At 34.7% G+C, this 70,844-nt stretch overlaps 1 protein-coding gene across 1 annotated transcript; it reads right to left on the minus strand.

Moving 5' to 3' along the window:
* Window positions 1-3,708: 3,708 nt before the first annotated feature.
* LOC123566693 (adenylate cyclase, aggregation specific-like) lies at window positions 3,709-40,830 on the minus strand. Its single transcript, XM_045361006.2, has 11 exons — window positions 40,642-40,830; window positions 35,777-36,257; window positions 34,996-35,282; window positions 33,060-33,409; window positions 32,661-32,761; window positions 28,349-28,504; window positions 17,759-17,857; window positions 16,495-16,586; window positions 16,201-16,246; window positions 4,773-4,872; window positions 3,709-4,192 (listed from the first exon to the last, which is right to left on the minus strand). Exons 1-11 carry the CDS (start codon window positions 40,828-40,830, stop codon window positions 3,709-3,711), a joined length of 2,385 nt encoding a protein of 794 aa, XP_045216941.2.
* Between the last annotated feature and the right edge of the window lie 30,014 nt (window positions 40,831-70,844).

Consider the following 70,844-nt stretch of genomic DNA (forward strand, 5'->3'; position numbering starts at 1 on the left):
ATACAATTTGCATAAATAAAACGCATAAGAGGACAATCTAAAGTTAGACAGTATGGTTTAATAACATAAAATATACAAAAAAAAAAAAGAAACAAGAAAAAAAGCACTGTAAAAGCAACTTTTTCGGAAATTCGTTACGGAACATATAACAATTAACATTTTTACAGCCATACAACAAATGTCAAAAAAACAACTTATTTTAGATAAAACAGCAATTTGATATAACATTTTGAATCAAACAATATTTTAATATATAACATTTCGCCTTACCACGGCTTTTTTAGGTCGTTACTGAACGTACACATCGCAGTGAAAACATCAAGTTGATTGCAACTAGTCTAAATCAAACATTTCCTACGCTATTTGACACAGTGTTTTCTTATTCAAAATGTTTACAGTTCAATTGAGAAACTTCTCTTCCCAGTGTATTCAACATACGTTTGATTAACCATTTGCTCCTCTTTATCTGAAAGCTTATAACACCTTTTACCCTTTCCAACACCTTGCATTTCTCTTAAAACTAGAAGAATCTTCCCGTTGAACCCAGATTTCGTCTTTTGTCATGGGAAACCTAAATGCTTTACCATACTTCCCTGAGTGTGTGTGTTCGGGTTTAATGTCTTTTTTAACAATTTTTCAGTCATATAAAACGACGGTGTCTACTTGTAGCAGTTAGCACAATGCCCAACTTTATAGTGCTGCCTCACTGGAATATCACGCCGTAGACAGGTGGCAAGATACCCCACCCAGTCACATTAAACTGACACCGGACTGACCAGTCCTAGCACTATCTTCTTAATGCTGAGCGCCAATCGAGGAAGACTAGTACCATATTTTACGTCTTTGGTATGACGCGACCGGGGATCGAACCCACGACCTCCCGCACTCGAAGCGGATGCTCTACCACTAGGCTACCGAATCCACCAGGAAATTGATTCAACATCTGTTACTTGTCCTATATACCATCTTTCTAATATACAGCAGCCACCCAATCGTTTACATTAACTTGACCCCATCTTTGTTAATTTTACCATCAATGACCTCTGGTTCATGTGGGGAAGTTGGCAGTTACTTGCGGAGAACAGGTTTGTACTGGTACAGAATCCAGGAACACTGGTGGTTAACTGCCCGCCGTTACAAGTGAAGTGATTTTTCACTACACAGGAGCCGAGATGTATGAAATTATAAGATACCTGGCTGTACAGCTTAGCAGGCAACAAGATACGCAATAAAACCATCACTTACCTCCGATTAGATGTACGTCTATACAAGATGGCTGGTCGGACTAGAATGAATTCTGATTGGCCGCCTCCTCTCGTGACCTCTGATGACCTCACAAATGCCGGTTGGCGACCCCTTCTCAGCACTGGTCTCAGGCCACTATTCACTTCACTCCTCCTTTTCTTATAAACCGGGTCCCCGGGGTAGAATTATTGGGTCTCCCAAGGGGTAAAGCCGACAGAGGGATCTAAACCTGGCCTATATGTATGGCCCAGTGGAATACTTAGACCTGTTAACCTAGGGGAAGGCAGAGCTGTCAATAACTCTAATTTAACCAAGTTTGGTCGCTATTCCGGAGTGAATGGGTTGATGACCTTTAGGGAAAGGGTGAAACCACATAGGCTACTCACCATCCAAGGGAAGATATGGGTGAAAACCCATAGGGGAAAAGAACAAGTAGAATTGCTAGAAATCAACATCCATGTGGAACATAATCATTTTTCCCAGGCCGTCCTATGGGTGAAAATTCATACACAAAGGACAGTCCTTAGCAAAATCCGTGTGGGACATATGTTTCTTTCTAACCGCCCCATGGGTAGGGTCCCATAAAACGGAGAACAAAGCATAACAGTAGGTTTAGCGAAATCCAGGTGGGGCATATACATTTCTCCCCGGCCGTCCCATGGGTAAAAGCCCATAAAACGGAAAATAACGTGTAACAGGGACTTTGACGGTTTAACCATTGTGTGACTCAGGAGTACATTCCTGCCCACTTAAAAGTTGACCTAGACACTAAACGGGCAGGGGTCTCACCACCAAGTTAAGAGGAAAAGGGACCAAATTCAATAGGAACAGAGAGACCACAGAAAGAAGGGCTGGTTAACATTCATGGATCTGGGGACATGAGAGCCCGGGGGAAAACCCCCGGACATGGGCCACTTACACGCACTTAGTCGTGAAAGAACAGCTTTGTACTGGTACAGAATCTAGGAACACTGGTGGTTAACTGCCCGCCGTTACATGTGCATTTCTTTTCTTTTAAAGAACCGTTTCCAAAATTAACCGATCGGAGGGGATGCTCTTCAGACCAGCCAAGTGGTCTGTGTCATAGCTCCCCACCCTGTTGTTTACGCTAAAGAAAGTGTTAGGGAAAGCTTCCCTCCACCGGTGGACCCCTGGAAGCAATGCAGTTGGATGTACTGCGTGTTAGGGATCCCGGCCGCCTGACACAATGTCAGGAGCCTCAATGTCGGCTCCATATCTAGCCTATCCCGGGGGACGCCCCGGGCATGGAGGACTAGAACCCCCTCAGGAGGTACCCATCGCAGTAACTCATGAAGGAACTCCTCCTGAGCCACCCACTCATAAGGGTGGGTGGTCCTATCTAGGCCCAATTCCCTATAACCCACCAGGGACGGGAGTCCCAGAGCTGAAACAGAGGTTCCGCTCATGCCTGGTCAGCGAGGGCACTGACGATGGATGTACCCCCACTGTTGTGTACACCTCCCTGGTTATCAGCTCTTCCACCCCCATTAACGAGGGGAAGAACTGGGGGTCGCAAAAGGAAGTGACCACACCCTTAATCCCAACCAGTTGACCTGCGGGCGCCTGTCCCACGCCCCTAATAATATCCCCAAATGAGGCGGTGATATATAGCCCCAATTCCCTGGTCAGGCGATAAAGATGAAAATGGGTATCTACCACCCACGCTCCTTCCTCGGTTACCCTCTCGGGCAAGTTTGCCCCTTCCGGCTCTACTTCTGGGTCTTTGGCCTTCACCTCCGGGGATATGGGTACGTTTACCCCCCCCCCCCTCTCCCGGAAGCTTCCCCCCTAGGAGGCAAACTGTCAGACGCAGCTTCCCCCGAACAAAGGACAGCTGGTCAGCGGCGGATAGCAAATTAACCGCCACTGCCAGACACCTCCAATCCCCTAGGACCATAGGAGACTGGATGGGTCTGAGGCTGGGCACCAGTTCAGCCCTCCACCCGTTAACCCATGCGAACAACGCCATATTGGCGATCTGGTCGGTTTGAAATCCCTGCTCCAGGCTAGGGACTCCCTCCTGATTGATCACCCTCCCCCCTCTCCCGACTGGCCAGCCACCGGACTTGATGTCCCCGTTCCCTGAGGGTGGTGGGGTTCCGAGCCCCCGAATGGAAAGGCTCTGGCAAATGTGACCTTCGGACATGGGTTTTCATTCCGCAGCCCGAGCCCCACAACTGCGGACTGGGCACAACTTTTTCCGGACGCTCCCCTGGGTTTTAGGACGGGCTCCTCCCCAAGGAGCTCCTTGAGAAGGGTTGTTGGCTGGGTTAGGCTAAGAGCCTGCCGTGGGGCGTACAGCCTTAGTTGAGCCTATGGATTGAGCCTGAGCCCCGTCCCTCAACTCACTCGCATCCCCCTAAACTTGGCTCTCTTGAGGGGGGACAAAAAGAAGTTAAAGAAAACGTTGCCTCTTCGGCACCCGTTTGATACTGCCAGAAGCTACTTCCGTCCCGGACCTCCCCCTAACTGGAAACCCTCTTGGGTCAAGGTTAACCTTGGCTTCTCAAGGGAGTTGAGTGACGTTTCACTCTCCCCCGAGTCGCTCAATGCTGGTAGGATGGAAGGGGGAATACTAGTCTCAGAGTCCACTGGACGGGTGGACTGCGCACCTTCCAGCAGGGCCGTATACTCCCCTACCATCGGCGAGGCCAAGGGACTTTCAGGCTTAGATGAGGATAGGGACATATCCGCCCCTGGTTCCTCAAGGGGAATTGTAACCTCCAGCCTATTGAGAGCTGGAGGCTCAAGAGGTTTGGGGGCCTCAAGTGGAGCCCAACTAGGATGTACAATTTGCCGCTCGGAGGTATCCTCCTCGGCCGCCCAATTGACCAGTATCCCCTCCCAGACTACTCGAATATTCTCCTCGCAGTCCTCATGATGCCCGGGAGAATCAGTCCCACTCACTCCGGAGCCCTGAGGGGAACTATGGGCCAACGGATTCAGCACTCGGCCCAAAGGGGAACTGATGCCAAGGCGGGCGCCGTCCGCCGCCTAGGTCCACTCCGATCAGGGGATAGACTTACCCCTGCCATACATCTACAGGGGCTTTCGGTAGGGTAAGGGGACCTGGACCCCTCACTAAGTGTCCCGGGGGTCTCCTCTCCGGGATCCACCAGCTCTATGTCTGGGTCACTCATAAACGTGAACTCGTCCACCACGTACCCGGTGCAAGCTATGCCAAATCTCCCACGTTGGTGCCTTCTCATGGTGGTCTGAAACAAGGTAAAAGGGTGTCATTTTACCTTCCTTAACACGGCTTAACAGGGGAGTATTTTACCCCGCAACCAGAATGGTCTATTCATTCCGGTTACTGCTGTAGGGCACCCTCCCCGAGTCCCTCCTGACAAAGAGTTAGCATTTTATCTTTAAACTTTGGGGAAAAAATGAAATGCTCAGAATGGCCCTTTATACAATTACAGTGATCACTTAATAAATATTATTCAGAGTTACTCTTAATTTCCCATTTAAACTTTTTGCGCTTACACAACTTGCAATTTATGCACCTGTCAAACTCTGTGTCAGATACTGATGCTGTAGGATCTTGAGTCACTTTGGATTGTTCCGCCTGAGTCTCCTGCCCAGATTCTATAGTCACGACATCATCTGTAAAAGTTTCATAAAACATTGACCTATCAAATTGGCCGCTTACACACCAGCAAAGTCTAAGAAATAAATATGGCACAAAGTCGAAGAAATAAATATGGCCCCTACACACAATCAGTGTCTTACAAATAATCATGGCACCTTAAAACAAGAGAGTTAGCCTTTTATCTGTAAACTTTGACAAAAACAATAAAATGCTCAGAATGGCCCTTTATACAATTACATAGACTTACACAGTCTGTTGAGATTAAACATTTCCCATTTAATTCTTTTTTTTTAAAAAATATATATCAAATTTTCTGTAGCTCCCTTTTACTGTGGCTTATCTCAACAGACTTATAAAATGCGATTTCGGCTTACATAACCTCGTTGAGGATTCATCAGTGTCCTAACTGTACAAAGATTTATTGCCCAATGAACAAGTCAGTGTTATGCCATTACCACTGACCACAAGGTAATAAATGAGGCTTAAAACTCCAGCCAGATGTTGAGCTGAGAGAAAATAAACCCTGCTGCTCCATAAACAAGATACAAGTTTTATGTATTAAACTAGATTGTGTTTCCTTAAGAAATGTGCAAAAATGGAGAATAAAATGTGTAGGTAATTCATATATAAGTTTGCAATTTTATTAACAAGATCAACATGAAAGTGTATTTACATAATTCCTATCATTGTTTCTGAAACATTTATTTTGGAATTTGACTGCCTAAGATAGTAAGGTAACTAAAATGGAATTTAAAACACCGACCAAACAGGTATCAAGAATCCAGTTGACACCTACAAATATTTGTTGCAACATATTAAAAACATACCTACAGATCGTTCAACAAAATTTTTTTTTTAGATATCTTGAAATAAAAGCTAAATTTCTTAAGAAGGCTTTAAAACTTAATTACTGACAAACTTTATGTTACGGAAACGCATGAAAATTTGCTGCTTTTACTACTTTTTGCGATGAAAATCGAAAAGCGTTTGTCACGCTTTTACTCCAGGTAAACTGTCTCCATTATAAATATCTATATTTTGAAGTCATTATTCACTACTTCAGGTATAGCGACGTTGGTTACGTTGACATGAAAATTTATTTATTGCCGCGGCGTTCCGGGGTTCGATTCCCAACGCGGTCATCTTTTATTTTTTCTTGATTTGGAACTTTTAAAATATTTTAGAAACAAAAATTCATATTCTAGTATTCATAATATGACCAAGCTTCAGTTTGAAAGAAAGATTATTTTTTAGCCAAATCTGGGGCATGCTGCTTTAATGTTTGAAAGTAACATAGATCTAACTGTATGAAAACTTATGAAAATTTAAATGAAGACATGAATCATTGTGTATACAGTTTTATTTTAACAAGAGCTACAAGTCAGTCTATTTTTAGAAAGTTATGTTTACTGCGAAAAACCCACTAGCCATTAAACATAAAATATGTTTTGAAAGATGATGAACGATTTCCGTCAAAGAAATTTGGATATAATATAATAAAATATTTGAAAATATTTATATATAATTGAGCCGTGCCATAGGAAAACCAACATAGTTGGTTTGCGGGCAGCATGGATCCAGATCTAGACCAGCCTGCGCATCCGCACAGTCTGGTCAGGATCCATGCTGTTCGCTAACAATTTCTTCAATTCCATTAGGCTTTAAAAGCGAACAGCATGGATCCTGACCAGACTGCGCGGATGCTGGTGGTAAACCCACTATGTTGGTTTTCTCATGGTACGGCTCAATTATATGATTAATAAAATGTTTGCAGTCGGGGGGGGGGGGGGGGGGATAATGGAATGAACATTAATAATTGACATGGTGCCTATTTTTAACAGACAATTAATAATCATAACAAGTAGCCTACTTCTTAAAATATTTCATCTGCATCCTATATTTTTTACTGTGAGGCAATAGATTCACAGTAGGTTTTGTGTTAACTTAACCGCTGAATGTTGCGAAAATGTTCTTTGTACAAATATTTCTACATTGAAAAATTTACTAATTATACATTATATTAATTCAGTTACATTGTTCTCTTAAAACATCTAGATTTACATCAGGAAAAATAAGCATTATACAAATTTTTATGCTTTGTGTATTTTTAACACTTAAGCATGTTAACCAGACCGGAAGTACCATTTTCATCATTATTTAAAAACCGACACCACGAATACTTTGAGCGTTTGGAAAAATAGACAGTATAACCATACTAACTTGAAAAATGTAGCTTATTACAGTTTTTAATCAGTGCAAGAAAAATGAAACTAAGAATATATATTTACGGTTTTCACATTTTTATCTCGTCTTGTAAAGATTGAAAAAAAGTTTTTTGAATATTAAAGGTGAGGTAAGTGTATACATTCTGTGGATATTTGCATTTTTCGTACATTTTTGTATAAAATGGTAGGGGTATGCTACTTCCATACTTGATATTTGTTTTACATTACATCAGTTGAATAATTATTGTACAAATGGTTATAAAATGTAAGAAGAAATGTTTAGTTTCTTTCAAAATCTGAAAATTAGAGAACTTGTAGTGTATTGACTTGTGTTTTTGTTTTCAATTCGAAAAAGAATTAACCAATTATGTAGCAGTATTATGTCAGTATATCAGCATGTAATATGACATACTTTTCATCTTTACTTTTCTGGTTGGAAACACGCCCTTTATAATATCATTGTTTTACTTCTAAATATATATTCAATGATATGAGTTATAATTATATACTTCGATTTCTTGATGCAATGAGCTTCATCAATAAAAAGTGAACCAAGTAGATTCTTCTTTGTAAGTTCAGATACAATATTTCTATAATGTCCCAATATGCTCTCAGGACTGCTATTGCTTCTTCCATATTACATACAAAATCTTCATGAAAAAGTTAAAATCACATCCCTTAAACCACCTTATCATTAAATAGGCTTAATTTATCTATGATCGAAAAACAGTTCTGCACATATGACATATAAACTTTCAGATTAATATGATTTTCTGAAGTTGCCAACTACATGTACATGTCTATATATATTAGAATTATTGTTGGTCAGTTTTCAAGCCATATGTTACATTTTGTTACTTAGCACCCTGGTGCACAGCATGTCTTCATTTTGTATCTAAACAGAATCATAATTGATGTAATACATTGCACCATGCCGTTGACAGAGACCACTAAAGTCTAATTAACAACAATCTGCAATCAGATATGAAATTACAGGAACTATAGATAAGAAAATAATTTTTGTGATTTATAGCAGATATTAATCTACCTCTAATATAAATTAATAAAAAGTCTTAGAAGGTATATTGAATAAATTGTTTTTATTCATTCACAAAATGATTTGAAGGTATCTTGAAAAAATATTTCAAATGTTTTTTTCTTTCAATTTCAAATCTCTTCCCTCATTTTTTTTCTTATCAAGGATTCAAACAACTCATAAACAGAGTTAAATTGATACTATTTTGATAAATACATTTTCTATATATTTCAAATTTAAATTGTATTTTATATTTCACTTACTGGGATCTTTTACAATTAGTGAAAATTGATCCCTCTCTGGCTTATTCACCAAGTCATAAAAGCAAAGCACCTGTTTATTGAACCCTTGGGGCAGTCGGCCAAAGGTTACATTACATCATGAACATGTCTGCAATGATTTCTAATGAGATAGTGATTATCAGCGGGTATGAAATTTGTCCGGCTCAGGATCGCATTTGTCCAGTCGTTAGAGACAGAGGCTAGAGATATTGTAAATTTTATGAGAAAGTGGTATCAGAGAGGATTTTATGGCCAAGTGCTTTACAGGTAATGACTCTAACGACTGATGCCAGTCTAACAATTACAGTGATCTCTTAATAAATATTATTCAGAGTTACTCTTAATTTCCCATTTAAACTTTTTGCGCTTACACAACTTGCAATTTATGGACCACCTACCAAACTCTGTGTTAGATTCTGATGCTGTGGATCTTCAGTCACTTTGGATTGTTCCGACTGAGTCTCCTGCCCAGATTCTATAGTCACGACATGATAACCTTGATCAAATCTAGGCCGAGTTATGGGTCATCTGGGGTCAAAAACTAGGTCACTAGGTCCAATTAAAGAAAAACCTTGTGTATGCAATAGAGGCTGTATTTTTCAATTGATCTTTATGAAATTTGGTCAGAATTATTGCCTTGATAAAATCTAGGTCAACTTCGAATGTGGGTCATCTGGGGTCAAAAAGTAGGTCATTAGGTCAAATCAAAGAAAAACCTTGTGTATGCGATAGAGGCTGTATTTTTCAATTGATCTTTATGAAATTTGGTCAGAATTATTGCCTTGATAAAATCTAGGTAGAGTTTGGTTATTGGTCATCTGTGGTCAAAAACTAGGTCACAAGGTCAAATCAAAGAAAAACCTTTTTCAATTGATCTTCATGAAATTCAGTCAGAATGATTGCCTTGATAAAATCTTGGTCAAGTTTGAATATAGGTCATCTTGGGTCAAAATTAGGTCACTAGGTCAAATCAAAGAAAAACCTTGTGTATGCAATGGAGGCTGTATTTTTCAATTAATCTTCATTAATTTTGGTCAGAATGATAACCCTGATGAAATCTAGGCAGAGTTTGAAAATGGGTCATCTTGGGTCAAAAACTAGGTCACTAGGTCAAATCAAAGAAAAACTTTGTGTATGTGATAGATGCTGTATTTTTCAAGTAATCTTCATGAATTTTGGTCAGAATGATAACCTTGATGAAATCTAGGCCGAGTTCGAAAATGGGTCATCCGGGGTCAAAAACTAGGTCACTAGGTCAAATCAAAGAAAAACCTTGTGTATGCAATAGAGGCTGTATTTTTCAATTGATCTTTATGAAATTTGGTCAGAATTATTGCCTTGATAAAATCTAGGTAGAGTTTGGTTATTGGTCATCTGTGGTCAAAAACTAGGTCACAAGGTCAAATCAAAGAAAAACCTTGTGTATGCAATAGAGACTGTATTTTTCAATTGATCTTTATGAAATTTGGTCAGAATGATTTCCTTGATGAAATCTAGGTCAAGTTTGAATATGGGTCATCTGGGGTCAAAAACTAGGTCACTAGGTCAAATAAAAGAAATAATTGTGTTTGCTCCAATTTTAATGATACTTGTTCAGAATATTTTTTTCCATGCAATCACTAGGTCTATGTTTACACTGTTATGGTGTATTATGGTGTGTTTCTCAGGTGAGCGACCTAGGGCCATCTTGGCCCTCTTGTTTACTTTATATTTCACACAGAGGATTGAGAAGTGATAAAGTTTGACTTAGTGTACAATCTACGACAGATGAAGTTGGTGGCTAGCTCCGATCCTGCAAGTACCGAGAAATTGTCTAGCACTGGTGACATTGAAGGATTGTCAAAGCTTAAACCAGGATTACTAAGGGAAAACATACCTCTGCTTATTACATAAACATCATACGATACATAGTCTTGTACTGGCCCATTTAAGGCCGAATAGAGCTTCCTGCACACAAAAAAAACCCATTCCCATGAAACTCTTGGTGGATCTTCACCAAACTTTGTAGTATGATTATGATTTTAGGTATACTGAGGGACAGATTTACGGACTTTGGCGTAACTTTGCTTGAAGTACTTTAATAATGTCAAATTCCCAACAAGTCAGAAAAAGGGCTCTTGGCCCTTTCTTGCAGCGGCTTGGGCGAAAGACAGAAATACACTTAAAGACTTTTCTACGGGATATGCTAGATAGATATTTATCAACTTTGATATGTATCATGTTAAAAAGGTTCACTCTTCTCTTTGATGAAATGTGGTGAAACTTTGATGGATAGACAGTGTTATACTAGAGCAAGCATGATCATGAAACTTTTGATGGATAGGCAGGGTAATACTAGAGCAAACAATAGAATAATTCTGAAAAACGGCTTTGCAAGACTTCAATAAGCTGAAAATATGTGTTACGGCAAACTTTGTAATAGGTTTCTTATAGTGAAAACATATCTATAAATTAGTAATATTTAAAAAGAAATTTCTTCGCATAACATGTGGCTACTTTTGTGAACTACAGGCGATCATTGGTCACCAGAAAAGGAGGACTTCGACCAGTACATCCAGGGACAGCGAATCAAGGGAAGTCGTTAGTCCAGGTCACCTTGTCCTTTGTAACTACAGTTCACCTTGGCCTTTGTAAGTACAAAAAGTATCCAGATTAGTTTTGCCAACTTGCAAAAGTTGGGTCAGTTGGAAATACTCACCTGTGACTGTTGTGGTTCAAGTGGGCAAAGACTAGTGCCTGAAACGGCCGGTGAAGGGTCAGCTTGGTCAACGTGAACCGTGGACGGAATTTGTGCCCTCAGCTGAGTGAGTGCAGGGATTTAAGCTAACTCCGCTGGGAAAACTTCCAAAGCATGTTAGAAAGCAAATAGACAATTATCTCCAATCTGATTCATAACGTAGCTGGTTGGAAAAAACTTTTCCTTGGTTTATATTGTCACCTTATGGTATAAAAAGCATGTTATACACTCTTAGATTTGCTTGGCTACGACTTAAATTATTATTTTCTTCATACCATGGCATGAAAATAAAAACTGTGTTCATGACATTTCTTGGTAGAGTATTTCTAGTGAATTTATATGTCGATACAAATGCACCCACTTAGCTCTTCAAAGCTATTCGTTTGGGTTAAAATGTTCAACATGTTCATTCCCACAAACGTTTGGCTTGGAATTTGTGTATTACACAATGACTGAAAATTGCTTTTTTTTGATGTGGGTGAAAAGACATCGGTAAGAGAAGAATGGGACATTGGTAGAAGAGAATAATGGGACATTGGTAAAAGAGAATAATGGGACATTGGTAAAAGAGAAGAATGAAAATTGTCAGCTATATTCTGCAATATTTACAAAGAATTGCAAAGGTTTGCTACCTTTTGCCGAATATTTTTTGTTGTTTATAAAATTATCTTGCAAAAATCTTGCAGAGTACTCCCTATGACTTTTTGAGAGAAATTATTTTTCAGATAAAATTTGTCGGTTAGTCCCTTTAACAAAGTTGGTAATGGTAAACCTTAAGCTAATAATCTAAGTATTCTTAATCGAAATTACTTTGCCGCTAGTTATTGTGTCTTTGATATTATGCTGTTTGTTTGCATGCTAGACACCTACCCAGACTTGAATTACACAACATTTCACAAACAGATTATTAGCAGACATAGTTGTGCATACCAATGTCATGTACCGGTTCAAGGAGTTTCCATGGATTTATGAACCTTGTCTTGTCAAACTTTAGTATGCTTTGGCCATATCTGTAACATTATTGTCAATTTTGTAGATTTCCACAAAACTTTGCAGCAGTGCATGTGAAGCATACCATGCCTGATAGTGCATATTGTCGTGATGTCAAGTTTAAACGTTTCAAATGGGAGTTGAGACCCTTCAATTGTCAAACGTTACTATGTCCAATGAACTGCTGTCGTATCACCAGTAGAATTACGACAAATTTTGCAGATGTGATCCTTGCCAAACCTAATTTTGGACATGGTAGGCATGTACCAGTTCAATGATTTTCAGCGTTAAGGCCCTTGATTCATCAAATTTTAAGTCTGATTCAGTCAAATTCCGTTATTAGGCATGTTTTACATCATTGATCTTCGGTAGATTTATGGCCCTGAACGTATGCTATTGGACTGAAGTTCAGAACAGTGAGGGTGAACACTGTGTAGCATTCTTTGTTTTGATGTATATATGCACATGCAAACTCGCAAGTGTCATGATCAGTACAATATTGGACACAAAAACTACACGAAGCCAATGTGAATTAATCAAGGTCTAAATAAATACTAGTATGTCAGGGTCAATTTGAGAAAACGTGGCCAGTTCCAGATTAGAGCATTTTGTCTCGTTAACTTGAGGGGTCCGATACAAAATTGAACAATATAATTATCCTGAACCATAATATTTCATACTGACTTTATTATCCCCCGCCGATGAAATCGGGAGGGGGGTATTGAAATGGCGTTGTCCGTCCGTCAGTCCGTCCGTCCGTCCGTCCGCAGCCATTTCTCAGTAACTACTTGGTAGAATTTCATGAAACTTGAAATAAACATGAACCAACATACTGCGATGATGCCCGTCAAGTTTTTTTTTTGATTGGTCAATTTCCCTCAGAGTTATTGCCCTTGATTTAATAAAAAATGTCCGTTTGCAGCCATTTCTCAGTAACTAACAGGTAGAATTTCATCAAATTTGAAATAGACATGAACCAAGATACTGTGCTGATGCCCGTCAATTTTTTTTTTTGATAGGTCAATTTCCGTCAGAGTTATTGCCCTTGATGTAATGAAAAATGTCCGTCTGCAGCCATTTCTCAGTAACTAGCAGGTAGAATTTCATCAAACTTGAAACAGACATGAACCAAGATACTGCGACGATGCCCTTCAAGTTTTTTATCGATTGGTCAATTTTCCATATAGTTGTTGCCCTTTAATTGTTTAAAAATCCACAGATCTGTACATAACAAACCAACCAATTGGAAGAATTTCATTAACTCTTCTTCATTCTTTTCCATGAACATTTATTATAAACATGTGATGTTGTTGTACCTACACCTGGTCACCACCTTACCTTGGTCCCCCCCCCCACCATTTTTAGCTCACCTGTCACAAAGTGACAAGGTGAGCTTTTGTGATTGCGCGGTGTCCGTCGTCCGTCCGTCCGTGCGTCCGTGCGTGCGTCCGTAAACTTTTGCTTGTGACCACTCTAGAGGTCAAATTTTTCATGGGATCTTTATGAAAGTTGGTCAGAATGTTCATCTTGATGATATCTAGGTCAAGTTCGAAACTGGGTCGAGTGCCTTCAAAAACTAGGTCAGTAGGTCTAAAAATAGAAAAACCTTGTGACCTCTCTAGAGGCCATATATTTCACAAGATCTTCATGAAAATTGGTCAGAATGTTCACTTTGATGATATCTAGGTCAAGTTCGAAACTGGGTCACGTGCCATCAAAAACTAGGTCAGTAGGTCTAAAAATAGAAAAACCTTGTGACCTCTCTAGAGGCCATATATTTCAAAAGATCTTCATGAAAATTGGTCAGAACGTTCATCTTGATGATATCTAGGTCAAGTTCGAAACTGGGTCACGTGCTTTCAAAAACTAGGTCAGTAGGTCAAATAATAGAAAAACCTTGTGACCTCTCTAGAGGCCATATATTTAACAAGATCTTCATGAAAATTAGTCAGAACGATCATCTTGATGATATCTAGGTCAAGTTCGAAACTGGGTCACGTGCTGTCAAAAACTAGGTCAGTAGGTCAAATAATAGAAAAACCTTTTGACCTCTCTAAAGGCCACATTTTTCATGGGATCTGTATGAAAGTTGGTCTGAATGTTCATCTTGATAATATCTAGGTCAAGTTCGAAACTGGGTCACGTGCGGTCAAAAACTAGGTCAGTAGGTTTAAAAATAGAAAAACCTTGTGACCTCTCTAGAGGCCATATATTTCATGAGATCTTCATGAAAGTTGGTCAGAATGTTCATCTTGATGATATCTAGGTCAAGTTCGAAACTGGGTCACGTGCCTTCAAAAACTAGGTCAGTAGGTCAAATAATAGAAAAACCTTGTGACCTCTCTAGAGGCCATATTTTTCATGGGATCTGTATGAAAGTTGGTCTGAATGTTCATCTTGATGCTATCTAGGTCAATTTAGAAAGTGGGTCATGTGCCTTCAAAAACTAGGTCAGTAGGTCAAATAATAGAAAAACCTTGTGACCTCTCTAAAGGCCATATTTTTCATGGGATCTGTATGAAAGTTGGTCTGAATGTTCATCTTGATAATATATCTAGGTCAAGTTCGAAACAGGGTCATGTGCGGTCAAAAACTAGGTCAGTAGGTCTAAAAATAGAAAAACCTTGTGACCTCTCTAGAGGCAATAATTATGAATGGATCTCCATAAAAATTGGTCAGAATGTTCATCTTGATGATATCTAGGTCAAATTTGAAACTGGGTCACGTGCCTTAAAAAACTAGGTCAGTAGGTCAAATAATAAAAAAACCTTGTGACCTCTCTAGAGGCCATACTTTTCATGGGATCTGTATGAGAGTTGGTCTGAATGTTCATCTTGATGATATCTAGGTCAAGTTTGAAACTGGGTCAGCTGCGGTCAAAATCTAGGTCAGTAGGTTTAAAATTATTAAAATCTTTTGACCTCTCTAGAGGCCATATTTTTCAATGGATCTTCATGAAAATTGATCTGAATGTTCACCTTGATGATATCTAGGTCAGTTTTGAAACTGGGTCACGTGCGGTCAAAAACTAGGCCAGTAGGTATTCAAATAGAAAAACCTTGTGACCTCTCTAGAGGCCATATTTTTCATGAGATCTTCATGAAAATTAGTGAGAATGTTCACCTTGATGATATCTAGGTAAAATTCAAAACAGGGTCATGTACCTTCGAAAACTAGGTCAATAGGTCAAATAATAGAAAAACCTTGTGACCTTTCTAGAGACCATATTTTTCAATGGATCTTCTTGAAAGTTGGTCAGAATTTTTATCTTGATAATATCTAGGTCAAGTTCAAAATTGGGTCACATGAGCTCAAAAACTAGGTCACTATGTCAAATAATAGAAAAAACGACGTCATACTCAAAACTGGGTCATGTGGGAAGAGGTGAGCGATTCAGGACCATCATGGTCCTCTTGTTATTTTATTTTTTTTTCATTTTTCATTTTCTATCAATATTTATAATCAACATGTAAACTGTTGTATCCTCACCCCCCCCCCCCCCCCCCCCCCCCCCCAGCCCCACCCGAACAAACCATTCATTTTCTTTTAATTTGATTTTGACTAATGAAATTATTTGCTTCTTGGTAACATTCTTAACTTTTTGCTGGATATATTTTTTTGCCGTTCCTCAACTCTGACCCTTTCGGCGGGGGATTCCAATTCTTCGAATTTGCTTGTTGTTTGTTCTCTGGTGCTCATTTTGGCTCTTCGCTATCGGTTTTGTTCCAATACGACCACCCTCGGACAAACAGAAAAAAAAACGATAGAACAAAGCATCATTATAATTTTAAAAAATATTACAACCAAGCTACAAAATTATGTGGTGCTGTTATTAAAGACAACCTTTATATACGTCAATATAGTTCTGGCAGCCACCTTTTGCCACAGAAATACTAGATAATGTTTCATGTAGAATCAATCTAAAGTTCAGGGACACAAACGATCAAGCAAGCCGTTTTTATTTACAACTTTACAAGCAATTCATGCATAAGTGAAAACTGTAACCCCTTTTCTTCTTGTCTGGATAATAATTGTCATTTCCTAGCAACATGCAATGTTAATCGGTTGTTCACAGGACTGCATTCCTTCCAGCCAGTAAGTAAGCATAACGCCTTTACCCTAAAATTTAAAACATTAACTTAAATGAGCATCAGAACAAAATGAAAACACCAGCAAAAATCATACGCATTATTTCAGTACTTGCAACAAGAGGACTGATCTACTTATGAGGACAGTTTATTATTATTGACAACCAATAACATATAATCTTGAAAAGCTTCCTTAACAGTATCGGGATTACTTATTTAATGCATAATTGTTTGTTTGTTTAATTATCAGTCGCATATAAACCGAAAAGTCGATGTTACCTTTATATCAACTTCACCACGTTCAGAAATCTCAAAACGACCCGTCTGTTGTAATTTAAACGCACTTGATTGTGTCATTTGTATTCGGAGTGCTGAAAATCAATTATGTATTATCACAAATATATGCTAGAAAAACCGTTGTTCGACTTTTTATACATACAAGTAAAGTCAAAATAAGACAAATAAGATTATTAATTTCGAAGAACGAATGCAAATTTGAAGAAACATAAAGTTAAATTGTCAGCACAGGATCTAGATGACATAAGTTACAATACCCTGATATCCAACCCAACCCCGAGAAAAATAAAGAACAAACATATGATGATGCCAAAATATCATTGGTATTCATCCTCTTTAGCAAATACTTTAACTCTGCTGTCAATCATTTATCACATCTGACCTTGTAAAATTATGACCTGAAAATACGCTTTTCTTGAACTTATATATATGTAAAATAACTTACAGGAACAAATATTACAAGAAATGTGACAATAAATTACCTTGCATTTGATATTTATGTTAGATGTTATGTTTAGATGTTGCTTTTAAACCAAAATGAACAGATAGTTAATATGAAAGGATCTAGTGAGAGCTTAATCATTTATTACTAGGAAATTACAAATAACCTTTAATACAGACACTAAGTTTCACAATGATTTTCACTGATTATTTCACAGGCACAGAACTTCACTAGAATCCTGAAAATTTGTTTGTTTGTTTTGCGGTTAACGCCGTTTTTCACAGTATTTCAGTCATGTAACGGCGGGCAGTTAACCTAACCAGTGTTCCTGGATTCTGTACCTGGTCCAGTACAACCCTGTTCTCCGCAAGTAACTGCCAACTTCCCCACATGAATTATCAGAGGTGGAGAACGACTGAATTCAGACACAGTCTTTTATCAAATTGTCACGGATAACATACGCCCCGCCCGGGGATCGAACTCACGGCCCCGCGATCTGTAGACGAACGCTCTCCCTACTGAGCTAAGTGGGCGGGCAAATATAATAAACGGAAATGCATTGCAAATTATACTTCGTTACAGAGAAAAGGCATACATAACGTCTTACAACACCATCATTGAACTAAAATGTAACTGAAATATAAAGTTTGCTAGGTAGATCTACTATTAAACATTTTTACCATAGATATTTTGTTGGCATGGTCGTGTGCGATTGAAATGGCTTAAATATAATATATATATAATCATATTACCGAAGAACTAACTTCAGACTAAAATATTAATCAAGGAGAAAGACATATTTACGTAAACCACTTGATTCCATTCTCGACGCCGTGTTGACTGTGTCACCAAATATACAATACCTTGGCATTCTTATGCCTACTACAGCAGCAACACATGGACCTAGAACAAACCATTGTTATCTAATTATGTATCCGTAAGTCCCAATCAATGAGCAATTATATATATTATATAATGTTAGTAAGGTTGAGCTATAAGCCGTTTCCTTGTCTACAATGCTTTATACAGGCTAAACTGAAATATGCATTTGATACTGTGGGGCTCAGCATTAAGAGGATAGTGCTAGGACTGGTCAGCCCGGTGTCAGTATAATGTGACTGGGTGGGGTATCATGCCACGTGTCTACGGCGTGATATTCCAGTGAGGCAGCACTATAAAGTTGGGCATTGTGCTCACTGCTACAAGTAGACACCGTCGTTTATATGACTGAAAAATTGTTGAGAAAGACGTTAAACCCGAACACACACGCATACACACACACGCGCATACATGTAAACGCAACCAATCGGGGATGTAAGCTATAAACCTACCAACTGGGAACTTCTTTATTAATCCCCCGCCGTGGCGGAGGGATTATAGGAATGGTCTGCGTCCGTCCTTCCGTCCGTCCGTCCTTCCGTCCGTCCTTCCGTACTTCCGTCCTTCCGTCCGTAACAAATTCGTGTCCGGTCCATATCTCCTAAACCCCTTGAAGGATTTTCATGAAACTTGGGTCAAATGATCACCTCATCAAGACGATGTGCAGAACCCATGAGTCAGCCTTGTCGGTTCAAGGTCAAGGTCACAACTCAAGGTCAAAGGTTTGAGCCTGCCATTTTGTGTCCGCTCTATATCTCCTAAACCCCTTGAAGGAATTTCGTGAAACTTGGGTCAAATGATCACCTCATCAAGACGATGTGCAGAACCCATGAGTCAGCCATGCCGGCTCAAGGTCAAGGTCACAACTCAAGGTCAAAGGTTTGAGCCTTCCATTTTGTGTCCGCTCTATATCTCTTAAACCCCTTGAAGGAATTTTATAAAACTTGGGTCAAATGATCACCTCATCAAGACGATGTGCAGAACACATGAGTCAGTCATGCCGGCTCAAGGTCAAGGTCACAACTTAGGGTCAAAGGTTTGAACCTTCCATTTTGTGTCTGCTCTATATCTCCTAAACCCCTTGAAGGATTTTCATCAAACTTGGGTCAAACGATCACCTCATCAAGGCGATATGCAGAACTTATGAGTCAGCCATGTCAGCTCAAGGTCAAGGTCACAACTGAAGGTCAAAGGTTTTAGCCTTCCATTTCGTGTCCACTCTATATCTCCTAAACCCCTTGAAGGAATTTTATAAAACCTTGGTCAAATGATTACCTCATCAAGACGATGAGTCAACCATGCCAGCTCAAGGTCAAGGTCACAACTATGGGTCGAAGGTTTGAGCCTTCCATTTGGTGTCCACTCTGTATCTCCTTAACCCCTTGAAGGATTTTCATCAAACTTTGGTCAAATGATCACCTCATCAAGAACTCATGAGACAGCCATGTCAACTCAAAGTCAAGGTCACAACTGAAGGTCAAAGGTTTCAGCTCTGTATCTCCTAAACCCCTTGAAGGATTTTCATGAAACTTTGGTCAAATGATCACCTCATCAAGACGTTGTGCAGAATTCATGAGTCAGCCGTGTCAGTTCAAGGTCAAGGTCACAGCTAAAATCAAAGGTTTTACCCTTTCACTATCCATAGCAGTGGCGGGGGATTTAGCTGTCTTTCAGACTGCCTTGTTACTGTAGCTACAGTTATCATATTTCTATCAACTCTTATTCTTATGAACTTAAAATTATCTGAGGCTTTAGATTAAAGCTATCTTCAATTGTTAAGCAATGAGATTTTTCACATTCAGAGCGGGGAATTTTGTGTTTAAACCAACTGAGGTGAATGTGTAACAAACCGGGTGTTTGTGTATAGACGAAATGTGGAATTGTGTGTTTCAACAAAACGGGGAGTTAGTGTAAAGACTAAATAAGGTACAAGTGTATAACTAACCGGGTACGTGTGTAAAGTTGAAACGAGGAACTAGCTATTAAAATGGTGAATGCGGAAGCTCCTGTTATATATCATATATATGAGAAAAGACAACCGAGGGACTTAATTTGATTTGTTTGGTTTTACGCCATTTTAAACACTATTTCAGCTATGTCAGGTGGGCAGTTTACCCAACAATCGTTCCTGGAAAGATCAAGTACTAGTACTCGAGCTGCAATCTTTCTTACATAAAGAGACCTGGTCGGTAGCAAGGATTGAACCCATGCCCTTAATCAGTGAGTACTTACGATTGATTTTAAGTCAGCGATTCTAACCACTCAAAAACAGAGGCGGTCAGACAATAGAGAAGTTCTATATTCTGTATGTAGGTACATGTAGCACGTCAATCATTCGACATTCAGTCAAAAATTGTCTATGTCAAATGTTAATAACGATATTATAAGATTCTTTCACTGGTTGTAGGTGCAGATAGGAATATCCGGCCTCGAGGGTTACTGTTTAGGCGGTAACGAGGCTCTCTGCCGAGTTACCGCCTAAACAGTTACCCGAGAGCCGGATATTTCCATCTGCACCTATAACCAGTGGTAGAATCTTTTTCTTGCATACCGGTTTCAAGAAATAATAATAAAAATAAAATCAACTGAACAGCTTTCTTTTTCAGAACTATTTCTTATGGCAGTACATTTAAACAAAGCGCGGGAAACCAACGTCTGTAAACAGGAAAGACGTCATGACGTTTCAAAACAAACAACAATGTTTAGTTCCGGTTTTGTTTTACCAGTTGCAGCGTAACGTTATACATTTTTGATAAAATAACGTGATTTGAATCGAGAAATATACTATCAGAAACCAATAGGAACTGTCAAGGTGTTGAATTTTTATTCCGTTTTTTAAATAGAATATAAATTACTACACAAATCTTTTACATATATGTAGTTCTTATACGTCATTTACAGCACGAGAGTCATCTTACACCACCCCGGGGTGTAAGATGGACTTTTCCAGCTCCGGTAAAGATACCGGAAATCCCCGTCTGGTTTGCAAGAATAAGTAATATTGTATGTTTTAGTTCCTTCTTTATGTTTTAACTAAAAAAATTAGTTAGGCATTCACAAATCTCAGGGCGGATACAGGATTTGGTGTAAGGGGTGCAAAATATTTGTAGTAGAACAACTAGGAGGGTCCGTGGGCATGTGCCCATCTCCCCCTCACTTAATGACTCGTCAGACTTATTCTTGCTTAAGTATCTCGGAATGGAATTTCTAAGCCCGATTTCTGAGGATTTTTATGGGGAGGGGTTACTAAAGTTTATTAACGTAAAATAAAAAGCTTTATAGGAGCTCATGTAAACTTGTCGGACTTTTATTGTGCGAGCTTAGCGAGCAAGAAAAAAATGCATTGTTTTACCAAAACAAAAGACAAAGTGCCTATGCGAGCATAGCGAGCGAGAAAAAATGCATATTTATATTTTTACCCAGAACAAATGATGAATTACCTATGCAAGCGTAGCGGGCGAGAAAAAATTCCTCAATCCCTGGATCTACCCTTGAATCTGTGCTAAGCAGACAGTTTATTTTTCTTTCAATTCTACTCGTTCAAAAGACAGAATTAACAGTCAAACATATAAGTGTGGTTCCTTTAAAAACCATTCGGATTAACGAAATCATGCATACAACAAAAACACAGACAACTTATTTGGATAATCTCCCAATCGGCGTTATATTCAGTATTTTTTTCAGTTGTTGTGTTCCTGCATTTAAACTGTGTATTATTATTATATATACATTGTATACATTATCATGATTTAAACTCTAGTACCGTTTGCTATTTAATAATGATAAGTTTCAAAAAGATAAGTCATTACAAAAATGACGTTCCCAGAGTAGGATATCAACTCATGACTCAGGCTTGAGACGAAAACAATAGTAGTAGGTAATTAATTTGAATAAGATAGAACTGAAGCAAACATGACTCTAAATCAGGAAGAATGACAGAAACAAAGCATTTATTTTTATTTGCGCTTTTCTTTCCGATAACAGGTTAACAAAAACTTGATTTTCTTAGAAAAAACGAATTTTGCGCTTATTTAAATGCATTTAGTAAAATTTCAGGTTCGATATGCGGAAACAGGAAATAAAAATCGGGGAATCTTAATTCAAACTCCGCAATGAATCGCAGTCCCAGACTTTTGCATGAAAATCGTTATTTCTTGCCCGGGAAAATAGCAATCAATATTAAAAAAAGACAAACAATCCAGTCATAGTTATTTTGTTTCCAAACTATTTTATTCCCATATAAAGGTTTTGTTTTTATCTTTTTTTTTAGAAACCAGGCTTCAGTAAAACGTTGACTTTAATAGTTAATTTTTCAAAATTTGTGAAGGTCGTGTGTTCGAATCCCACACTCGGAAAGTCTTTTTCCCAATTTTGTGACGATTTTTCCTTTAGAAACTGAACATGATTTAATTGCAAACAAAACTATCTGGAGTTTCGGTCACGAAAATGTTATATAAGTAAAACATTACAAGGTAGGAGAATGAAAACTGAAGCAACAGCTGAATTTACCGCAAAGTTTATCAGTACTCTTTCAAAACAAAGTATATGCAGAAACGGAATGCTCGGGGTAAACTCGTTTGATCGAGGAAGATTAAAATGAAATCAGTCATAGGTATTTTAAATTCATGATATTGTTGTTTTAATCAAACATTTATATCGTAAGTATCTTTATGATTATTATATATTTGTGTTTCCCTCAATGCTATTAATAGCAGTAAATCTAGTATGCCACGTCAAAACTAAGATAAATATTGCACCCATAATAAATACTGCGTTTAATGTGCCACCGAAGGGAAATGTCTTATTTTGAGTGAAGTATGAAAAACCATATATGTAACAACGAATAATATCGTTATGTATTTAAAAGCTTTATATTCAATAAAATCCTTCTCAATCGCAATAAAAAAATTCTCTGTTTTCAAGTTTCAATCAAACGATTGTACATGTATAATAAGTTGTGAATTCATACGATGCGTTACATATTGTATTTTCTAATACCTCGGGAACTCATCTGTAGATACTGTGATTGCTTCTATTTCATCAGCGCTGTCAGTTCAGCCATCAATAATTTTCGTTCTTTATTTCCCCAAAATACCACATAAAATGCTATCGCAATAAACGCACGGTGTGATATATCGCTGAATGAACAAAACTGATAAGCAGGTGAGTGGGGTCGTTCCCACCCCGTCCAACAAACAAAATTTCTTAAAACGTTGTTTTGATCAAATTGAACTTCTACGGACCTGAAGTTGAAGAAAATATCATGCGCAGATATAATTGTATGTCATACTCATACTTATTGTAGAATGATGGGAAATGTCAGTGACAGAAAAAACTCCTTTTGGTTAATGAGCATATGCATTGTAAAAAATTACCCTTGGTATGTCAGTAACGCACTGAGACTTTGAGCTTTCAAACTTTACACGTCAATGTTTTTGTGTAACAACTTAATAACTTTTATAATGCTAAAAGCGACAGTTTATAAAGATAAGACGCTTACTAAAATATAGCAAATTCATGATATAAGTTTTAAAATAGTGTGCTTCAGGTTGCAGAATCTGAGGACAATTTTTCTGTAGGATATATCTGTTCGTTATGTGAACATCAAATTTTATTTTATTTATTTATTTATTTGGCATGAGAATTGTTTTGCTGTGATTCCCATGTGTTCAATTGATGTCTCACGGTTTCTATATTTTTTGCCAAATGATCCTTAACCCGTGCAGCTGCAGCATTATCATTTTATTTAAACCGTCGTAAACTACAATTATTTCGGACATGTACAACACACTTTATAGCCTATGCTTTGTTGAAACATTTTTCTATCATGAATTTCTGGACTTGGCGGTCGCTAAACAAAAATCGCGCAAAAATAGCATGAAATTCCCGTGTTAATGTAAATGCACGAGTTAGCTATGTTCTAGGCTTAGAATTTCCAAGTGTTTAAACAGTTTTAAGAATGTATTGGAGTCAGATCCTTGTGTCATTTTCTTTGATGTGTAGTAGATAAAATCATTCAGATAATGTACTAATGTCATGATTAATGTAGTCTCTAAATTTGACAAATACTTAATAAAATAAAACTGTATTTAACTATTTCGGCTTTGCAGTATACACTACTCTTTAACATACGTAGATAATTGCGTAACAGTTGACAGCTGCTTATACATGTATAAACATCGTAGGAGGTAATGACATAACAAATGCTGTTTCAAATGCAGCACAGGTTTTTGAGAGGTATTAGTATCATTTTTACTTTGGGACATTTTTACATCATAGATTTCAACACATTGCGATTGCTGAACAAAATCAGCGCGAAAATAGCATGAAAATCCTGTGTTAAGGTAATTGCATGAGTTAGCTACTGTATGATATAGGTTTTATTATTTTCACGTGTTCTGGAGTAAGATCCTCATATGCATTTCTTTGATGTGTAGTAAATAATATTAATAAGTTAATGTACAAATGTTGTTGTTCTTTTTTACAAATAACGAAACTGTATTAAAATTCTCTGGTTTTGCTGTATTAATTACTGTTGAATTTACATAGGTAATTGCATTATGAGCTGAATATATGAACATCTTTGGAGGTAATACTACATTTATTTTTTCAAATGCAGCACGGTAATTCAAAAGGAATTAGTATATTTCAGCACCGCGCCTGAAGTTGAATTTGTGTTAAATGCGATGAATATAAATTATATAGAATGTATATTTTGAGTAGTGTTCCTGTGTATTATAATATTCTCAGTTTAACATAAGTATTGTCAAATCAAGTCATTATCTTAGAAATAAAAGCGCATAACACAATAAGCCGGAAAAGATAAGCGGTAACATAAATATATAATACTGTCTTGTGAACGTAAAAAGATATTTAATTGGTAATTGATGAATTAATCAACATAATCTTTTCACTCATAAGCTTATAATGACGAAATCATTATGTTAAATTAGTGAAAATAATTTAAACCTTTGTGTGCATGTACTACGAGTTGTATACAGGTAAACTGGGGAACTGCAGTAAATAGCGAAAGATACACACCGTTGTAAAATTCTGATTGTGTGTGAGATATGTGTATGACCAGAACCGGCGTACCGGGGAATAAATTTCTATCGCTCAGAATCAGCTCAAATTTCGAGATATGACTAATTTGAAGGTCAGGAATAACGTGGTATTGTTAAAATGAACTGGGGAATTCCCCAGTTCGAGGCGTATCCCCAGTACGTTGGTGTGTATTCATATGAAATTACCCAGTTGTCAGCGTTTACAAACACACACACACACACACACACACACACACACACACAGAGTCTTGAAGAATGAATGGTATAAAGTATAAAATATGTTATGTTTCTCATATTAGTTGCTGGTATCTAAAAATTCCATTTCAGAATAAAGTAATAAAGGAATTTTCACGTCAGAACTTCCCTGTAGCATAACATTTAATGAATATGGAACTCGTAAAAAATCGAATTGATCGCCTTTTTCGGCGACGCCGTTTAAATTTGTTTTCGTTACCTATACCACGTGACTTCAGTTTGCAAATCAAACTGCTTGATAACACATTATAGATAATTTATCAAAATGGAAGATTTATGCAACACTCTGCCTGATTGGACGAGAGTGTCAATTTCTTTCACTCTGTTGATTGTGCTACGCTGAGTGAAATGCAGACAAAGCGTTTATCCTAAACGACGCTGTTCACAGTTTTAAAGCTAACTTTGGCTCAGTATATTTAGCAAGAATATTGATATATCTCAAAATGATAAGTAAGTTTAATAAATATGATAAAAACCTGTTCAAATACCAACATATATCAAATTAAGAAAGAGCTGAATACGGTCTGCGTATCACATGAATAAGGGTGTGATAAGAGTCTTTTATGTAGAGAAATGCTTTTTAAAAGATTTTCATTGTTACAATTGTCGTCTGTATATGAAAAGGTTTCTTGCTTTTGTGACTTATTCAGATTGCATATTAAAATGAGTACTTGTTTGCTTTGATATATTTGTTATGAATTATTTAACTGATTTATTATATATGAATATTTTTCTTTAGTATGATATGCAAATATTGAACTCAGTTGAAATCTGTTTCATTATATATATATGCTATATAATGACTGAATCTCATTACACTGAAATGAAGGTACGCTGCATACAGTTTATCTAATGTGATATGACTAAGGTCAAACTTTGCTTATGAAACAGAAATATTGAAATATTTACAATTGTATGTTTTCCTTGACCTTCACTTTTACTTGTAATTATAAGTACATAGTAGACAACTCACTACATTCTTATTCAATGAAAATATAATATGCAGGTTTAACTCGTAATAATCTAACAGTACTATTTAAGCAAATACATGTATAACTTAAAAATAAAACAAGACAAAGTAATAACCACTATAGTAAGTGCACTCTGGTGTTAGACCAGTAGAGGTAAATGACCTCCGGTTTACATTTGAATTTAATAAACAACAGGAAAATTCAGATATATATAAATAGCAACAATTAGTGCACTTCCCGGCCAATGTTGTATTAAAATCGTGGTGCAGAAAGGTAAAACTTGAACTATAAAGGTACAGCTTGCAAGAAGAAAAAAACAACACAAATTGATATTTATATACACATTATTTCTTTTATGCAGTCCCTGTTTTGGTTGTTGCTCCGCCTCCCTGAATGTGAGAAATCAATAGAAAGCGGAACAGTGAATACTCATTAATTTTGTACTACTTCATGATTAAGTGGACCAAAATTTTTCAGTTATGAAATAATATGAAAATAAGTTGATTACTTTTTTTTGAAAATTCTTCGCTTGTCATTGGATAAAAAAGATGTTTGAACTATAATGGCCTTCTTAAAAGAAATGTTTCTGTCTTATTATCTTATCTTACGCAAGAAAAGTATTAAGAGTAAGTCGAACACGGAAATATCCTGTTACATAATCATAACCAGAAATTAACAGAAGCCGCGGTTTTTCAACGTGACTTGAAGAATCTCGAAAAGGAAGTATATAAACTTGCTACACGACACGAAATCAATTATTGAAACAATTTTTTTGTTTGCTTTGTTCGGATCTTTATCACTATGCCTCACTTAAGGTCATATGGCGACTTTGCGAGCTTTTGATGGCGGAGAAGACCGAAGAGATGCCCATCAAAGCATTTTTTCAGGCATGAGCGAACACCAAGATGGAGCCACCGACCTACATAAGTCAGCTGGATGGCTTCCCGTCATGACAACCTAAGCGAGGTTTCCAGTCCACATAGGTTGAGGGACGAGAGATTTGATTAAGCACAAAACAGTTTTTTTTTGGTTTTGCCTTCAGGTAGATACATGTGTATGTGCAGAGCTTATTTCCTTGTAAATATAAATTCTAAAGTATGATTTCAAAGCGAAAGTACTTATATTAAGTAATAACACGTTATTATTATGACTATAAACAACAACGACTAAGCGAATGCGCACTGAAAGGCGAAACAACGAAAGGATGAATTATTGTGATTGGTCTTCTTTTCGTTGTTGAGTCAGAGGACTAGGAGACGAAGTTTGTAACAACCGGCGTATCTTTTGTTTATAATTTTACAGAACATGCAGCGGAAACGTTTCTTATTTTAAACATCAATAGTCACTTTAAAAATGAATTACATAAACTTTTATACTTTAATTAGAAACATTCCTGTTTTAATTGCAGAAGCATAAAATATGTTACAAAACTATTTTTAAAAATGTACAAAGTCTTTTTTAGGTCAATTAAGGCAACATGGAATTTAAAAAGTAATCCAAAAAAAATGGTTTAAAATTAATGCAAAAATAGCTGATACGTATTTTACATGAAAGATACCCTTTCATAATAGATTTTAGAAAGTATGTGTAAACTTAGAAATCAAGTATTTCGAAAGGCGTATATATCCAATTGCTTCCATATTCATGTTACTAGCGTTAACGGCATATTTACCGTGTGAAATTTCTCTAAGTCTTAACTTTTGAAAACAACATCTGCTTGTTGACTAATTTCACTTGAGAGGAGTTCAACATATGTTGCCTTTAAAATCACTGATCACTGACAATTTAGGTGTCTGTGTCTTTTCAATGCTTCCGCGTTAAATATATTAAAAGTTTGTAGGTTGTGAAGCGTACTTAAGTGACTTTTGCCTACAATAGGTTCTAGTTGTGTTTTTCCAAAAACTTTACCTTGGATAAAATTACTAGTGTTTCGACTGACATTACTAATTTTCCTTTGCTTACTTGTACAGACTGTGAACTAAGATACAGTTAAATACACATACAATTAAAATAAGTAAAAGCTGCATGCGGTTTGTATTTTCGTTACACTGCCTCTATTATTATAAGTTTCTTTATAAAGTTATAACTACACTGTTCTGCTTTCAAAAAATTGGTACTATGTCCATTTTACCAAAATAAATAAACAAAATATATTGCCAGGGAAAGTATGAATAAAAATATATTTGAAGTACATAATAATAATAAAAAAAAACACCCAATCTTACCAGTGTTAAAGCCTATTCTTAACTGTATAACTTCGTTTTCTTTATGCGGAATAAGAATTTGTTCTGCCTGTAGTCCAATAGCTAGAGTAGCGATTTCCACAACATGTTGTTCACCATTTCGTTTCGGTAAGCCTGATGCCACCATATAAGCGTCACCTGTCATAAAAGTCATGAATGGTAAGAAGATATATGCATATCAAGATAAATGTCATGTCTTCCCAGTGATTTGAATAAGCTGAACTCTTGTAATTTTGTGCACAACGCGAGGGCGACAATGTTTTTTTTTATCTAAACGTAAAATAGATCTTTGCAATTCAAGTAATTCTCTAACATTAAATATAGTTTTATATTCCATATAGTTTTATGATAAAGAATATGCAACGCTTTATTCATTACATAAGCAAACATTTAAATTGTGATCCATAGATCAGACGATAATCCACAATAATGTTTTGTTTATGTTCTTACCAACATGCTCAACAAAATATGACAAAAAGTATGCTTAATTTATTTAATCTAGTAGCGATGAATTAGCCATTTAAGCGGCTATTTGACGTTAAATTGAGCATAATATTCTCTGATCACCAATCCGCGCATCAACCGTTGTTTATTGCACATTATACAACGCTTGACTTCCGTAATAAATAAATCAGGCCATTTTAGAAAATGAATGTCATAGTTGCTGGTGTTGTTATACATTTGACTAACCGACACCATTGCATGGATAGAAATATAGATATATTTCCTCTAACAAAAAGCGGCCTCTTGCCGGCGGGGGGCGGGGGGGGGGGGGTAGAAAATGCCGGCTTTATCTCCATGCAGAGGGGTACGACTACCCCGAAAATGGAGCCGCCCGTTTGCCGTAGGTGGCGGCCCGTAAGCCGGAGAGGAGGGTCTTGGATGTTGAGGTGCCCCATAGCATCCCGGGGAGGTGATGCGTACTTGTTTACATGTGTGCATCCTCTTTTCGGGATGTGGGTGCCAATACACTTCTTTGGCCTCTTATTCGGTCTAGACGTTTAAACCTAAATACCACGATTTGTATGACAGAAAACCAAAACAAATTAAACCTTTTGGATTTCGCATCAACAATTCTATGAAAGAAACTGATTTTGAATTCGATGATATAAATTAAAATTTAGTTCCTTATACACCACCATGGACTCTTAATTCTCCAACAGTTCTTTTTGATATGAAGACTGCCTTGAAAAAGTGTGAAACAAATCCGGAAATATTCAAGTCCAAATATAATGAGATCAAGTCGACATACAAAGATCATTTTCCAGTTTACACGGATGGTTCATAAGATGATTTAAGGAGGTAGGTTACCTTAATATTTGTATGTGCGCATGTCTAACCGGAAGCTAACGTGACGATTTACGTTGACGTTTACGACAAACTAAATGTGTTTGTATACGCATTCTTCTAAAAACAAATCATGAACCTGTATCCGATCTGATGCTATATGGTTTTATAATACAGAAATAACGAATAAATTGCCTCAGTAACGCTTCAAAACAATGTTGCCTTAAAATGACGTCATTGACGTCATGACGTTACGTGTCAGTTACCGCGCGAAATTAATACCTTTTATTTTGAAAGTACGTATTTCTGTGCATTTTCTTTATTTGAACTATTTTCAAATAACCATTATTTGCTGAAATATTTTTATGAGTCTTTTGCTCTGAATAATAATCAACATTTTGCTTCTTTTATGTAGTTATATTGAAATGTTATGCGGAATGTAAGAAAATGGATGATGGTATAAACCAAAGTTATTTGAAATATAGTTGGGTAAAAGGTTACTTGTTACGGCCATTTTCAAATAAAAAACTAGCAGTTTGATTTGTAATACCTATTTTTCCGTTTCAGTTGATAATTTGTTACTTATATATTAAAACTAAGACCTAAAATTGTTCAAGTTTCAATAAAAACTTATGGTTTCTTGAATTGAATTGATGTAACGATGGAAACGAAGCCCGTGACCTATATATCTAAATGTAAAATTCAAAAGCGTTGACACTGGTCTATTTAAGGAACACAGCTTCGGCATTTTATTCTCATTTCAGCAATATCCATGAGAATAATAGCAGCATGCTGAACGATTTTCCATGAAAAATGCCAGACGAAGGGCACTGCTGTAGCTATTTTAAGTTGTGAAATTTGTTTGAATGAATGCAAATAACACAAAAATATAACTTACGTTAGAAATAATATGTTTTAAAGATACATTAACAAGGCAGAAAATTTTATTCAATATTATTTTTAAAGAAATTACAACAAAAGGCAAGATATAGGCTATTTTAAACATCTCTGTTGCCATGGTTACTTTAAACTTTAAAGAAAAATAGGGTACCATGTAAAGTGCTTGGTATTTTGCTAATAATATTACCCAAATATTCCACGCTGGTCATTAATAGAATGGCACTGAAGCCGTCGAAAAACCCCGTTTTTATACATAGTTGTTTAAAAATGAGAGAAAATGCGTTACCATGGAAACACGAGTCCCGCGACATATACATTTTAAGCTTTTATTAGAAAGCTAACGCGCATGCTAGTGTAATAATCATTTATGCAGACTTCTACGGATATCAATGAACCTAAAATACACTGAAAAATGTTAAATATCCGCATTTTCCTTCTTCTTTCAATATAAAATATCTTTGGAGGGTCATTTTCTCCAAACCCGGATAAAATTGAACTTGAAGGGACTGAGATAAACGAAATTGAGATTGTGGCAGTTAAAACATTATATTACACGAAATACAAAAAATTGCTGTGGCTCAACGAATTTGAATTTAACCTGGTAACAAGGTAACCTACCTCCTTCAAGGTTGGATGTGCCGCCGTTAGCCACCTACCTCAATCAAAATTACGTTTGCCAAATAACGCTACAATCTTTTCAGCCGAGGCAAAAGCTATTGATTTGGCCCTAAATTTTATTTAAGAATCTGATGAAGAAAAGTTTATCATCTTTTCCGACTCACTTTCAGTATTATAATCAATTCACAACTGAAATATGGAAAATCCTTTCATTCAAAATATTCAGCTCAGGTTTCATGAACTATCTTTTAAAAAATCCATCATATTTTGTTGGATCCTAGTCATGTTGGTATCTATGGAAATGATGATGCTGATACCGCAGCAAGGAAATCGCTTCCATTACAACAATCTAAATTGAAATTACCGTATACCGATTTTAGGCCAAATATCAACAATGCTTCGTTCAATAAACTGCGTGAAATTAAACCTACTTTAAGTGAATGGCACCAAGGAAATAGATCTGTTCGCAGCGAGCAAGTTGTTCCTTCTCGTTGTCGAATAGGTCATACTCGGTTGACTCATTCGTATCTTCTGAACAATGAAGATCAACCTGAATGTGTACCTTGTCAAACACCACTTTTTATTAAACATATTTTAATCAACTGTGTTGACTTCGATCAACAGCGCAATTCATACTATAATGTTGAATCGTTAAAAGATTTGTTTGAACAAATTCCTGCCGACAAAATTTTGCAGTTTTTGAAACAAATACAAATAATACTATATATCATAAAATCTGAACCTTATTTGATTTTTATTCACATTTTTACATTTGCAACTGTCTTTTTACACTATATATATATATATATATATATATATACCTTTTTACTTCAATAGTTTTACATATGCCTTACAATTAACGTAATTCATTTAACTTTTTTTCTCGGCAATATATGACCTTTTTGCGTCGATTCGCCGTAAAACCCAACTCATTCATTCATTCTAACAAAAAGCTTCTACACCTGTTGGGAAGAATTACGCTCTTCTCCAAATTTATGAAGAAACTCACTTTTTTTTTTTTCACTTCCAAGATTTTATGTTCGAATCAAGTTTGCTTTATGGTTATTAATATCATTAATTTCGTCGTTTCAGAGGTATATCATTTACCGAATTGTAAGAAATCACTTTTGTATACATTGGTATTGAATGTAAAGCAAATAAAATATTAATCATATCGTTGTGTCTCTGACAATATGGAATGATAATATAGCATAATATAGCGATAATTTTCAGCCATACTGTATTATGTAGAAAAGGCGTTGTGATAATAGATACGCAGCTGCGGTAATTCTATCAGTTTCAGTTAGATCTCACTTAAGACCATTATTGCTCATTTGCAAAAAATAATAACTCATCCTACATGCCAAGTGGAAATTCAATCCAAAGTAACAGAATGAATTAACATGTTACAGTTGTTATCATGTGTTTTTGACTTCCGTTTATAACATATTTGAATATTATGCGATCATATATGATAAAGAGTAAATACCAATTGTCTCAACTTTGTACGCATCCACTTTCTCCAAGTGTCCATCTGTAGTCTTATAAAGTTTATTCAGCATCTGCACGACTTGCATCGGGGTGCTAGAACTGTAACGATATACAAACGATAGGACAAACATTCAGCAGGATAAAATCATGCAGCCTCTGTATGTTTTACATTTCCATTTGGTCAGATATTTGAATATAGTGTGCAATGGCAAATGAGCAGAGCACTGATGTTAAAGAAAAAACGATTCGTTTACATATCTGTATAACACATGTATGCCTATCAAATGATAATAGACACAGTAGACAATGCCCAGACTTGTCATTTGATCGCATTTGACCATGGAAACGTATGATATACACTAGATACTACATCAACCAAAACGTTAAACAATCTCACCTGGCTATTTTAGTAAACCCCACTACGTCTGAAAACATGATAGTGACTGAGTCAAATGATTCCGGATCGACGATTCCATTTTCCATGAGAGTTTTTGCAACAGACTTCGGGAGAAGTTGATGTAATAGCTCTTCTGTTCGATTACGTTCCTCTTCTAATTCAGTTAAAAGTGTTTCAGTTTGACGTTTTTCTTCTTCTAAATCGAACGTTTTTACCTTAAGCCTATTTGATATGTTGACGATGTTACTCACAAGGATCACCACGATTGGTATCATGACTATAGCTATACATGACTGTACTATATCTGCTACTATCTTATTGTTTAGATAAGTAATGTCCTCATCGGCATTCTAGAACGAAAACAGAAAAAGCTAAAGTTATCACTACAAATGATTCATATTTAACAAAACTACATTATCATACTACGTGATTTCTCGTAAGATAATCTGAAGTAACACTAAATTTCATCTAGTGGATGAAGATGTCTTAAATGAGTAAAATGTTTAAGATTTAAACAGAAAGGGATGGAAATCATGACAATAGTCAAAATTATTCTTATTATGTATTTCATTTCTCCTCATTGCTATCTATCATTGTATCCTGGTCGTTCCTGATTGTATAAATGAATAGTATATTGTTCAGACATCTAAGATGTTCATAAAAATAGAAACATAAAAATGTAATACTTCTAAACTTTTTAAAAACATATTTCTTACGCTCAAGTAACATAAAGTTCCCTAGGGAATTTAAATTAATTGTCCTGAATTTTCTGAAAGGTCAATGAAAAGAGAGTACATTTTGTTAAAAATTGCAGTCATATTTATGACAGGAATTATTTCAACTAGCTGTATCATTTAGGATGTAATGTATAGTTGCAATGCAAGACCTTAATTGGTTCATAGACATTGAAGGAGAACAACTTTGCCATAATTTCTAAGCCCGAGCCAGCATTACGGACCTCAGTGTATGAAATTGCAATACGACACAGAAGTTAAGTGTAATAGTTCGGTCCAGTCTTTATATTAATGTGTAAAATGTTGAAGAAATGTCAATGAAATTTTTCCATGTGCTAAAACAAATCTAATTTGGTTTTAAGCTTCACAAAAGATCTATACCTGTCCCCAAGATACTCGAGGAAATCTACCAGAGATAGACGAGATGGATACTTTTTGAGTTCAGAGAGGAAAATAAGTTTGTAAGATATAAGGTCATAGTTACGGTACCGTATGCATGAACTTGTCACATGATATATCAATTAGGTTGACAAATTAAAATGATTATCTGCACGGGCTCAGAGATACTCGTATGTATGGAAAGCACTTCGGACAGGAGGGGGCTGGACATATGTTGGAGTTCAAAACAGCAACAGTCTTGAATTAAGAAACTTCTTAAGTGAAGTAATCTCATAATCCTTTGTCGTTATGAGTATTATCCATGGACAACAATGTCAGACTGAAGGACGGGACAATTTTGATTGGTAATAAACATAACCACCGTTACAACACCATTCTATCTGATCCGTGAAATCAAAGATTACATGTTCTTCATAACGAAACTTGTTGTTGCGTAAACAAGTAATTATTAATAACTGAAATAAACACAAAAATAGGCAAATTTAACAAAATAAAACAAATATGGAACGCATTGGAAACCACCTTAGAACAGTCAGGAGAAAAGCCACTGCTAACGTGTTCAATCTGGATAACTGGGCGAAAATGCTACTTATAATTCCATGTGTGCACCACAAACCTAAAACGCTATTAGGGACCCGATTTAACGGGATAGAAGACAAAGCTAAATTAAATGTTCCTCAGCCTCATTTTACTGCCTATTCAAATAATCAAAAATTGTCTATTACAAAACAATTTCGAGAGACATTAATCAGTAAGTGTCTAGTGTAAATTAGTACATCGAAAATAAAGATCGGTAAAGTTACCTGCACGATGTTAACGGCAAGGTTGTCCAGCACAAATTCTAAAATATTGATATATGTTGTCATGTTATCGAACCACAAGGTACCCAGTTGTACCGAGGGAGTAGATAGAGTGTTGTTCTTTATTTGATGTCGCATTTTCATGATACTATCGAGTAGAATGGTACCCTCAACAGCCGCAAAAAGAAGCGTCTTTGCATTTGAAGAGAACTGTAATCCTTGATCTAGAAGCCGAATGCCTAAAACGTGTTTTTCAGTATACCATAAAAGATCTTCCAACGGAAGGTTCCCTGAAATCATTAATTAAGAAACAATTTATAGAAAAATCGTGTTTAAATGTCAATAATATTTTAACGAGGGCATTACCGATTTAAGTAAATACATTATTTCGACTCTAATAAGCCCTTTATCTATAAGATAATAGATGATAAAATGTAGTAACGCTCTTTCTTGGTCGCAACAAAAGCATTGATGTCATCACCTGTAAACCTGACGTCATTTGTACTGTTTTTATAAATTTTAAATATGCTTTTTATGTTCTTTTATGAAGTAACGGGTCAGAAACAATAGCTTTTTCACACGTTGACAACTGAAACATAATCAACCTGGAGTTTAGTTTAATACAATGCTGAACTTTGATTATGTTTACTGACATCAATTTTAGAAATACATTTCATAGTTGTTCTCTTTGAATTCTTTAAGCATCATTCTACAATTAACTATCGTATCTAAAACCATGTCAGTTATGTTAAATCGTTCATCTTCAAGAAAAGTGTGTAAATACCTCTTGCGAAATATGTGCTCCCTAGTGCGCGTTCTATTCCTGATTCTTCTTTACTTGATGTAATCAAAATATATGCAGCTAGTTCTGTCCAGAAACTAACTGGTCTTTTTATGTTAATAAAATCTGCCATTTTGGCAATGAAATCTGCGTTTATTTCAGTGTAAAACTCTATCACCTCTTTTAATGTTGTATTAATTGGATGCAAATCGCTCCGGAAGTTCGAAATATATTCACTGAGCTGAAGTTTGGAGCTGACATTTGAACTGTCAAAGTTTGCGGCAAATGTCAGTTTTGAGAGCGATGCTATAGCCATATCTGTACGACCATAAAAGGTAATCAGGCGTTTTTTAACAAACGGATCCCCTTGGGAAGAAACGTACAGTGCTGTAGTGCCTCTTTCAATCTGGATGTGGTGAATCACCTTGCTTAACGTCAAACTTTGTTGTATCCCGTCTTTTACAATTTTATTTGCCTGATGAAGCTGAAATACATATAGACATTAATTCACTGAACGCCGCAACTGTCTTATGTCGTTATATTTTATGTTATCATATCAGAGTGTGGTGGTAACTTGTCAAAACAGTGTCTTATTATGTTAAAAGCTATATTATCATGTCAAACCTGTATTCTATTATGTCTTAGTGTATTAGTGTCTTGTGTTACCTAGTCATGTTATCTTCTCAAAACAACATCTTATTATGTTAAAAAGCTATGATGTCATTCCAAAGTGATTTGTTAAATTGTCTAAGTCTTATTATGTCAAAAAACTATGTTAATATGACAAAATCTAGTGTGATCTTGTTTATAGAGTGCGTTATTATGTTAAAAACCAGACAAAATCAAATGTTTGATAACACACTGTTAACACCACATTTTGACATGATAACATACCTAGTTAACATATTAAGATAGTATTTGAACAAGCTGATATCACCCCTTGGCATGATAACATAGCAAATTAACATAATAAGACGCTGTTTTGAAACACCACACTTTGAGAACATAACATGACTCGGTACTAGTTTTGACAAGTTAACGGAACTTTTTGTCAAGATAAGATAGATTATAACGTATTAGCACGCTCGATAGGCAAGATCCCGTAGTATTTTGTCATAATAACATGGCAATTAACATAATGAGACACTGTTACAAGTTAACACCATACTGTGACAATATAGCATGCCTAGTTAACATAATAAGACAATATCTGGACAAGTTAACATCACACTTTGACATAATTAAACAGTGCTTTGACAGGTTAGCATCACACTTTGACAAGATATCATAGTTTTTTAACATGAAAGCATGCTCGGTAGACCAGATCAAAATGTACTTTGACATGATAATGTAGATTTTTAACATAATAACACGCTCTGTAGACAATTTCACATGACACTTTAACAGGAACGCATAGCTTTTTAACTTTCACATTTCACAAATACTTTGACATGATAAGTAAACATTATAAGACACTGTTTTGACAAGTTAACACAACACTTGGACACGATTACATAGCTTTCTAACATGATAACAGCACGCTCGGTAGACAAAATTATATGAGACTTTAACAAGATATCATAGATTTTAAACGTACATATAATAACGCGCTCTGTAGACAATATCACACAATACCTTAACAAGATAGCATAGCTTTTTAACATGATAACACACTCTGCAAACAGAATCATACGTTGACATGATAGTATGGCTAGAGAACATAATAATACATGTAGTAAATACCACAACTCGGCAAGATAACATAACATTTTTTCATAATAAAACGCTGTTTTGACAAGTTAAAACTACGCATTGACAAGATAGCATGATAATTAAGACCCTGTTTCGACAAGTTAACACTACATTTTTTACATAATAAGACACTGCTGAGTTAAGTTAACATCCTACTCTGACATTATAACATCAAATTACCCGACATGAGACAGGTGCAGCGTTCCATATTTATTGATTATATTCAATTAGAACTATTGGTAGTTGCATTTATGATATACATGTATTAAGTTTATCATAAATATATGTAAATAAAAATACATACTGCACATAATGTCATGATTAATACATTCAAATTTTAAATAATACAGTCAACGAAAGTGAAAGCAATTCTATTATAAACGTTATCCAAATACAAAAGTTAATATGCTGTATCAGTGACTTAAAGTGTTAAAGTCTAATTATAGGCAGTGATGCACATAAATGAAATATGAATGTATGTTTACTACAGGAAGAGTTAAACTTAACTGAACTATGTAATGGTATATATTTATTAACTTATATCTTATTTCAATCTTACCCCAAATATTCTGACGTAACACATTTAAACATTGCCAATCAAAGCTATGAAATAGTTCTTTATTCCTAGGAAATTGTTAATATACTAAATGTACGTAGGGTTTGGTTGAAATTGTGTTTTGTCATACTGTTTGCTTTTAAGATTATATGAGCCGCGCCATGAGAAAACCAACATAGTGGGTGTGCGACCAGCATGGATCCAGACCAGCCTGCGCATCCGCGCAGTCTGGTCAGGCTCCATGCTGTTCGCTAACAGTTTCTCAAATTCCAATAGGCTTTAAAAGCGAACAGCATGGAGCCTGACCAGACTGCGCGGATGCGCAGGCTGGTCTGGATCCATGCTGGTCGCATACCCACTATGTTGGTTTTCCCATGGCACGGCTCATATCGCAACGTAAGAAGGTTAGTTTTGTTGAAACAAATAGAATTTTATTTGAAGGACAAAATGGATTCCGTAAAGGTCAAAGTATTATTGATCATCTATTGACTTTAACAATTATTGTTGATACACGACGGAAAATGAAGCTGTCGACATATTGTTCATTTATAGACTTAGGAAGGCTTATGACTGTATAAATTTCATGGAGCAAATTAGATAGTATTTTAGAGAATAAGTTATCAAATGTCATTAAAATGTTTGTACAACAATGTTATGTGCTCAGTTAGAGTTAATAGCTTTCTTACAGAATGGTTCCATGTAAACACAAGGTTGACGCAAGGGTGTGCATTATCACAAATGCCCTTTAATTTGTATATAAATGACCTAAGGCTTGCTGTTAAGTTAGATTCGATGAATGAAAGTATTGGTATTGATGGTACAAACTGTTCAATTTTGTTGTTTGCTGATGATAAAGTATTGATTACAGATAATTCTGAAAATCTGCAATGTCTTCTGAATGTATTTAATACTTAAATGGTGTGTTGATAATAGAATAAATATAAATGTTGACAAATCAGAAATAGTACATTTTAGAAATGTCTGTCAGTAGAAGTTATTTTGTCTTTAGATGTGGGGATTCAATAGTTCAGTATGCCTCTTTGTATAAGTACCTTGGTCTTGTTTTGACTGAGTACATGGATTTCTCAGTCACAGCAAAATGTGTAGCGAAGTCTGCTGGAAGAGCCCTTGGTTTACTTATTAGCGAAGGCACGTTCAGTTGGTGGATTTCCGTATCAGACGTTTACTAAGCTGTACAAGACAACCGTTGTACCGTTTATTTACTATGGTTCTGGTATATGGCCTGTTGAAGAGTCCAGCTGTATTAATGCTATCTAACATAGAGCAGCTAGATATTTTCTGAATGTAGGCAAATATACACCGAATGCTGCAGTAAATGGTGATATAATATTGGATGGCTGCTAATGACTTGTAAGGTTAAGAAAACAATTGTACAGTTATGATCAAGATTAATAAATATATCAAGTGATCAAATGAACATAAAAGTACTGCTTAGTCTAATATTACTAGTAATAGAAACTGAAAAATTGGAATTTTATAGTTGCAAAATTGTTTTAAAAAATAACTTAAATAACCATGTAAAGATTGACCAGTTTTCCTCCAAACATGAGATATGTGAAAAACTGATTACTAGACTATATGAAGACTATGTTAGTTCTTTGGATGCAGAAGTTAACCGGGAACATAATCAAGGAAGAAATTTATATTTATAATTTATATATTTTTTAGGTATTTAGATCACAATAGTATGTTGTTTGTGATTGGTCTTTCAATGTCGTACTGAAAATGTTAAATTACATATCTTTTGGTGTAGTGGGGTGTATTACAAGTCCCCCTTCAATACATGTTGGTTCGATCGTGTCATTTAGCTGTCATTTTGGCATTCATGTAATCAAATCAGATAAATGTAGTTACCAAATCAAGACTAATTTAAAATTTGTACTTGTCCTTATCGCTTTAAAGAAATGTGAGACTTTTCAGCGTACCTTATCATAAAACATACATATAACTTATGTATAGAATTTAGTTTTAAATGGTAATTTTAGGTTTTAAGTGTTGTATGTTGTACGTATATCTCGTATAACCCTGTTTAGAGTAGCAGCGCTCATCGTATTTGTATAAATGTACAGCAGTGCTGATGAGAATAAATAAATAAATAAAAAAAATAAATAAATAAATACGTTCCATCAGATGGTACGTCTGTTTGTATAAAAATGCATGAAAAAGCAGTTCTCTTTTCAGACCATGTTAAATGTTCTCACACCGTTGTCAAAGAAACTAATTCCCTTGTGCAATACACAAGGGTTTCCCGTTGTTCTTTTTCTTTATATTGGCTTGAGTTCAGAGTAATTGTATATATATATATATAAATCAGAGCAAATAAGTTTTATTGAAAACAAACATTATGAGAACTTAAAAAATCCACATTTTTCCATTTAGTCTACCAAAAATTGAGCATTTTAGTAGATATTTTTCATCATTATATCCAGATGTTTTAATAACTGAACAAGTCTAGTACGTAAACTGCTAAACTGTAAATAATGATAATGTCATTCATGGATAAGTAACTTAAACATTTAAAGTATTATAATTGACTAACCTCATAATCTTGTCTAAGGTTTATAATGCTCTGGGATATCACTATGAACGCCGGTATTGTCGTCATAATTAGAAGCCTGAACATTTTCTTGTACTTTTCTTTTGTTAATATCTTCGTGGCGAACGTGTTTTGGTTGACCACAGGCAAAGGACTAACAGTCGCCGTCCTTGGATGCAGTTGAAATGGCATTCCGTTCTGTTTCTGCTCTCAGTCTTTATTAACACCGTGACAGGTCTGTAACACGGTTATACAGTTACATCGATGCAAACCTTTTAATGCGTAACATTCCCTGTACAAAAATAGTAAATGTACTCGATTAAAAACTAACAAAAATGTATTCAAATGAAAAGTTTTGATCAATATAAAAAATTCTATTAAGTATAGAACGCAAGCAAGCAGAGAAAAGCTGACCTGATGTTTCTTCACCATATTTTTATTATTATTATTATTTATTTTTTCCCTTCGGTTAAACATTTAGATTACTTAATTTCAAAACTTACAATCTGAAACTGCATAAAAATTCAAACAAAGCACATTTTAACAATACTCTGCTTTATGTTTATAAGTTTTATTGCAGTAACTCGGTCAAAAATGTACTTCCGTGGTGTATCGAAAGAAGTCCCTAATAAATAGATTCTAATTTTTCCATTCGCGTATACATTAGGAGCCAAGTGGACATAATTTCACTCGTGGAATGAATGAATTTTACATAAAATAGGGCACTTTTCGTGCTAATATTCGCATGTTTTCGAGTTGTTTACTTGAAAGCGAAAGTAGGGTGTTTATTCTGCGGACCGCTATCTGTAATGCTGCAATATGAGGGTACCTGACTCTAGTTGACTTGCATTTCACTGCATACTATTCAACACTCCTTTTTCTTTTCGTTTTCTAGAAGCAAATGTATGGATATCTTGTGGAAAATAGGTCCACGACGGAGTGAAAATCTAGAAACTGTAACAAAATTGTTCTGAAGTAGCTGAATTTTATATGAAACAAAGAACAATTTCTTTTATTGGTATATAGCCTATACTCATAAATGCAGTACTTATTTAATGTTATGTCGCTGCAAAATTAAACTAGCCCAAAACAGTTTTATGCGAAACTTTACACCATTTGAAATTTAAAGGCATTCATACTGACTTCAACAAAAGTCTGTAAATAAAAACAACAACAAAAAAAATGAAATTTTTAAATTTTATGAGTGGGAAAGGGGTCATGAATGAAATTCAATGTAAGTAATCTTAATATAATATTGTAATTGTTTCCCGATTGAGAAGTTAGTTTCCAGTCTGGAAAGCTTTTAAACTCGGAAATATAAAAGTTAGATGAACATTTGTTAAGACAAAATAATCCATATGTTAGAAATTTAGATAATTTATCTAAGTTAAACATAACGTTTTTCCTTCAATGACAATTTTTTAACAATCCAAAATTGAAGATTTTGCTTCCGAATCGGGTAACAAATTACTATATTTAGTAACAATTTCCGTACAGGAAGTAGGGAAAAACAATAAACTGATTTCTTCTTGACCTGGCGCTTGTATTATGCGTGGCGACTTCTTTATAAGTTTTCTTAACTTGTGATGCGCTCTGGCGTGTTGTTGGGATGGGGGAGGGGGAGTTGGCGTTGAATTTGGACAGTGAGGTGTAAATAAAAGGTAAAGTTTTCCAAGTTTTCTGTATATAATTACAGTTATCGCATGGTCCGAGTCGGCAAGAGTTTATTTAGAAGACAGGTTTTATTTTAAAGAATTACTTTATGTCAACTATTAGTATGTAAACATGTAATAAACTTGTGGGCTTGTGTCAGTTTTAATATACTGTACATTTATAAATGTGGAGCCCGCCCGCTTAGCTCAGTAGGTAAGAGCGTTGGTCTACGGATCGCGGGGTCGCGAGTTCGATCCTCGGGCGGGGCGCATGTTCTCCGTGACTATTTGATAAACGACATTGTGTCTGAAATCATTAGTCCTCCACCTCTGATAATTCATGTGGGGAAGTTGGCAGTTACTTGCGGAGAACAGGTTTGTACTGGTACAGAATCCAGGAACACTGGTTAGGTTAACTGCCCGCCGTTACATGACTGAAATACTGTTGAAAAACGGCGTTAAACCCAAAACAAACAAACAAACATTTATAAATGTATACGAAGTAAACTCATTGTGAACATGTAATGTCATTTAAAAACTTAATCTTGTCTTATCAACTGTTTTGTTCCTTTGCGACATTAAATGGTGATAGCAGCTTTACGTACTTAGTCTTTTTATATCAGGGTTGGCAAAGTATTTGCCGGTCGCTATTTACAGGTGGTATTTACAGGCAAATACCGGCATGACAAATACCCCTAACTGAGTCCGCCTAATCGACAAACACTGGCATTTACTTCAAAAAGAAATCAAATATAATGCAAACTAAGTTTGTTGCAAAGACAATTGTAGCAAAGACTTCGAAAATATTCTGCTTGATATCTATATTTGCCAGTTTTCAATCAATGACATAATGGAAAGATTCTTGTCACCAATTTATAAAATATGATTGTTCATTTGGGAATAAAAGTGGTCTATTATTACAGTGCTGTAGTAGCCTTTAACCTATTTAATTTATCACTGTTTTCTATAGACATAATTGCAGGACTACTTTGCATTGTAAGATAAGATAAGAAATTTGTTTATTAAAGATCTGCTCCAGTCCTACTTTTTAACCTTAAATTGTCACTGAAAAAGCATTTAAATTCTGACTATGAACAGTGACGCCTGTCAAAATAGAGTCTATTTTATATAAAATTCTAAATAAAATACCTGTGGTTTTGCTGGCTAAAGTGTGGCACGTGGCCGTTAACTGTTAAATATTGTAATCATGGGTTGCATACACACAATATAATTTGAATAGCCGCGGAGCAGGGCTTTAACGTGACCTGTGTAAGCATATAAACATCATAACATACAATATTTAACAATGAACACACCCGGCCCAATGGGCCTATAAGTTACCAATCAATATAATACAAAGAACATGCGTAATGTCACATGAAATGAGCATTTTTCAGAAACTTTGAAGAGAGATAATCAATTGAATGTCAATATCATTCCTACTACAACATAGTAATAACAAGCACTTATCACGGTTTCATGAATGTAAATGTAAATACACAGAAATACATATAAATATACTGAAAAATAAATAAAACTTCTACTCATATTATTTGGTTTTCATTTATCTGGTGTTATATATTGCTTTTCTCCTTCTTAAGTAGCTTTTAACAATAAATTTTGCAACTTTACGAGGATAATTGTTTACGAGCTGTACCAGTTTATCACTATCACTCAAATACGGTAAAGTTGTATATTGTGGCCTTATACCCCAGTCACACATACGGCGCGGATAGCTACGTCTAGCTACGGACAGAAACGTAGTAATCCGTATCGACCCGTACCAGAGCCGTACGGATTGATACGGCTTACTACTTTACGGTTCGGCTCAGGTACGGCTCGATACGGATTACTACGTTTCTATCCGTGGCTAGACGTAGCTATCCGCGCCGTATGTGTGACTGGGGTAATAGGCAATTTTTCAATACATGAATTGATGATCAAGTTGTCACTTATTACACAATAACCTAACAATTAAATACACCTATTGAAATGTTGATATCACCTACTGACACCATTAACAATAAAATACAATGGCATCTAATATTGATGAGGGGGTATGGGAATAGCTTTTAGGTTCTCTGTATATGTCAGTCAATATCGGTAAACACCAGTAGATAACGGTAAGTACCAGTAAATGCCACCGACGTGTCAAATACTCTTAAGTGCCAGCATTTGCCAACCCTGGTTTATATAGTTAGCCAGGTTGATATACTGATGATGCTTTTCTAGATCTGAATTAAAGGCACTGACTTCCGGATCGCACGACAACAGAAAAACAGGAGATTTTTAGATATCAGAAAATTATTGATATATTTCTTTAAAAGGCTATTAGTTACTGACAGATTGTATGCTATGGAAGCACATAAGAATTGGTTTCTTTTACTTATTTTCTTATTCAAAATTGAAAATTGTTTGTTATGGAATAAAGGGCGTAAACTGCTTTGATTATAAAGGTTTATATTAAAAGACCAATATGTACGTATTCCTACGTTGTGTATTGATCAAGAACGCCTGCAAAATTTTATTGGCGCGATAACCGGGTTCGATTCCCGATTCTGGGTATGCTTTTATTTTTCTAATTTGGCATTTTTAAGATTTTAGGAGTTTAGAAACAAAAACACATGTTCTAATGTTCATACTGTATCCCACCGTCAGTTCTAATTAAAGATAATTATAGCCAAAATAGTATCTAAAGATTACACACATTCAAGTTGTTAACAATTAGCCTGCTGGTAGTAACTGATTCTGAAGTTTGAATAATAAATGGTATTACACAACTGTTCTATTGTTCTCTGCGGGTTAATAACCAAAATGAATACCTACGTACCATACCTGCGCACGTGCATAAGTATCATACCATACCTGCGCTCGTGCACAGGTATCATACCATACCTGAGCACGTGAAAAGAATGTTAGATGAATTCAAACTGTAATGTTTATTTAATCCCATGTTATTGTCCCTACGTATTGACCTGACACTCAAGAATATTCCGTATATTTTCCGTATATTAATTTTCGGTGTCTGAAGTTAAATAGCGATATAAATTTTGCGTATATATTTCTTTATAATTTTCACAATGTCACACGTGCAAACAGCTGTGCCGACAAATTCTTACGTTTAACTGCTGAACCTGCATTTTTTGTTCAGCTCCAGCGTACTGAGCACTTTCCCCCAACTTTTATCGGAAGAAATATTGTCATATTTATCTGATCAAACCTTAGGGTTTATAAACTTTATGGAAAATGTTAAATAAAACATATTTAAAAGTATCTTAGATAAAAAGACAAAGTATTTTTCTCCAGCGTTTCCTGAAAATGAATACTAGATCTACAAGAGAAAACAATCAGATTTTGTGAAATATGTTACACAGATATTGTAAAAGTAAAAATAACATCAATAACAATACATAGAATTAAAAAAATGGTATGAGGTGATTTTGGACTCGTGGTATCGTGCGAGGCAGTCAGACAATTACCACTATGCCACCGTGCCATTGGTTATTTATATTGGTTATTTCAGGATACAAATACTTCGTAAAATAATGGAAACCCCGAAAATACTGGTGAAGAAAAATGAGTGCCAGGTCAATACTTACGGAAAATAGACAATACCTGCGTCAAGTAGAATTTTCAAATGTATACTTCCTTTTTAAATATTGTATATTTTGACCTTTGAATTACGATCGTCATGTTTTCATCTACAAACTACATTCACGGCTCAGTACTTAACAGGGAGGAGTAGAAGAAAAAGATAATTATTTTAATTATTATTGTTAGATGATGATGATGTTGATGATGATGATGACAATCACGACCACGACGAAACCGTAAATGCAGAGACCGAAACTAAGTTTATCATGAAAAATGTTTTATTAACATGCAACCGAAGTGTGAAGTTGTGCATTAAAACAAAAAAAAACTCCAAACAAACAGTAAATGCATTTGCATTGGCGAATTAGCAGAACATTCATAAACTTTTTAATATCATTTTACGTATTTCAATTTACCTGCTGAAGTTAAAGTAATTCCCAAAATAATTTATTTTCTGACTGGGAGAAGGAAAGACTTATAAACAAACAAACAAACAAATAAATAAATAAAAACTAAGAAGTTAAAATGACGTTGTGTAAGTCGGTTACTTACCTCTTAGATCGGTGTTCATGAAATGAAAATACCCGCGCTCGTGCGGTAACACCTCCTACTCGGTTAGTAACCTACACTTGCCCACATTTGATAATGGACCAGTCCATTTTAGAAATTTAGCAGGCTAAAAATTAAGTTACAGATGAGTATGGTACATCTTAAAAATTATCTATATTGTTTGCCACTATTTTCATTAATCTGAAACCTTTTCTTACATAAAATGATTTAGAAATTATTAAAAGAGAAGAGGGGACAATTTCGAAGCATTGTGCTAGATCCACACATCTTTATTTAGATCAATCACAAATTGAAACTGTAATCATGGCAGATATTATTAACGGGACGCGACAAATATTTTCTAATATGAAAGGTCACCTTAAAGAATATATTGTAGTTGTTTTAGGTTTATTTACATTTTTACATATAATTATTTTTTCATATTTTTATTTACATCTTGCAATATTATTATGTTTGCAGCTGATATTTTAACACACACTCATATATTTTACATAACTGATTTTAGATTTCCTTTACATTTTTACATGGATGTTTTTAGATATGTTTTACATTACTCATAGTGTTCTATACATTTTTACATGGATGTTTTTGGGTATGCTTTACATTTTTACATCCGAATGTTTATGCTTTACAGTTGGCGTTTGCAATATGACTTCTTCTCGGCGATATATGACCATTTTGAGTCGATTCGCTGTAAAACCCAACTCACTCACTCACTCACTTTTCATTACAACTAGGCATAGCATCAGTCTTCAGTCTTTTTGCCTGATATGGTCTGCTGATTCCAAGGGCTAAAGGGATGTGTGTGTATATAATGTGTAATATCTACAGACTGCTCATTTTAGTTTTGTTTGTTTGTTTTGGGTTTAACGCCGTTTTTCAACAGTATTTCAGTCATGTAACGGCGGGCAGTTAACCTAAACAGTGTTCCTGGATTCTGTACCAGTACAAACCTGTTCTCCGCAAGTAACTGCCAACTTCCCCACATGAATCAGAGGTGGAGGACTAATGATTTCAGACACAATGTCGTTTATCAAAGAGTCACGGAGAACATACGCCCCGCCCGAGGATCGAACTCACGACCCCGCGATCCGTAGACCAATGCTCTTACCTACTGAGCTAAGCGGGCGGGCTGCTCATTTTAGTAGGTGGAGATTTTATTGTGAATTGTAAAAGTCATTTTAAAGTTTTAATAATAGAATATTTATATAAAGTAATAGATATGCATGTAGGTTTTCCTAGTCTCTCATATTTCTTTTAAGAAAGGCTTGCTTTGATATTTTATGTGTAAATGTAACTGTATTATATTTGTATTTATGCAGAATGTTACTATTATATAAATATTGCATTCCTGAGAGGGTGATATGAAACATGTTCACCGCGAGATATATGAATATCGACCGAGGCGCCAGCCGAGGTCTATATTCATATTTCGAGGGGTGAACATTTTTCATATCACCCTCTCAAGAAGGCAATATTTGTTTTATCATACCGAAATGATATAAAGGTCAAAACATTTACTGGAAAACAACATAATGATTTATTTAACATTAAATAGTAATTTCTAACCAAATATTGAAGACAGAATTAAGGCATCTTTACTTGTTAGCACTCAGGTGGCGACTTTGCTGTGTAATAAGACTTTTCTGATAGATTTAGTAGAGACGTTTGCATATCGCTGATCCCTATATTTATGCGCATATTTTAACATTGCGACAATGCTGAAATCGACAGCAGTAACGTTCAAAAAACGGCGATAACTTATTATTTCTAAACGAAACATGTAAGTGTGAGCACTTATTTTTTTTAGTTAGATCGTTTCCAATCTGATGGTGATAGTTTCGATTCTCGATTCAATATTTGATAAAAAGTTGTTTTCGAAATTTTTGGCACGTAGAACAAATCAAATCAGTGCAAAAGTACCAATCTCTCAACGGGCGATATGAAAAAAATAATATTACATGCGCAGAAAAACAAAATAGTGCTGTTGCGCTTGTGATATGAAATTACGGATCATATCACATGCGCAGAAACTGAAAATAATGATTTTGCGCATGAGATATAAAATCACTGGGGAATACGATATATTATTCAAGTTAAACTAATGGGAAATTTTGCATTGGACATTTATATGAGGTATAATAAAATAAACATACCTAATCTTGTCTTACCTACATGTTTTATACCCAAGAAGTATTATAAAAGACCCAATGTCCCGAAGTTTACGGAACTATTCTCTTTAGAATCGGCACATCTGCTTACAAATATTACATTTATGACGCGACTAATAATGAGACATTTTAGAAGATAAAACGACTTTTAAGAGTACCTAGAATCTAAATTGTGTTCCGTACTTGCAAAGTCACCTAGTACATGAATAAGCATAATGATATAAATATATAACTATAATACAAATATAAATATACCTTTCCATTAAGTGCATGTTTACATCCCGCACGCAGACGTGACACATTAATCCAATGTCCAATTATTTACCCACTGAACCCCTTTCCGTATAAATTATCTTTCCTAAGACCATTGCATGGCAACACACGAAACTGGCCAATCAAAACTATCCATTCAGTTAAAAAATTCAATAATATTATAAATCCAGATGTGGCCGCTCCCACGAAAACCAGAAGGCCGTGCCTTCCATGCTAGACCGAAAGTTATTAGATTATTCTCCCACGCTATAGAGATTTTGTTAAATACCCTTTGGATATCTAAATTCCGCTATCTATTATAGTCCCATCATGTTTCAAAGAATTTAGAATTACAAGAGACTATATTTTCTATAAGATTAACTGTACACTATTATAAATATTTACAATACAAACATAGCCATTATGGCTTGGAACTTTCATTACCAGTACTCAACAAATAGCTAGCGTCTACGATGAAAAAACAAGAAATAAAACTAAATAAATATACTTGACAATGTTACCTTACAACCAAAGTTGATTAACTATGTTGCTTTAGTTATTTTTCTTCTATGTAGATGAAATAAAAGAACACCACTGTCCCCATATATATATATATCACCTTTGTCTGTCCGAAATATTTTTGAATACTATATGTCTGTTGTAATACACTCCCACAGTCTGAAGAATTTATTTAATCACGTTGTTACTTTTATGTAACCTGATTGCAAATAAAAGTAATTGTTGTTGTTTATGCAAAAGGGGGATAAAGGGTAAGTAAAAAGGGGTATGCATAAAACGTTTAAGGGGTGGATATCAAAGTCTGTGTGTTTTTATAGTTCTAGCGACTAATTAAAAAAGGGGCAATCACCAAACATTGACTGTACTTTACCAATTTAGCATTTTATCCTCTTGTGATAAATTGTCCAACAAATTATACTAATATTTGTGTAAAACATCATTTTGTTATTTTGTTAAGTATTCCTTAGTTTACAAACTACATCCCAGTAGTATGCGGGATATGTAAGACCAAGTTCAAGAAGTGTTTGAGGTTTTTGTTGCATTTCTTTAAAGCTTAGACGATCTGTGGTAAAACTTAGTGAAACATTCTGTTGTTTATGGCAATGGTAACCATGATGTTATGAATACCTGGTGATAGAAAGATTTGTGTAATTAAAATCTTCTAGCATTGATAAAAACGCTTGTAAAACGAATAAGTTGTGTCAGATAAGCAACACATAAACTTGCTCCAGGGACATCACTGTCCAGTTGTGCGAAATCAACAATCGTCCGTTTTATCATTTATTATTGTTTGCTTATAAATGACCATTAAGAAATTTAGAATAAAAGTCCAAACATCAGGCTTCTAACCCAAAGGTATTAGCTTTTGTTTGTTTAGCTGTAATTCATAAGGTATTAGCTTTTGTTTAATTGTAATTCATCATGATAAACGTATTTCACTATATTGTTTTATACTCGCCATATGACTAAATGTAAAGTTACGAAAATATGTTTCAAATCGAGTCTGGATATCAAAATCTAATTATCTTCCCTTTTCCGTTGAAAAAAAAACTGGTATTATAAAATTAATATGACATTTTTATCTATTAAGAAGAGTTTTCCTAATCTGACACACGTACGTCTATGCGGGAAAAGCATAAAGATCGCGCACCAATGTCGTCAAGATAACAAATATCTTTTTATTATAACCAAGCATGTCAGTAAAAGATATAAATATCATTTTTGAATAAGTTATAAGTATTTTATTTATTATTTCCTGTATATTCTTTAAATATACTGATCGAGTCCAGATACATATCTAAACAGTAAAGGTAAAATAATATATATAACTGATGATTTTATAAAAAGGGATTTGACAAAAAAATCCCTGTTTGGGGGTAGTATACGCCGTTTAGAGTGTCTTTATTTTGACCAAATATCGGAGGACTATTTTGGAAATTGTCAACTTTGCAAAAAATCGCGGAATTTGTGACATGGATTAATCCATGCATTGGCAAAACCCCGAATAAAAGAAGCTATAATTTCCATTTTATCATGGTTTATTTCATCTGCGAATTCAGAAATCATTACTGATAATGAATGGATTAATCCATTATTCAGTCCAAATGAATTCCATACTTTGAAGAAATTTTTTTCACTTTATGTTCATTATAAAACATATGTAGAGTCAAAAGCATGGATTAATCCATCCTTTCTTCCTTGATAAAGATAAATTATTTTCTTCAAGTAGTGAAAACCTGTTACACTTTTCTAAAACTTCTACATACGATGCAGATATTGATGAAAAAGATGGATTAATCCATCCCTATCATATGCAATGAGAAAACATTGTAAGACCGTCTAAATTATATAATCAAAGACATGGATTAATCCATGCATTCTTAGTGCATGTTTTCAAAACTTGATAAATTATTTTTTCTTTCATGTAATGAAAACCTGTTCTTCGGCATGGATTAATCCATCTTTTCTTCATGCACTTTTCCAAAACTTCTACACGCGATGCAAGTATTGATAAAAAGATGGATTAATCCATCCCTATTATATATAATAAAAACAAATTGTAAGACCGTCTAAAATATATATGCAAAACATGGATTAATCCATGTATTTTGGTGTGCAAGTTTACAAAACTTGATAAAAGATAAAGTAATCCGTAACAATTTCATGTAGTGAAAACCAGTTCGCGGACATGGATTAATCCATCATTTCTTCTTGCACATTTCACAAACTTCTACATGCGATGCACATATTGATAAAAAGATGAATTAATCCACCCCTATTATATATAATGAAAACAAATTGTAAGACCGTCTAAAATATATATGCAAAACATGGATTAATCCATGTATTTTGGTGTGCAAGTTTACAAAACTTGATAAAAGATAAAGTAATCCGTAACAATTTCATGTAGTGAAAACCAGTTCGCGGACATGGATTAATCCATCATTTCTTCTTGCACATTTCACAAACTTCTACATGCGATGCACATATTGATAAAAAGATGAATTAATCCACCCCTATTATATATAATGAAAACAAAATGTAAGACCATCTAAAATATATATGCAAAACATGGATTAATCCACGTATTTTGGTGTGCAAGTTTACAAAACTTGATAAAAGATAAAATAATCCGTAACAATTTCATGTAGTGAAAACCAGTTCGCGGACATGGATTAATCCATCATTTCTTCTTGCACATTTCACAAACTTCTACAATGCGATGCACATATTGATAAAAAGATGATTTAAATTTCCACCCCTATTATGTATAATGAAAACAAATTGTAAGACCGTCTTAAATATATATGCAAAACATGGATTAATCCATGTATTTTGGTGTGCAAGTTTACAAACTTGATAAAAAATAAAATAATCCGTAACAATTTCATGTAGTGAAAACCAGTTCGCGGACATGGATTAATCCATCATTTCTTCTTGCACATTTCACAAACTTCTACATGCGAGCACATATTGATAAAAAGATGGTTTAAAATCCACCCCTATTATACATAATGAAAAACAAACTGTAAGGCCATCTGAAATATATATGCAAAACATGGATTAATCCATGCATTTTGGTGTGCAAGTTTACAAAACTTGATAAAAGATAAAGTAATCCGTAACAATTTCATGTAGTAAAAACCCAGTTCGCGGACATGGATTAATCCATCATTTCTTCTTGCACTTTTCCCACAAACTTCTACATGCGATGCGCATATAGATAAAAAGATGAATTAATCCACCCCTATTATGTATAATGAAAACAAATTGTAAGACCGTCTTAAATAAAATATGCAAAACATGGATTAATCCATGTATTTTGGTGTGCAAGTTTACAAAACTTGATAAAAGATAAAATAATCCGTAACAATTTCATGTAGTGAAAACCAGTTCGCGGACATGGATTAATCCATCATTTCTTCTTGCACATTTCACAAACTTCTACATGCGATGCACATATTGATAAAAAGATGGATTAATCCACCCTATTATACATAATGAAAAAAACTGTAAGGCCATCTAAAATATATATGCAAAACATGGATTAATCCATGCATTTTGGTGTGCAAGTTTACAAAACTTGATAAAAGATAAAGTAATCCGTAACAATTTCATGTAGTGAAACCAGTTCGCGGACATGGATTAATCCTTTCATTTCTTCTTGCACATTTCACAAACTTCTACATGCGATGCACATATAGATAAAAAGATGAATTAATCCACCCCTATTATGTATAATGAAAACAAATTGTAAGACCGTCTTAAATATTATGCAAAACATGGATTAATCCATGTATTTTGGTGTGCAAGTTTACAAACTTGATAAAAGATAAAATAATCCGTAACAATTTCATGTAGTGAAAACCAGTTCGCGGACATGGATTAATCCATCATTTCTTCTTGCACATTTCACAAACTTCTACATGCGATGCACATATGATAAAAAGATGGATTATCCACCCCCTATTATACATAATGAAAACAAACTGTAAGGCCATCTAAAATATATATGCAAAACATGGATTAATCTATGCATTTATGGTGTGCAAGTTACAAAACTTGATAAAAGATAAAGTAATCCGTAACTATTTCATGTAGTGAAAACCAGTTCGCGGACATGGATTAACCCATCGTTTTTCTTCTTGCACATTTCAAAAACTTCTACGTGCGATGCACCTATTGATAAAAAGATGGATTAATCTACCCCTATTGTGATTATATAATTAAAAACAAAGTGTAAGACCGTCTAAAATATATATGCAAAACATGGATTAGTCCATGCGTTTTTGGTGTTCAAGTTTTCAAAACTTGATAAAAGATAAAGTAATTCGAAATATTTCATGTAGTGAAAACCAGTTCTTGGACATGGATTAATCCACCATTTCTTCTTGTACATTTCAAAAACTTCTACATGCGATGCACATATTGTATAAAAGGTGGCTTCATTTTACATTTAGTGGAAGCAATTCTAAAACAGTCTCGGTCGTAAAATCAAAGACACGGATTAATCCATCTTTTATTCCAACACGTTTTCCAAATTTTCTGCATACAATGGTAATATTGGTTATTCTATCCATATTTCATGTAGTGAGAAAAACAAACAAACAACATTTGCTGACAATCTCAAATGTTAAATCAAACCACCCTTTCTAACGTTGCGCGTACCTTACATGATTTCTATGCTACAGCAGAGATTAATCCATCCCTCTATAAAAAATTTGAAAACAGTAAAATAGGTTTTCAAGAAAAAAGGATAGATTATTCTATCAACTCATACATGTTTGGTTGGTTTAAATGGAAAATAATCATAATAGTCCAAAAATATTTTCTCATTTTTTCCCAGTTAGAACGAAGGAAATTCGCATTCTTTGTGTCATAAACTCAATGGGCTTTAGAAATTAATCTAGGTTAAAGGCTGGTAAATAAATATTTCATCAGTGATTGAGGTTATACACCCTTTTAATTGCTGCCACCGTGGCTGGCTATTTTGGTTTTAGATTTTACACTGCCGTGTGACCAATATCCTATCGTCCGATTTTCAAAATTCTTTTAAGCGTTAAAGTTGTTTTGACGATGGCTCTCATACACAAAGCATTCCTTCCTGTTTGATATAATATCAAACTGTAAAACTTTCTGCATTGTTTCAGCTCGGATTGTTCAGTTTTATACAGCTTTTCATACGATAATATTTTTATTTTCATTTTTAGCCTAATGAAATCAGCGAAATGATCAGTAATATACTACGTCATGCATTTCTTGATGTTTGTTTCTAATTAATAGTAATACACAACATTTCACACATTAAATCCTCCCGCCGTTCACGCATCAAATTAATTTAGCATCACTTCTTTCAGATTTTCGATATTCACAGACATGCAAAAATGTCTTTATAAGATCTATAGACTTCTCTATTTGCCGTCTGCTATGAAGAGTAGAGTTATGAACGATAAAACCCATGGAAATATTCAGTTTCATGATCTCCATAAGTGTAATTTAATCTGTTGAGATACGAATATCAGTCTGCCATTCTCGCATACCATGGTTCCCCGGTAGTTCATCTCTGACTTTTGACGAACTTCTGAATGATAAAAAAGGCTGTCTGTCAGTATCTGCTGAATACCCCATAAGCATATTTCCATCGTGTGTCAACCTGAAATAATGTACACGCATTAAAATCTATAATAACAGACGCCGTGATCTTACAGTTCACAGATACCGAGATTGACAAAGGCTATAAAATGATCCGGTGTGAAAATTAATAATTTATTATGAATAAAATCTGGTATGGGGAGGGATGACATAGTTTTAGTATCATTACGCACCATACCCATTCCATCGCGAAAAAAGAAAATAGATATTAAATTTTCCTACTGTAGTTTGATACAAATTATCTAAAATGTTTCTATCTAGATAGTGTTAGTAAAGTCATTTGCGTTTTATGGTTATAATTCATTAAACTGTAAATAACATTCCATATTAAATGCAATGTGTTCATACTCCTGTCACACATAGCCGGGCCAGTCCTTCCCTCAATTTAAGAGCTGTCTTCAAACTGAGACAAAAAGGGTAGAGATTTTTCAAGAAAGATTTTACCATCATAATTGTTTACTTTAAAGTACATAAAAATGCAGTGATGTGGTCTGCTGTTACTACTGCTGCTAAAATGTAGTTTTACTTCACCAAAATAACTAAACAAACAAATAAATTAATTAATTACACTTCTCATTCTGCTTCTATCAAAATGTCACAAATACATCCACAATGTAATCTTAACCAAACCTAGCCCAGCTCCGTAGCGATACCTTGTCAAAATTAGTGTCCCATAACCTGTCTGCCGTTATTGCCCTTTATTAGTGTTCCATAACCTGTCTGCAATGTTAGGACTTATTTAAGGGTATAAAATAGTAAAAAAGTTGTATCTTCTATATAAAATTAGCAATCTTCTGCGAGCTGTAAAATATACCCAGACCCATTTTAGAAAAGGATCACTAGCCTTATGTTCCTAAATGACCTATAAACCACAAAAGAACACCAAGAAAAGTAGATATTGTGTATCTTTTAATGTCAGAGATTTAATGTCTGACATGTCTACACCATGGAATATCTTCCAAACAGACAAAGTTCTAAATTGTGGGTAAGAATACATGTGTAAATATGTTTATTTACATTTCTTTAAAAGCTAAAAGCAAAAAAAACCTCCTTGAAATGCTACCAAAATGTCGGGTATAGGTCAATAATGAAATAAAAAAAAGACCTGTCTTATATAAAACATGAAAATGCCACTTTTACTGGGGAAAAATGGAGGATTATTTCTTTCCGCCATTATCTGGCTGCTTGATCACCTATATTTAGGACTACTGTACTTTAAAATGCAAAAAAATTCTCTCATGTACATTTTGATGAAATATGTGACAGTGACATGACAGGTTTATTTTTTACTTCAAAAAATAATTTTATACTTTCCTTATTCTTTGTGACTGTACAAGTTCCGATCGATATTTTTCTAACTTAATGTTTTAATTTTGTCCAAATGTGTGAAAATGATGTGTTTGCTAAAATAAAGATTTTGATTTTCAGTCTCGCGGTCAGTATAATATTTTTGCAAGGACTTTTTTTTTTAATCTAAAACGATTTTTATTTGATGTTTCTTTCTTCGTGTTTTATAGACAAGTAAAATAATCGTCATAACCGTCTAATCTGTTTGCGTTAAATTATTTTACAGGCATCCAGTATTCAAGTCCGTTAACTTTTCGCATCAATTAAAAAGCTTTACTTATTTTTTTAAGAAACTTCTTGTGAAAAATTTAACTGTAGCTGCTAACATTTCATAGCTAAAAACTTAAGCTATAGCAATGCTTTTATGACATGATCAAGTGTATTATTAGTCTCCCTTGGATTTACAACCCGAGAGCACGAGCACGGAGGTAGTATCTCCACCTCCTTGCCTGGAGGTATACGTTCACTGTGGCAACACTTATGATATTGTTTGATAACGAGCAAAATGTACATACAAACAAACTTTTCTATTATTTCGATTTTTAAAACATTTTAAAATGATCGCAATGAACGACATGTCCCTGTGGTCTTCTGGCCTTCGCTAAAACGACAATCTTTGGATCTATTACATGGTACTATGAAAACACATGTTCATTTCAGGCCATTGTGAAAACACATATTTATGTTTGATTTATTTCAGATCATTATGAAAACACGTATTTATTTTTTATGTTTTTAAAAACATGTTAAAGTATAGATTATCAGCCGAGTACGATATCTTTCTGCATGTGACACCATGAGCGCGGAGCTCCTGAGGTGTTTAATGAAGCTTGTCGGCAGGTCTTTCTTACACTTAAAGGCCGTCGATGTCCGGTTAACTCTGCGCCCTCGTGAAATTATTACTTTTTGTTAGTTTTGGGTTTAACGTCATTTTTCAACAGTATTTCAGTTATGTAACGGAGGGCAGTTAGCCTTATCAGTGTACCAGTAAAAACCTGTTCTCAGCATTAACTGTCAACTTCCACAGATTAATCTGAGCGGGAGTACGAATGATTTCAGACACAATGTATTCTATCGAATCGTCACGGAGAACATACGCACCGTCCAGGGATCCAACTCACGACCCATGATCCGTAGATCTGAGCTCCCCCTACTGAGCTAAGCGGTCGGACTGTGAAACTGTTACGCCAGACGTACAACCGTCTATCTTGTATAAATAACGTTTAAACACGGTTTTGCTATAAGCTATTCCTTAATAAAAATTTCTTTCGTCCGTATTGAAAAATTATTACCATGTGCATGTTTGTGTTTGTGTTTGTATGTGTGTGTTGGGAGGGGGCGGGGCGGCAAGCATACATTTCATGTCCTAAAATTGATATATCTGGTTTGCTTCGCTCGCAAATTTATAATCGCTGAAATGTAGGGACCGGACGACAGTCTCAACTTCATCTTATGAGCCGCAACATGAGAAAACCAACATGGTGGCTTTGCGACCAGTATGGATCCAGACCAGCTTGCGCATCCACGCATTCTGGTCAGGATCCACTTTGTTCGCTTTCAAAGCATATTGCAATTAGAGAAACCGTTAGCGAACAGCATGGATCCTGACCAGACTGCGAGGATGCACAGACTGGTCTGGATCTATGCTGGTCGCAAAGTAAAAATATTGGTTTTCTCATGGCGCAGCTCATATTGCTTTTATGCCTCAAATAGTCACGCCCAGATTAAAATGAGATTGCACTATTTCAATTACACATCAAAAACAATTGTCCGAGGGAGCATATTCATGGATCACGGGTCCCCTAGAAAATCCGCCCTAATCTTGGATTCGTCCCTGTATATAATGCACGTTTTACTGTGTATCACAAGTGCGCTCTTTTGGAATTATGTAATTTTGAAAGAAAAATACACTGCAGTAACAGCCAACTGATGAATAAATGTTGTAAAGAAGATAAAGCTGCAAATTGGAAGGCGCACTAGTACTTAATAAAATCTAAAAGTATCCAAATCTCATAGATTATCCTAAATGAAATTTAAGATATGATGCAGTGTAACATTCAGCTTCAGTATTTCATCCTGGAACCAATTTAATATACATTATTCTGTACTGGAGTTGCCAATCATTCGAAATAACTATGTAATATTGTATACATGCCTAATCAGTGGTAGTTAAAATGAAAGGAATGATTCTAGTTTGAGTTTTTTGTTGTTGTTGTTCTTTACAAGATCTGAATTACAGACCTACTCGAATAATTTACTAACAGATGACCACTGTTTTCAGAATAATTTGTGATGCACGTGCGCATGTCTCTAAGTGCACGTGAACAGGTCTGGCTAGTGTAATAGAATAGCGGTTTACGTGCACATACAGGCCTTCCCGCGAGATATATATTGTTCATGCAGGTCTTTCCGAAATATATTAAAACCCTAGGTAAACAAAGGAGTGGGTTGTTTTAAATTTTTTTCGTAGTGACAGATATAATTTTTGATATAATACTTCGAAACAATATTACGTATACATCAAAACTGCTTACACTTAAGTCTTGAAATAGCGTAATTTTTGACAGTATAATATGACGCTTAGATTACCCATTTCTTTAGATGAAATATCATAATTATTAAACTTCATTTTGCATTTTTTGAGATTGCAGTTTTGAACGAATGAATTAATTAATGTCTGTGTCGCAATTCATTCGTAAAGAAATTTGCTTATACGAAATGAAATTTTTTATCGGTACTGTAGTTGCTTTTTTCTTCCTTGCAACTTTTTTTTCTCGTTTAATTCCAATGGCATTCATGAAACATTTTTACATGATAAATTTTTTTCTTCGACTTTATTTCAATCCCTTGTAACATCAATGTTTGATATCAATCCCTTGTAACATCAATGTTTGATGTCGATTACTAATGAAATGATATTTAAATGAATTTTGATTGATTGAATGAATGAATGAATGAATGAATTGTTCCGGCTATATTCTGAATTTTTCATATCGATATTTCAAAATTAGTCAGTTGAAATGTTCTTCATTCACTTTATTTCGTTATACAGCAATTCGTAAGATCTACATTTTCATTGAAATACGAAGAAACTCGTGTTTCGGATGCACAAAAATATGTTTAATGATGTGTTCTAAAAAAAGAATTAAACGCACTATTCATATTTTTCTAATTCAGTTAAATTAAAATTAAAAGATAATTAAATCAAATAGTATTACCCTATTGTCAAGTCTTCCACTGAAGAATTAATGACAGAGTATATTCTCGAGTGCGGTCACTTCAACAGGATGTTATCGCCGCGGGCTAGATAACACACAATGCGTGTTCCCGCTGATTGGACGATTCAATTAGCGGCGCAGGGTACTTTGCCTTTTTATAATTAATGTGTATGATTTTAATGTAAATTAATGTTGAAACTGTTGAGACGGATTAATCAGTTTAATGCCTATGTAACATTTGATTTAAAAGTATGTTAACATGTTAATTTATCATAACAATATCAGTACCACGGAAACAAAATAATCTTGGAACAACATAAAACATCTGGCGGAATTACTTGGAAACGAAAACATCAAGGATATGAACACAAATTTCACTTTTTTTTTTTTTTTTTTTGATTTTATAAGTAAATGCTGAATGACTGCTGTTACCTAATAATCAAAATACTATATCATCAATGATGGTAGCAGACGATATTTTATCAAACTGAATGAAGGACAACGTGTTTTTTTCGAATCTTGGATGTTGACATATTATCATAATTATTTTGCATTGTATGCAAGAGTGTTGTAAAAGTGCAGACAACAGAATGGATTAATACATGCATTTGATTTTAACAATAGGGATGGAATTAAATCGGATATTAACATTAAGTGGCAAAAAAGTTCGGACACGCGCAAGAAGAAATGATGGATTTTATTCAAAGTCTTTGAAATAATTTGTATTTATACATCTATTTCCGTCAAAATCAGCGTTCATTTAACTTCTCAAGTTTGAAAGAATGTAAAACGTTTGGCCTTTGAAAATGACCGAAGGATATTATTTTACAACATGTCTGCGATTGGGATTGATTAAAAATTATTTTCCATCTGTATAGCGCTCTTCGTGAATGTAAGATCTGTGAATGTAACAGAAAATGATAAATTATAAATCCTTCTTAATTGCTTGACATGAAAAAATCTATCAATGAATATTCAAAATTGAATGCAGAATTTTTTTGAAAAGTGCAAGAAAGGATGGGTGACACGAAATCATTGATTTTGAATTTGTGATGGTCCGTGAATGTGGTTTTTTTTATTTTAATTTTGGAAATGTGCGCAAAAAGAAAGACTGAATTATTCCATGTCTTTAGCTTCCATTTGAAATAGTCCACGAATGTGTTTTACTATAGCAAATCCATCTTTTTCTATCAATATTTGAGGGTCTGGGCTCCAGATTTTGGCTAAAATGATCGGGTATTTTTTTTTTCTTTTAAATGAAACCTGGCCATTTAATCAACATTAGAATATGCAGTTTTAGCCGGGAGTCGAATCCGGATTGCCTCGGCAAAAAAAAAAAAAAAAAAAAAAAAAAATCTACCATCTTGACCAATACAGCATGGGGGAATTTGTAGAGGAACAGAACAGAACAGAACAGAACATATAATTTATTTCAACTTGTACATACGTACATCGTTGTAACGTATACATAGTATACACACATATAACATTTTAATAGTCACGTAAACTATATATGGTACTACTTCTAGTTGATAAATAAACCAATATCAATCAAAGTTACCACCATTACATAAATAGTCAGAAAAAAATCCAGTCTAACTGAAACAGTAGTCGTTTAATCAGCGATTTATGAGGATGAACTTTTATAACCGTGCGGGTACTTATTTTATCCATTACATTTATATACATGTACAAAATTCATAAAAGTGGTATTATGCGCATGTTTAAGCATTAATCCAGCTACTGCATTGTAGAGGCCTAGATCCACTACTATATATGTGTCCCCCCAATCTAATTAACAACTCCCATCTTATCTGTTGCTTATCAGCGATTATGTAACAGTAGTTGATTAAAGGGCAATTAGCACGGAAGGGGTCCCAGCTAGACCGTGAAGACGTGTGTAGTAGAGTTGAAAGAAATTGATTTTCCTTCGATCAATGTTGATTCAATACAAAATAATACCGTTTTAGAACTATATGCACGATGTAAAAATGATTTCTCTTATGAAAGTTACCTTGACATACTACCAAAAAATTTAAGAAGTTTTGTATCACGAATTAGACTGTCTGCCCATTCTCTTAAAATACATACAGGTAGATATGGTAGAAACAGAACACCAAGAACTGTGACTGTTGTAATTTACGTGATATCGAGGACGAATACCATTTCATATTGATTTGCCCTTGTTACTCACAAATAAGAAAACAATATATCAAAAAGTACTTCTTCAACCGGCCGTCAATGTTTAAATTTATAGAATTGCTTAAATTAGCAAATAAGACCATTCTTACCAGATATATTAAGGAAGCATTAACAATAAGAAAAGAAAAATTGTATAATAGTTCATCCTCATAATAGTCGGATATGAAATTAGGCAGGTTTGAGCTTTTGTGATAAGTTATCCCTGAATTAGCTGTTACCATATTTATCTAAAATGATTTATCTAGAACGATACCTATGTCAAAAATTTCGTCGTTGTTTATTAGAAATTCGTGACTATATATGTGTATTATATTTTCTTTATCTAATGACAATGTATGTACATACAAGTCATAAATAAAATATATGTTCTGTTCTGTTCTGTTCTGTTCTGTTCTGTTGATTTTTATTATTATTATTATTGTTGTTGTTGTTGTTGTTGTTTTTGTTGAAAATCTACGGTTTTCAATCTGAGACAAATGTAACTCACAATATTCTGCAAGCATTAAAACAAAATTTTTAGATGAGTAAATGTTACATTTTTTATAAGATTTTGAATTAGTGCACATCTCCAAACAGAACTCGAAAAAATAAAAACTTGATTTTTCCGTAAAAACCATTAATGAAATTTGTAACGTATTCCTAAATAGGTTTCTTATTATTTTATTATGATGTTTAATCAACAAATATTTTTCTTTTCACAAAAAATGCACAAATATGTATTACGTGTTTTTAAAACAAAATTCAGTTTCCCCTTCTTACTAATTGATACAATACATTTGTAAGGTAGACTGACTTGACCCTAGTTTATTAGAACAGTCATCAGCCCCCAACTGTACCAATGAAGACAGAAATCACTTGGCCCACTAGGTCTTTAACGCCGGACCGTTGAAATAAATATTTATACACACGTAATTAAGGCAAATTTTGAAATGCATGCTTAAGATTCTTTTGGTTTTAATATTTGTTGAAATTATTTGGAAATCATTTGAACTGAATGTACAATGAAGAAAGTTTGGAGATTACTTACCAGACGGGGAATTTCGGTATTCTTTACCGCTGCTGGAAAAATCCATCTTACACCCTGGGTGACTCTCGTGCTGTAAATGACGTTCTACGAACTATATATATATATCGGTTACCGTGGCCCAGTGGTTAAGGCGTCCGCATCGGGATAGGGAGGCCTAAGGTTCGAGCCCCATGGGGAGCGTTCGTCGGTAGAATGTTTGTAATGGGACTCGTTCCGAAAAGGCCGTTTCGTGAGCCGCAAGCTAGTTAAATGGTTACCGACTTTTTTCTGCCTGGCGCCTGGCATAGTAGTAGGATTTTGGAGGCAATTGGTACGCACAATATAGGTGTCCCATAAGCCAAATTGGCTGGCCCTTTTAATAAACAAGAACTTTACCATTACCTTTTTATATGTAGAAGATCTATGTAGTAATTTATATTATATTTATGGACGTTGGTTTCCCGTATTTTATTTAAATACGCTGCTATAAGAAATAGTTCTAAAAAGAAAGCCGTTCGATAGCTTTTATTATTATTCTTATTATTTCTAAATATGATATCTGCAAGAAAGAGATTATATCACTGGTTTTAGGTGCAGATATCCGGCCCTCGAGTATATATTTACGCGGTAACTCGGCAGAGCCTCGGCCGGAAATTCCATCTGCACCAACAACCAGTGAAAGAATCGCATTAAATCCATGTCTTTTTTATTTTTGTTTGGTAAGATCAGCAAATGTTGTTGTTTTGTTTTTTTTTTTGCACTAAAAGAACTGCAGATAGATTAATCCATCTTTGATTAATCAATGTCTTTGATTTTTTTTTTTTTATTTTGATATGGTAAGCCAATGTTTTTTTCTATAAGTAAATCATAATGCAGACTGATAAATCTTTTTTCTTTGTTTTTCAATTAATATAACATTGAGTGTGAAAAAACTTGGGAAAACATGGATTTATCCGTGTCTTGATTTTATATAGTTTTGTGATCGCGAATGTGCCTTTATTTAAGAAATAACTTGTAGCAAAATAGTGTTTAACACTATTCATGCAGGATGGGCGTTTATACGTCAGGCGTAATGATTTTTTTCACGACGTATTATCGCCCGAATGTATAAAAAGTGTTAAAACTAGGTTTTGTTATAAATTATTTTGATTCTAATATGCCCTTAATCTAAAACAGTAGATACAATATAGTAGCGCTTTTTCTTGGTCGCAACCTAAACATCGAAGTTACCGCACGTTAACATGACGTCATTGTAGCGTAAGAGTGTTTCAACAAGAAAAGTACATTAGAATTCAATATAAAAATAAGAGATGGATTAATTCATAATTTCTATATTAATACACTGAATTTAAAAAAAGGTTTGGTAACTTGGAAGTAGAAAAGATGGATTAATCCAGGTCTTTTATGATTTTACATAAATTCGAAACGTTTCATACGGTTTGCTTATGTGTTTTTCAATACATGCAACTGGGATGGATTAATCCATCTTTTTCTATCGATATCAACAATGTGTGTAGCAATTATGGAGACATGATAGAAAAAAGATGAATTAATCTTTGTGTTTGATTTTACTTGTGAGACGTTCCACAAACATAAAATTGGAATGGATTAATCCATCTTTTTCTGACAATATTAGCATTTGTTTTTACAAGTTGAAATAGACAGATTGATATATGCCTTTGTTTTAACATTTTAGACGGTCTTACAATATCTTTCCACTACACAAAATAGAGATGGATTAATCCATCATTTTCTATAATCAATGTTAGCACTGCTTAGTAGAAGTATTGATTTTCACATAATAAAATGAACGCATGGATTAATCCATGTTTTTGGTTTAACATTTTAGATAAACCGACATTACGTATTTCACAGTCAGTAAACAGTCCAAATGAAAGGATGGATTAATCCATGTATTATATTTAACATGAAGTGGACTGATAATATATTTGTTCAAACTAAAATGAGATAGAGTCGGAACAATATTTTTTTCACCAAATAAAATGGGGATGGATTAATCCATCTTTTTTACAATTAATGTTAGCCCTGTTAAGTAGAAATATTGGTTTCCTTAAAGACTGAATGCATGGATTAATCCATGTTATTATTTTACATTTTAGATTAACCGACAGTGTGTATTTCACAATGACATTGTAATAACAGTCCAAGATGAAAGGATGGATTAATCCATGTTTTATATTACACATGAAGTGGATTGATCATGTATTTGTTCAAACTAAAATGAGATAGAGTTGGAACAATATTTTTCCACAAAAATAAAATATGGATGGATTAATCCATCTTTTTCTATAATTAATGCTGGCACTGTTCGGTAGAAGTATTGATTTTCTTATAAAGTCAATGCATGGATTAATCCATGTTTTTGGTTTTACATTTTAGATAGACCTACATTGTGCATTTCACAGTCAGTAATGGCATTGTAATAACAATCCAAGATGAAAGGATAGATTAATCCATCTTTTATATTACACTTGAAGTGGACTGATCATGTATTTGAACAAACTAAAATGAGATAAAGTTGGAACAATTCTTGATTTCAGTCGATTGCGTTGCTTATTAGAGTTTTGCTGATTGTATGATGGATTAATCCATGTTTAAGATTGTATTGGTTTCTATATTTTGTAGAAATTATTTGGAAATGACTGGGACTGAATGATGGATTAATCCATGCACTGTTACCTGAAGATCTACGATAAATATTGGAGTTTTATTGTAAAGGCATTATCAGCAATGGATGTTATATTTGCAGATGGATTAATCCATGTTTATATAATGCACATGGAATAAAATTGAAATAATAGCTTACGTATTTTATTCGTTTGTTTGTCAATGCATGGATTAATCCATGTCATAACCTTAGCACTTATTTACAAATTCGACCATTTCCTAAATAGTCCTCCGTTATTTAGTCAAAATAAGGACACCCAAAATGGCGTATACTACCCCCAAACAGGGATTATTTTGTCAAATCCCTTTTTATAAAATCATCAGTTATATATAGAAACACTTACAAGACCATCACTGAATTACACGTTTTGATAAGAGCATCGGAATTTCCTCACCACTCTTCGAATGTTATCTGACTTGTGTCCGATATTAGGATCGCTCTGAATAACACTACAGATGTTTAATATATCGGGAGCACCAATAACATTGGATTGTGTGCGTTTTGCTGGTTTTGTAGTTTGAAACATGTTCCTGTGAAATACCGCAATCAATTTATGATCATCTAGCTAATAGCGTCGTATCAGTACGCTTATAATTTGATTGATCTTTATAAAAAATATAAACTTAACAGCGCTACAATACAGGAAAAGTCTTAAAAATGGTATGTTCCAACTGTTATCTGTTACAGGTATATGACATTAAATGAAATACGTGATTGATTGATCTTTTATGAAATTGGCGTTTTCAATATAAATTCTTCTCGGCGATATGTGACCATTTTGCGATTTTACAGTATCTTATGCTGAACATGCAAACCTCCTTATCTGCCCATAAGTTGAACTCTTTAAGCGGGGAAGGTCAGTGGTTTTACTCAGGTGCCCGCCCGTGATGAAATAATGCACTGAGGGACTACTGGAAAGTCGCCATATGACCTATAATTGTGTCGGTGCGACATTAAACCTAACAACAACAATATATAGCTTCTGATACCAGTTAATCAAAATCATTTTCTCGCTCTGGGAAGCCTGTCGATATATGATTTCTGCGTCTGCTTATTCCACGCAGTCGAGTTAAAAATAATCCCTGTTAGCAGATAACCTGGCAATCTAGAGCATAAATTAGGAAGACATACTGACTCTGTGTATTTTCTATCCTTTTTATCTTTATAATGTTACATTAAGGATAACCGTCGTTTATATGACTGAAAAAGGACAGTTACAAACCTCAAGGTCAATACCCCAGAAAAGGAGTTTGAAATACGTTACGTAGTTATAAAGTAATCGAAACAAAATAAGTAACAGAACATTAATGGCAAAGTGTTCGGCCTCGTGAAAAAGCTATATGTACCTTACAGATCGTTTTACAGATTTTATTAACTGTACCTAAGATAAGTGTTGCACCAATACGTACTGGAGCTGAAAGGTATTAATGTAAGACTTTCTCTATTGCTAATAAAAATATTGAAGACGGAAAACTTGGAGTTTTTAAAATAGCGTCTTAAATAGGGTATCAGTCAGAAAGTCAGTTTTCAATTTATTTTATAACTTAGTCTAGAGCTCTTATTTGTTTAGAGCCAATGCTTGCAAATTTTAATTCTAAGTATAAAAAAATTGAGTTTGTTTATGAAAATTAGTTATAGTGTGCAACCTACCTTTTTGACCAATCAGAGTGAGTTATTTTTCAAAGAAATTGGCTTCTTTTTCCTGAAGACCAACGTGACTGTAGCAATAACTTTCGAAAAACAACTCTACACGCTGAAGACTGACTCTGCAATTGTGCTTGGTCAAACGTAGATTTCGCACTATGTCAGATAGAGTCCACGAAGAGAATTCTTCGAGAAAAAGAAACCTCGGTCGGTCACTCCCAATCGGTTTCTTTTCCACGAAGAATTCACTTTATAAACTATCTATAAAGTAGAAATAACATTTTTATTTTAGATGAAACAATCGTTTAGTTTTTAGAAAAGAACGAGTGTTACTCATATCTATGGAAAAATAGGTTTTTACATTACTTTCATGTTCAAGGGAGGTAATTAATTATAAAATTCATGAAAAATCCTATAACAATTCTGATAGATCCCATACTTAAGATAATGGATATATCTTTTTTAAATATAACCTTTAACAGAAAATACTACTACAAGATGTATGATGAACCCTAGCATATTGTTGTTAAAAGGTAACACATGATGTTAATACGGGTGAAGACGTCAGTGGATTGATGTGTTTTCTAAATAGTTATCTCAAATAATCAGTAAACTGGGAATAAGGTATACTTCTTTCTGTTAGTTTATGAAAACACTGTTTCCTTTTATCCAATGCAAAAGACTAAAACACTACTAAAGAGACATAATTTGATTGTTAAAATTAGAAATTCGAAAATAGGAAATAAAAGAAAACTCATTTGATTGTTTTATTTCATCTATGTTGGTGCGGCCGTGGTCGAGTGGTTTAGGTCGCTGACTTCAAATAACTTGTCCCTCACCGATGTAGGTTCGAGCCTTGTTTTAGGCGTCGAATATTTCATGTGAGGCAGCCATCAAGATGAAACTTGATTGCAACTGTCGTCTTCCTCTTCCATCAAAAGCTGGAAAAATCGCCATACGGCTTTTTGTAGTGTCATTGTGACGTTAACTCTCCCCCACCCCCTCCCTCATCACTATCCATACAGATACAGCGAGTAGTACATGATTCATACTCTTTTATCTAACAGAGACACAATAACCGAAAATACAAGTCTTCGATTGTTTTGTATACAATCATTTTACACTAGAAATGTAATTTTCCCCCAAAAAATTGTTATCTATATCATGTACTACGCAACAAATTAACAATATTTCCGTGAGAAATTTGTAGAATGGCGTCTCGAGTTTTTTTTTTTATTTGAATGCGGGTCATAAACATTCTGCACAGAACATTTAACTCAGGATCTTCAACAGGAAATATACTTTTGGCCAATAGGTGTTACTCATTTAGATTTGAAGATTGAATACTGCTTAAGCCGGTGCTAGGGGGCGTGGGCAGTGTTGCATTTTCCATTACTGTTCATGAACAGACTCAATCAAACCGAGTCTGCAATTTTCACTGTTTGACTTGTTCTCGGTGCTTCCGAGGGATCTACTTTTCAGATTTTAGAACTGTACATCGGCTACCATTAATAACCGATACAGTTATTCGTTTACCAATACTGGAAAAAGTAACTGACTCGAAATTTAATTGTAATATTTACCTTTTTGTCAAAAAAAATCATATTGAATCATAATCACATCTCTTAGTTATTTTCTGTCACTAATGATGATTTGCCATATGTTTGATATATATATAGATCTAGATATTGTTATAATTACCCTTTTATGATATACCTCCAACTTTTTGTTTGGTGTTTAGTTTCAATGTTTGTGGATGTTAAAATGGAACGTAGTGACGTTTTTATGTGCGCAATTCATGCATATTAACGAAAGTAGCCCGGTAACATACAATACAAAATTAATAATGAATTTTTGCCAGTTCATATTTACTTGTGAAATACAAGCCGATTTTTATAGAATTTATACAGGTATATAATAAATGCTTTTATCAGATGCGAACAAATACAGAAGGAAAATGTCAGTTAATGACTATCTTTGTCGAGGTGATTAGTACCACGCAATCAATGGACCCTATTAGATTTCTATTGAACATCAACTCCCACAATGTCATAATAAGCTTTCTGTTATGAATGAATATGTGATGCCATTAGCAACAAATTTCTTTATCGCACGCATATTAAGATCAATTCTCTGTATACACCAAACAATATTAAAGGGTCCAGAAACTTAACTTCATATTTGCACACTTTTTAGCATTCAAGACATATATGAAGAATTTAGGGTGAAAAATTATGAATCCTCAGCTATGGTTACCGGCATGGAAACGGGAGTATTCTACATTTTGTGGACAATGTCCATTTCTAAGAGTCAAATTTTACTAAAATGTGGCAATTTTCTTAACACACTGTGGTCTTTATGTTTGAAATTGAGCACTTATTTTTGTATTTGCCTGAAATACATACCTTAATTAAGTAAATATTTTAAACACAAATTGTCTTTCAGCATGTTCGTAGCTTAGAATCAACAATTTGTCCCTGCCTAGCAAGGATTTTACATAATCTATAAAAAAAGAACTGACAAAAATTAAGTTGAGTTTTCTTACTGAAAACTCATTTATGCCTAGCTTACAGAATCATGTGTGTGTGTTGAATCTATTTTTTAAACTATGAAACAAGAAAAATGCATTTATAAACTCAAGTGTGTGTGTTGTATCAATTTTGTAAACTATGAAACAAGAAAAATGCATTTATAAACTGTCAAAACAAATTCTGATCTGAATGGAAAAAAAGAAACAATCACAATAATAATCTATGAAACTTAAAGCATTACAAGGTCAGTTCTCTACAGCCTTGCATGTACTTTACTTTATTTTGTGTCAACAAATTTGGAGTTCAAAAGCAATTAAAAATACTCATATCCAGCAGTTACTTGCCCTTCAAGCATTGTGTGGTTAACAATCATTTCTATCCAAAAACAAAAACAAAAACAAAATCAAAAAAACGAAACGCCCGCCCGCTTAGCTCAGTAGGGAGAGCGTTGGTCTACGGATCGCGGGATCGCGAGTTCGATCCTCGGGCGGGGCGTATGTTCTCCGTGACGATTTGAGACATTGTTTGAAATCATCCTCCATCTCTGATAATTCATGTGGGGAAATTGGCAGTTACTTGCAGAGAACAGGTTTGTACTGGTACAGAATCAAGGAACACTGGTTAAGTTAACTGCCCGCCGTTACATGACTGAAATACTGTTGAAAAACGGCGTTAAACCCAAAACAAACAAACAAACTGTCCAAAAAAAAGTCGGTTTGCCGTACTTAAACAATCATGTCGCATTAAAAAGGGTCATTAATCAACCCTATTTTTTTCTGAAATTACTATAAAGCCATATATCTTAAATGAACCTTTTTGATCAAATCACAATTTCTGCGTGTTTGTGTGGAGACAATTGCATTTCACCTTTGGAATAATTTTATTTCCATGCAAACAAATAGTAGTAAAAACAAATCAATGTTAATTTCATCATTTCATTCAATCTTTACCTTTTAAATACAATTCAACATTATTAACAAATAACACTGTATATCCCGGAATGAAAAATGTCATTAATGTCCAACACGTTAAAAAGGATTATTATACACGTCCTTGACGATGTCCATCAAAGTTTTGCCTGTTTTCTGTTGATTTTCTTTTCTAGGGCGCCGTTATGCCGTCTTGACGGTAAGACGCAATTATTGTGACGGTCAAAAAA

Source organism: Mercenaria mercenaria, chromosome 1 (genome assembly GCF_021730395.1).
Source record: "Mercenaria mercenaria strain notata chromosome 1, MADL_Memer_1, whole genome shotgun sequence".
Taxonomy (NCBI): domain Eukaryota; kingdom Metazoa; phylum Mollusca; class Bivalvia; order Venerida; family Veneridae; genus Mercenaria; species Mercenaria mercenaria.

Excerpts from the sequence above, each read along its gene's own strand:
- LOC123566693 (XM_045361006.2), bottom strand. The coding sequence starts at position 40,830 with ATGCCATTTCAACTGCATCCAAGGACGGCGACTGTTAGTCCTTTGCCT. Across the intron at positions 36,258-40,641 it reads ACCTTAGACAAGATTATGAG|CTTCATCAGGCAAATAAAAT; the intron begins GTTAGTCAATTA and ends TATGTATTTCAG. Across the intron at positions 17,858-28,348 it reads AAGAATAGGCTTTAACACTG|GTCCATGTGTTGCTGCTGTA; the intron begins GTAAGATTGGGT and ends GGTTTGTTCTAG.